The following is a 71,280-nucleotide window of genomic DNA, read 5'->3' as shown; positions in this document are numbered from 1 at the left end:
TCAATGGCTTGAACAGACAAGATACCTATGACAACATCTGGTGAAGCCTCTGCACTCTGGCGACCACTCAAAGCGTAAAATTGGCTAGGTCCACTACTACCACGAGCTCCACCCCTAATTTCACCACGCCCTGCTGGAGCTGGAGGGCACGCGGATGATGTAGCAGCTGAAGAACCAGATGTCTGAGCAAATCCCTACCCGTGCCCTGACTGGGTGCATGACAGTCCCACTGGATATGACCTCTCACCCCGCATCTATAACACACTGGGATATCCAAATAACAAGCCTCCGTATGGAATCTCCCACACTTGGGGCATAAAGCTCCCCCTACTGCTGTGATCCCCCTCCTGGACGACCGGACTGATGGGGTCTCCTACTATCTGAACCTGGTCTCAAATGACTGCTCTGTAGATAACTGTGCACAGATGGCGGTGCGCTCACTGAGGACTGAGCATATGACTGGGATGACCCTGATGGCTCCCTTCTCTGAACTGGTCGCCCTGAGTGACCCACTGATCAGGCCCTGCTGTTACTCTCCCTTTCTGCCCGTATTTTCAACTTCCTAGCCTCTGTGGCCTGAGCGAATCCCACAATCTTCCCATAATTCATATCTGAGTGTAAGGCCGCTGTAGCAGCCTCGTTCACCACCAAGGGACTAAGACCCTGAACAAATCGCCAAACTCGATCACCCATGGTCGACACTAACTGGGGAGCATACTTGGACAATCTTACAAACTCCATGTGGTACTCCCAAACACTTATACTGCCCTGCTTGAGGACCTCAAACTCAGTGGCACGGGCCGCCATTGTCTCGGCAGGCAAGAAGTGGTCCATGAATGCATCTACAAACTCATCCCATCTAGCTGGAGGTCTTTCCTCCCCACGGGAATCCTCCCACATCTCGAACCATGAATACGCTGCTCCCCTCAACCTGTATGAAGCCAACTCAACCCCCTCCATCTCTGTAGCCTTCATCACTCGAATGGTCTTATACATTTCATCAAGGAAATCCTGCGGATCGGCCTTTGGGTCTGTGCCTGTGAACTCTAGAGGGGCCAACCGCAGAAACTGGTTGACTCTGGAGCTGGCGAAATCTCCCTGTCCGTTGGAGGATGTAGGGGCATCATGGGATCTCTGGGCCTGAGCGACCACTAACTGGATCAACATATGGATGGCTCCTCTAACGTCCCCATCAGAAACCCTGGGACCGAAAGCTGGAACTTCATCAGGATCTGGAATATCAGCAGGAGGGATGGTAGCACCCTCTGCCGTAGCTGGAACAGGAATACTTGGATCTGGAATAAATGGGCTAGGCAAATTCAAGACTAGGGAGTCACTCTCACCCACGACATCAGGTACATGATTCATAGCCACACTTGGGGTGGCATTGGCCCTGAGGCCGAGTCTAGCTCTCTTCTTAGGTGCCATTACTGAAAATTTGGAACAGAGCACGAGTTAGAGGTAAATACTTCCACTTTTCACTTCACCGCACGATATAGAGTAACAAAGAAGAAGGTAATTTCCTAAATGTCCATGTAGCCTCCAACTTATATATGTGGTCGACAACACACCGATAAGAAAGACTCTACTAGACATGGCTCCGAGACATCCTAGGACCCTTTTAAAACCTTAGGTTCTTAGACCAAGTTTGTCACACCCCAAAACTGAGGGGCGCGACTGGCGCTCGACTGGGAAGCCCCATCCAAGCGGACCTGGGTTCCTTTCCTATTCCATGTGTTACCCCGCATTTTCATTTCCCATTAACCAAGTGAAATAGCCATTTATAAATTTAAACACATTCTTACGAGATTTACATAGCATACATAGTTACTTAGCTTGGTTTACAAGTTATACTGCCCAAAATACATAAGTACATAACCCACATTTCCTGTCTACGGAGCCTCTAGGGATACAAAAGAGTGATACAATACTTGCTGGTAACAAGGCTCCGGCTATACCTTACACCAAAAACCAAACAAGACTCCGAAATAAAAAGCGGCATGAGCCACGCAAGGCCCCGGGAGGAAAAGGGCTCACCAATGCTTCTGGCGGAAAGTGAAGGGGAGCTACGGTCGGTGGACTGGAGTACCTGCTATGGTCCACCTACAATCATAACACGAATGTAGCACCCCCGGCAAAAGGGACGTCAGCATATTTGAATTGTACTGATATGTATGAACAAACTTGCCCTAAGTAAACTCAAACCATACATAAGTAAGAAGTAGTAATGGAACCAACAATCAAATACACATGAAAGAAAACCATCAAGCCAAACAAGTTACAACCTCTCCATTTCCCCTTCAACATTTTCACATCAATGATTTCACAACTTTCTCATATTTTCATTTCAATAGTGATTTCGATCACTTTTCCACCCTTATTACCTCGGCCACCCTTATTACCTCGGCCACCCTTATCACCACAACCCACACCTTATTACTTCGTGTTGTGCGGCACGCAACCCGATCCCACCGAACAATCACAATTCACAAACAACACAACAACAACAGCAACAATTCACAAAGAACAACAACAACAATTCTCAAAGAATTTCTATAGCTATCAATACTATTTCCATCATATTCAACAACTCATATGCATTTTATGTCACCGCGATAATTGCCAATACAAGCCATATATGTTATTACCACAGTCGTTCCAACTGCATCATTTACGATTTCCTTCCATCATTTGTTTCTCAACTCTTACCACATAACATATTCACAATCACACATTTGGTTTATTGCCAATTACGTACACCATTATATCGGGAGACTTAACCACGAACAATCAAATCATACCAATCACAAGAATTCAACAAATAATCCACGTAGATATCACATACCAAATATTCGTACACCAAACAAAATGACTTTACAAAGGTCAAAGTTAGCCATACATACCTCGTTTGAGCTTTCCTTAAGTTACTACGACGTTTCGAAAATTCTAACAATCCCAATCTACTTGAGACATAACAAAATTAACACAAATTAGGAAGGTATTTATGGTTTCAGCTCATTTGAGCATTTAATCAAACACTAGTTGAGCATCTTGATTTTAAATTCCTTTTACAAGATTTTCTTCTTTCCCCAACCCAATCTTTACTTATTTATATTCATCAATCTTCCCACAAACCTAATTTGTACATGCATGTATATATAATACTATTACCCCAAGAATCATACCTCAATAACCCACCTCACAATCTCTAGAATACTAACACCACCTAGGTTACGCACCTATGACTTCCAATCCCCATCCCATGAGTTACAATACTTAATCCATACTCATATTTCCATAATAACTCCATATATGTAAGTCTAAGGTGTATGATTACCTCTTGTAGACCAAATCTTGAAAGACAAATTTGGGGTGTTCTTGAGATTTTGAAGAAACCCTATGAAACCCAATCAAAATCATGTTGTAACTAGTGATTGAGAAGGGAAATCACCATGAAAACACACTTAAAAAACTCATCTTATGTGTGCAATTGGATGCCTTGGTCGAGTTGGGGGTGTAGAGGAAGCCCTAAGCTTGAGAAATGACTCAAATTCTCTTATTTCCGGTCTTTAGGATATTTAAAAACCTTCCAGGCACGCGAGCTCGCGCTATGTTCGCGCCCGGGAGGCAGAATACTCAGCATAATGTGTGACTTCGCGCTAATGTTCGTGCTAGAGACATATGCCCAGTAAAATGGTCATAACTTTCCGTATACACCTCCAAATGACGAATGGTTTATTGAGTTGGAAACTAGACTCAAAGGGCTTTAATTTTATATGTTATTCATCACACAAGTCCTTATATAACTGGAGATATGAAAGTTCAAAGTGAGGTCTTGTGCGCACTCATTTACAGATTTCGTCTAATATGAAACTTTTCTAACTTGGCTTAGACTTAGGCCTCTCCTTAGACCCCAATTCACCTCTAATATGACTTATACAATTCTTAACATATCCAATTGATATCCATAATATCCTTAATCCTCATTTGTACGTAAGATAAAATATTTGGCCTACCTTGGCACCACGAAATCTTAAATTACTAAGCAAATTTTTTTCTGGGGCTTTACAATCTGTTTATCATGGAACAACTGATGGCTTCAACCATGTGAACTTGCCTGCTATAATAATCAAACATATGCAGAAGGTAGCAACCTTCAAAGATGGCAATCATGGTCTTCCATACGGGTTTCTACTTACTCAAGTATTCAAGTTTTTCAAAGTGCCACTGGGGCAAACCATGGTAGGAACCAAGAAGCAGACTTTCTCAAAGACAACGTTGGAAGAATGTAAGTGCATAGAGAATAATGGGGGGGTTAGGCAATACATAAACCATCTCACAGCTCATTAATTCTCAAAATAGCGCAACTGAGGATATTCAAAGGTTGAAAACTAGGAATGTTATCCTGGAAGGTCAGCAGGCCCAAGGGGCTCCGGAGTCAAATAAGGAAGTGGCTCGTTTGACAAAAGAGAATGTTGATCTCAGGGCACAAGTGGAGAACCTGAAAGCAGAACTGCTCAATGAGAAAAAGTCGGCAAATACCCAAATAGACCTAGTTCTCCAAACTCTTGCTGCAGCTTCCAAGCCCTCTACTCCTAGTGCCCCTAAGTAACCCCTTCAGTGACCAGTTTCAGGAATATTTTTTTTTGATTTGGCAGATGTTTTGTTTCTTTTTTTTTATGTGGTTAGGATATAACAGTGCTACTCCTGTTTTTAACAGTCCAATTCTGCCTTTGCTTTTTAAGCAAAGGCATATGTTTTCAATATATAAAATCTATCCTCTTTTATATCCCATTGCTTGAATTTCCTGTTTCTCTTCTCTATCATATTGTGTGCACATATGTGGCATGGGTTACCTAGGCTAGACTTTTTTTATGTTGTTTGGCTGCTTGTGCCTTTTTAATGATGCCAAAAGGGGAAGTATAATTGAATCAAGGATAAGAATCTGATTAAGGGGGAACTTGTGAAGTACCTGTTACTTTATCTGGTTCTCTTTGCTTTAAATACATGTTATCAATGTCTAAGTTTATCATCATAAAAAAGGGGGAAATTGATGGATTTTCAATGTCTTTCCTTATGTTTTGATGATCTAACAAACTTATTGTCAAGAACCAGATAGGGAACCTGACACACTTGGGCTACATTGAAAATCAACGGATTCTAGCTAAATGTGAACTGCTATAGCTTCAGGAGATAGAAAACCAAACAGGGACCTGATACCTTTGTGGTTCCCTCATAGTAGTACGAAGTCAATTGGACACAACTAGAAAGCGATGTGACTGCCTACACTATTTCCAGCGGTCACTTGTCCTTTGACCAACTAAAGGGCTTACATCATTCAAGTGATGTCATCAAGGTGTATTAACAAGAATATTATATCAAAACATCACTTGAACAATTGACAATTTACTTCAAGCATTCAAGCCTTCTGCAAAATAATGAACTTAATTCTCAAGAGCTTGAAGAACAAAGTTAAACGCTACTACGGACCAGGTCCTAAATCTAGTATTTTATTGTCCTTAGTTGAGTTGAATTTGTGAGTGTTCTTATTGTAATTCCTAAATTGCTTAGCTAGAAGCATTACTTAGGAACTCCTTTGTAAAACCATAAACTTTCTGAGTTTGTGATGTGACTAGAGTTAGTCATAAGTTGAAGTCTTTGTAACTAGTGAGTGAAAAAGTGGCTTGTGGTAAGAGTATCATAAGTTAGTTGAGTTGAAGTCTTTGTAATAAAGTCATTACAAGTGGCTTGTAATAGAGTGTTTACAAGTTAGTGAAGTTGAAAGCCTACAAGTGTAGGTCGTGGTTTTTGTCCCCTTATGTGGGATTTTTCCACGTAAAAATCCTGTGTCTCATTTACTACTGTTTTAGTAGCATTCTCAGTAAAAACACCTAGAGGACCAGGTACTATATAGTTTGGTGAGACTCGTATAAACTATCAAACTCTAAGTCTAAAGCTGTAGTAGTGTCGAGAGAATTCTTAGTAAAAGCAAAAAACCTGTTCTCTACTGGTGTAAAGTACTTGAGAACTGATAATGTAAGTGAGTTCTTCAGCAATGTGTTTACATCTTTGCTAGCCACTTTGGGGATCATACATCAGAGTTCATGTATATATACTCCATAACATAATATAGTTGTGGGAAGGAAGAACAGAACAATCCTAGAAATGGCCACGACTTTCAGATTTCAAGCTTCAATCCCTTTAAGATTCTGGGGTGACTGTGTCACTACAGCTGTATACCTCATCAATTGACTTCCTTTTAAAGTGATTAGGTACAAGACTTCTTTTGAAATTCTTTATTTGCATCGTCCTTCACTACAACACTTAAGAGTCTTTGGGTGCTTGTGCTATGTAACCAGTCCCGAATTGTATGACAAATTTTCACCTAGAGCTATTCCAGCAATTCTTATGGATTACTCATCTACTTAGAACGGTTATATATTGTATGATCTTTACTCAAAAACATTCCTAGTCAATAGAAATGTTACATTTCAGGAGGAAATCTATCATTTTAAGCACATTAAACAAGTCAACAATCCTTTGTTTCCTGTACTGGAGTTTGTTCCTTATGATCTTAACAACTCAGTCTCCCCTACCATAGATCCTCACAATGTCTCACAATCCTCTCCAACGGCGTCAGAAGATGACAATGCTCCTGATCAGTTCTATCATCCAAACATAACTAAAGTTCTACCTGCAAGTAAATCTCCTACGGTTGATACTCTGAGTACACAAGAACTCAGAAAGTACTCTAGAACCAGTAGGCCCCCTCTGTGGCTACATGACTATGTAGTCCAATCCAAAATATCCAAATGTGCTTATTCTATCTCAGCTCATATAACATACTCACGTATCACTCCTTCATACTATCAGATTCTATTAGCTTACTCTGCATGCACTGAGCCTCAATCATTCCTAGAGGCAGTCCAAGATCTTAAATGGGTGGATGCCTTGAAGTTTGAGATAGCAACCTTAGAAAACAATCAGACCTGGCGTATTGCTGCAGATGGATTTTTAAGATCAAGCATAAAGCTTTAGGGGAGATGGAGAGATTTAAGGCCAGGCTGGTGGCCAAAGGCTATATCCGAAAGGAAGGGTTAGACTACAGTGAAACTTATTTACCTGTAGCTAAAATGGTGACAGTTAGATCTATTATTTCCCTTATAGCTTCAAAGTAGTGGCTCATTAATCTGCATAATGCCTTCCTCAACAGTGATAAGGTGGGCTAAAACGCGAGTTGCAATTTTGGAAAAAATAATTTTCAAAACTAAATGTAAAGGCTCCCGTGGTAATATAAGGAAAAGACTGTGAGTTAATTTTATGATTTAGGACTAAGGTGGTACCTCAGGAGTACCCATGTTGATATTCTTTATTTGTTGTATTGTTTAGTTGTTGTTTTCTTAACGTGTAAAATTCTTATTTTCCTTTCGTGCTGTAGTAGTTTTCCTTGATTCCGTGTTGTTACTTCCCGTAAATTCTTTATTATTTCACTTTCCATTCATTTTTATTATATCATTATATCTCTTGTCTTGTTTCTTATTATCTCTAGTAAGGCATTGACCTGACCTCATCACTACTCTACCGAGATTAGGCTTGGCACTTACTGGATACTATTATGGTGTACTCATACTATATTTCTGCACATGTTTTGTGCAGATCCAGGTACATCTTTTCAGCCTCGGTATTAGCGCGTGAGTTACCTACTTGGAGAGTTCAAGATACATCTGCTCGCGTCCGCAGGTCTTGGAGTCCCCTTCTACCCTGTTCTTTTCTTATTTCTTTACGTCTTTATAGATAGTGATGTATAGGAGTGTTCAGTAATGTATCTAGAGCTTGTAACTTATATTTTCACCGGGTTTTAGGAGATGTACATGTTGGGTTGCAGATTTTATTTCATATAGTTGTTGATATTTTTTTTAGATTTAAATTTTTATTCAGTTATATTGCACGTTTCTTAGGCTTACCTAGTCTTAGAGACTAGGCGCCATCATGACATCCTATGGAAGGATTTGGGGCCAATAAAGAGAGCTCTACTAGACACGATTCCATAGACTTCCAAGGACTCAAATTAGAACCTAGTGCTCTGATACCAAGTTTTTCACGACCCAAGATCACGTGACTGGCACCCGACATACTATCCAACTCGGGTAAACCAATCCATACTAGAATATCCATCTATATGACTAATAGATGCATACGGAAGCCACTTTGAAAACATAATCATTTTAAATGATTAAAATCATACATGAAGTATAATCTTTAATATATCATTTTCAATAATTGAAAATACATAAGGATAACAATGTCTCTTTTATTTCATGATATACGAATGATCATTAATTACAACCCTAAAAGAATACTAATAGTCTATGGAATCTCTAAGACATAAGAATAAAATAAACACTTTGGACAATCCCGACCAAGAGAGAATAAAGAATCAACATGACAGCTACCACGAAATAGAAGTGGTGCATCACCATGCACCTCGTAAAGAGAGTCATCCTAGTCTCATCCACTCATTACGTACCACACCTCATCCTAAACATATAAAGTAAGCGGGACCCTGGAGAGGGGCCCCTGACGACTGAGTACACTATGACGGTACTCGATAAGTGTCATAGACTCTCTCTAACTCAAGTTCCTGGGACAAGGCTTTACAAAAATAATGCAACTAACATTCGATATAAAATAATAACAATTATATCAATTCATGCTCTTTATCATTTTAAATGAAAAAAACTAGAAATATTGTGACGACCCGACCAGTTGTCTCATGAGTTACCACTCAATTTCCCCCATTTCTGCTTCTTACTGCTTTGTCTATCGGTTCTATATGTGATCGAGTTGGTTGACTTGGGTTCGGAAAGGTTTTGGTAAGGTTTGAGACACTTAGTCTCTTTTGAGGAAGCTTAAGTTGGAAAAGTCAACCGGATGTTGACTTATGTTTTAGAGGGCTCAGATGTAAATTTTGATGGTTCGGATAGTTTCGGGAGGTGATTTGAGACTTAGGAGCGTGATTGGAATGAGTTTTGGAGGTTCGGAGTAGATTTAGGCTTGAATTGGCGAAGTTGGTATTTTGGCGATTTCCGGTTGATAGGTGAGATTTAGGTATAGGGGTTGGAATGGAATTCCGAGAGTTGCAGTAGTTCCTTTTTGTCATTTGGGATATGTGCGCAAAATTTCAGGTCATTAGGACGTGGTTTAGTTGGGTTTTTGATCAAAAGCGTAATTCGGAAGAATTTGGAAACTTAGGCTTGAATCCGATGTGTTTTGGTTAATCCGATATTGTTTGAGGTATTTTGAAGATTTTTATAAGTTTGAATAAGGTTATGTGATATGTTTGTGCTTTTGGTTGAGGTCTAGGGGCCTCGGGGTGGTTTCGGATGGTTGACAGAGAGTTTGGAATTTTTGTAGAAGCTGCAGATTTTTTGCTTCTGGTATTTTTGCACCTACGGATTGGGGACCGCAGGTGAGATGCCGCAGATGCGAGGGGAAGGCCTCAGAAGCGGAAGAAAGTGAGGGAGGCAAAAACTGCAGAAGTGGTTGGTGAACTGCACCCGCGATGGCGCAGGTGCAGCTGGTGCATCGCAGATGCGGAAAGCTGGAGGATAAGTGAAAACCGTAGAAGTGGCTCTTGGACCGCAAAAGCAGTACCGCAGATGCAAAAATGTCTGGGCCAAAACATATAAATTGTTTCCTTCGCGATTTTTGAGCTATTCCACCATTTTAAGTCGGCTTTGGAGCTTTTTGAACGATTTTGAAGAAGGATTTTAAGGGAACTTCATTGAGGTAAGGATTTTGGACCTAAAACTCGTTCCTATGGTATTATTTCAACGATTAGAGCTATAATTAATAGAATTTAAGGGTTAGAATTGGGGATCATTTGTGGTTGGATTTTGGTAAGTTTGATATGTATGAACTCATGGGGAGATGATGAATCTATTGATGTGAATTTTTTCGAATTCCGAGACGTGGGCCCGGAGGTCGGGTTTCGGTAATTTCAGGATTTAAGTTGTAAATTGCTTATTTTTGCTTGGGCTTCGTTCCCTTAGAATATTTTGATGTCGTGATTCTAATTTTGGCTAGATTCGAGGCGAGTGGAGGCCGATTCGAGGGGCAAAGGCGTCACGGGCTAGATTTGGACCGAATTGAGGTGAGTAATGATTGTAAATGATGTCCTGAGGGAATGAAACCTCACATTGCACATCATTGTGCTATATTAAGGTGACGCACACGCTAGATAACGAGCGTGGAATCATGCATTGTTGGGGGATTGTGACTTAGTCCGTCCCGAATGACTGTTTTACCGTGTATTTGATTGAAAACTATTTGCTATCATCATATTTTTGGCTAAATGCTATATTTGAGCTTCGTGCCAACTATTTGAACCCTTAGGAAATTTTTATTGATATTTCCTCACTATTTTGACTTTATACTTGAACTCAAACATGCTATATTCTACTTTTTCATAACTCAGTCATGTTTACTCTGCTTTAACACTTAAATGACATCTTAAATGATATTTTGGGCTGAGCACTATATTTTATTGTTGCCTGAGTGGTTGTGAGATTCTGACGGAGTAAGGTCGAGGGTCTATGTTGTGAAGAAGCACTAATTATGATTATGAGGCCGAGGTCCTGAGATATGTATGCCACGAGGTGGCTTGTTGATATGAGGCCGAGGGCCTAGTGATGATGCCACGAGATGGCTTGATGTTGCACTTGGGTCGTAATGGGCCCCTCCAGGAGTCTGCACACCCCCAGTGAGCGTGAGTACCCATTGTGATGTGAGAGATAGCCCGAAGGGCTGGTATTGTTGACATTGTGCCCGAGGGGCAATACTTTATGTGATTATCTATCTTATTTATCTGTCATTTACTTGCTTAATTGTTAAAAAGGTATTTCATGAAGTTTGAACTAAATTAAAAATGACTTTACACATTATCACTGCTTCACTGCTTCTACTAGTTTTACTGCTTCATTATAGCCTGTAATGTGCCTTACATGTTTTTGTATCTCTCATTTGTTTATTTATGATTACTATTCACTAAGTTGGAGTACTCACTTTACTCCCTGCACCCCGTGTGCAGATTCAGACGTTGCTGATCCTGCTAGTGAGTGTTGATCTTTCCATCTCGGGCGGATCCAAAGATTCTCTAGGTAGCTGTCGGCGTTCGCAGCCTAGAGCTTCTTCCCTTATCTTATTTCTCTTTGTTTTATATTTGTATTGAACTCTGTAGATTTTCTTGTCTTATTCCGAATTTTTAGATGCTCATGACTAGTGACACTCGGTATCGGGCTGTGTTGGATTGTATCCCGCAAATTATTTGTATTGTCACTGCTTACTTTTGGATTTATAGCATGTTTAAGATTAAATGCCTATTGTTAAATTGCTTAAAATTGGATTGGAAATGTGTCGGCTGTCCTTATCTCCAGAGAGGCGCCATCACGACCGGGTCCGGGTTGTGGTCGTGACAAATATAAATCATGATACAAACTTTTAAAATATTTATATCAACCATGATTCTAATAAAAATCATGCAAAATCATTTCAACTTATTAAGTCATTGAAATCATTTTTCGGCTCCTTACGCCTAAACATAACAAAATTATCTTTTAACGTTTTACCGGGAGTACTACACGGGAGTACTATACCGACACCGACATAATAAATAACTACTAAGTAATCGACCTAGCAACAAGTATTTGACCCTACTTGTTTGGGCGGCTTCTCATAGTACCGTACGAGTCGACTTAACCTCATTACTTTAAGTAATGATCATTTGACCTCTCAATGGGGGACTTTATCCCACAAACCTCGGCTTAGCCTTGGAATGTTTCCCTACACTAACACGCGTAGTTCCATGGTAATGAACTCAACATTTGAACCAATCTCGATGGTCTCCACTAGTAACTCCCAAAACATTTGATATCTCTAAAATAGATTCATAGAATAGTAGCCTTAAAAGATCAATTTTTATCAAATCATAGCTCATGGACAAACTAAACCATTTGAATAAAAACAATCAACTGCATGATATTCTTCATGTTAAAGCCTTTAGCATTTTAACATCCATCATTAAATGATATGACGAGTGTTATCCATTAATCAAGTTTCAAAAGAAATACTTTTCATAAAATACATCTTTAGCACTCAAGTATTTTATATTCTTTCCAACACATAGGTTTAAATAAAAATTATAACGTTTTCTCAAGCATCATTTAACATCAAATCTTTAAAAAAAATAGAGTTTTTAATTATAAAATAACAAGACCTTCTTTATACAACACAACTCAAAATAAATGGTGACATCCTTTCCCGCTTGTCCCCACAAGTACGGAAGTCCAAGCTTCAAATAATAGTATGACGCTCCAATCATTTAGAACTCTCAAACATCGCCAACAAGCCATTATCTACAGTACACCTTCCAAGACATAAAAAATTATCCAAATATATATGTCGATACCATTTAAGATTAACAAGTTGACTATAAGTTTTTGAAAAACCCAATTCACCCAAACATATCCCTTTTATCCTTAATTAATTCCATCATTGGCCTTTAAGCCCCAATCTAGGTTATAAGATTCAATAATTAATCATTATTAAGCTATTGAAGCAATATAATCATCAACCATCCTAAAAATATTCAGAAATTTATTATTCATCTTTTCCCCCATTTAAGAACCCTAATTCACAATACCCATTTCAAGGACTAACATAATTCTTCAACCAATTGGTACTTTCTAATTCACAATACATTCCAAATGCTTTTCATAGTTGTATTTAAGTGTAGGGTAGAGAATTTACCTCTTGTAGCTCAAACCCTAACTTGAACCCTTTTGAATGATTCTTGAAGATTAGATGAATCCCTATGAATTTCAATCCATGTAAATGTTAATACTACCATTAACTAGTGTTAATCCATTATAAGAATAACATAAAACTCACCTTTGATGTATATTTGTGTCAAGAATGTTCCACCTTCTCTTTAGAATCCAAGACTTAGCCATAAATGTTATCTTTTTCCCTCTCCCCCAATCTCCCATATTTTATAGAAAATGTGTCGCGTAGCTTACATAGATTGGCTACGCACGATTGTGTAGTCCTACGCAGATTAAGCCCTCCCCTTCCATGCTGATTTTGCCTACGCAGCTTGCGTAGGCCACGCAAGAAGGCTACGCAGGCTTGCAAGGTTTCCTTCTTCCCTTTTTTCTCCATCATTCCAAGCTATGCCTTTATTCATGCAACTTAGTGACCTTCAACCCTCATAATATTCATGTACAAGTATTTTAATGATCTCGATACCCTCGTGTGGGCCTGCACGTACTTTGAGGCCTTACAAATTATTATCTTAAGATCGAATTAGGCTTAATTTTGTTAGAAAAAAATTTCTCGGGCTTTATAAGTGCTTTGTTGCCTTCTTTTGTATTTTTCACGATCTCTGTAGTGGTCAGGTGAAGGGTATTGGTGGGGAGAATCCTGGACTATACATTCTACAAGGAGAAGCATTTCATAACTCCTCCACAAAGTATGTTGAAAAGTGTCTCAATTCAATTGGTGTATCTTCTGATTCTGAGTCTAGTTCTAGCTCTAGTACTACTGTTAATTCTAGTACTTGCTCCACTAGTAATCTGTGGAATAAAAGGTTGGGCCATTCCCCTGTAGATATAATAAAAAAAGCTCAATGTAATCAGTGATGTGAAAACATGTACTCATGAACAATATACTGTGTGCTCCTTGGCAAAGCAATACAAACTGTCTTTTCACCTGAGTAATTCAACTACTAAGTCTGTTTTTGAATTAGTACATTGTGATATCTGGGGACCCAACAGGGTGCCAACCTATGATGTGGAGAGATTTTTTGTCACTCTAGTAGATGACTACTCTAGATATACTTGGATATTTCTTATTAACTCTAAGTCTGAAGCTGTAATACTATTGGAAAACTTCTTAGTAAAAGCAAAATATTTGTTCGCTACTGGTATAAAGTACTTGAGAACTGATAATGTAAGTGAGTTCTTCAACAATGAGTTTACATATTTGCTAGCCACTCTTGGGATCATACATCAGAGTTTGTGTGGATATACTCCACAACATAATGGAGTTATGGAAAGGAAACACAGAACAATCCTAGAAATGACCAGGACTTTCAGATTTCCAGCTTCAATCCCTCTAAGATTCTAGGGTGAGTGTGTAACTACAACTTTATACCTCATCAATCGACTTCCTTCTAAGGTGATTGGGACAAGACTCCTTTTGAAATGCTTTATTTGCATATTCCTCCACAACAACACTTAAGAGTCTTTGGGTGCCTGTGCTATGCATCCAGTCCCCAAGTGCATGACAAGTTTTCACCTAGAGCTATACCAACAGTTCTTATGCGGTACTCATCTACTCAGAAGGGTTATATCTTGTATGATATTTACTCAAAAGCATTCCTAGTCAATAGAAATGTTACATTTCAAGAGGAAATCTATCCTTTTAAGCACATTAAACAAGTCAGCAATCCTTTATTTCTTGTGTTGGAGTTTGTTCTTTCTGCTCTTAACAACTCATTTTCCCCTACCACAAATCCCCACAATGTCTCAAAACCTTCTCCAGCAGCCTCGAAGATGATTATGATCCTAATCAGTTCCATCATTCAAACACAACTGAAGTTCTACCTGCAAGTGAAGCTCCTATGATTGATACTCTGAGTACACAAGAACTCAAAAAATCTCTAGAACCAGTAGGCCCCCTCTGTGGCTATAGGACTATGTAATCCAATCCAAAGTATCCAAATGTGCTTATCCTATCTTAGCTCATGTGATATACTCACATATCACTCATTTATACTGTCATATTCTTTTAGCTTACTCTGCATGTAATGAACCTCAATCATTCTTAGAGGCATCCAATGATTCTAAATGGGTGGATGCCTTGAAGCTTGATATAGCAACGCTAGAAGACAATCACACCTGGAGTATTATGGATTTGTCTCCTAGGAAGAAGCTTATTGGTTGCAGATAGATTTTTAAGATCAAGCATAAAGCTTCGGGGAGATAAAGAGATTTAAGGCCAGGTTGGTAGCCAAAGGCTATAGCCAAAATGAAGGCTTAGACTACGGTAAAACTTTTTCACTTGTAGCTAAGATGGTGACAGTTCGATCTATTATTGCTCTTGAATCTTTAAAGCAGTGGCTCATTTATCAGATGGATGTGCATAATACCTTCCTCAATGGTGATCTCCTAGAGGAAGTTTTTATGGTAATTCCTGAAGGGTTTGCTAGACAGGAACAGAGTCAAAAGGTCAAGAAAGTACGCGAATCTCTATATGATCCTAAACGGGCTCCTAAGCAATGGAATTTGAAGCTTACTGAAGCTCCGATGTTAATGGAATTTGAACAAAGTCACTATGACTATTCCCTATTTACCAAGAAGGTTGCAGGTGATGTGGTGATAGTTCTGGTGTATGTGGATGACCTATTGGTCATTGAAAATAATCCAAGTCTGATTAATGACACTAGGTGCAAACTACAGCGGAGGTTCAAGATGAAAGATATAGGGGAGTTAAAGTTCTTTCTTGGTATTGAATTTGCAAGATCAAATAAACACATTTTATGTGTCAAAGGAAATATGCCCTTGAGCTAGTTGCTGAGGCAGGTTTAGGAGGTGCTAAACTAGTCGGGACTCCACTAGAACTAAACCAGAAACTCACATCAATAAAATATGATGAGCGTAACAAATATAAGGAATCAAGTGGGGATAAAGCAGGTTAAAGATCCCAGTAGCTATCAAAGATTTGTGGGGAGATTATTGTATCTAACTATAACCATACCTGACATTGCTTTTGTAGTGCAGGTATTAAGTCAATATATGCATTGCCCTAAAGTATCTCATATGGAAACAACTTTAAGTGTAGTGAGATATATCAAAGAAGCTCCTGGTCTAGGATTGATTATGCCTACATGAGACACTAAGCAACTCACTAGCTACTGTGACTCTGATTGGGGAGCCTTTGTAGAAACAAGAAGACCAGTCACTGACTACCTATTTAAGTTTGGGAAAGTCTTTGGTATCCTAGAAGTCCAAGAAACAGGATACTGTCTCAAGAAGTTCAGCAGAATCTGATTTTAGAAGCATGGCTGCTTGTGCAGCAGAAATCACATGGCTGGTAGGCCTGTTTCACAAACTTGGAGTGAACATTCAGATGCCAATAAAGATGATATCATATAGCAAAACTGCAATACATACATCAGTTAATTCTATATTCCTTGAAAGGACAAAGCACATCGACATAGACTGCCACTTTGGTAGAGAAAAAATCAGCCAAGGACTGTTACATACTGAATATACACATACATAAGATCAGCTGGCACACTTATTTACTAAAATTCTAAGTAAGACACAACATGATCATTTGTTTAACTAGCTTGGAGTTGAGAATTTGTTTAGCGTATCAGCTTGAGGGAAAGTGTTGACTAAAATGATTACAAGCTGTTAATTAACCATAGTTAGTTCATAGATTTAAATGTAGAGTGTATAGTTAGTTAGTTAAGTGTAAGGTTAGTTAGTTAAAAGTTAGGTGGTTAGAAGTTAATTAATTGCAGTTTATATACAATGCACATTGAATAGAAACTTAACATATTTCATTTCCATTTCTCTCGATTTGTTCTCCTCTTCCTTCAAACTCTCTCTTCTTCTAAACTCATCTCTCTCTCTCTCTCTCTCTCTTTGATAGCCATGGCATCTAACGATGATGCCGTTTCGGGAAAAATCCCTACGATTCTTTCTAAAAAGTCTCACTCCATTAAGAGATCTTTACACCAATATATAAACTCTTAATTTTTTTATTTACCGATACCGATGTGAAACTTTGTTTGCATACCAACAATATTCTATTATGAAAATTGTGATAGCTCAAGATATTTCTAACAAACTGACGAGTGATATCTCAAGACAAAACTCATTTTTGGTGTGGGTGAAAAGTATAGCTAAATAACGTCTTTTAATTTTTAGCGTATGTAAGAGCCACGTTCACGAGCAAGAAAAGAGTCAAGCACTCTCAACCACTACAACATCCAATTGGCCACTACCAATAGCTTTCGAGATTCATTTTGTGTTGTTGTAGTTTTGACTTTGAGTTGAAAATCTACGTCAACAAAAGGGTCTGTCTATGAAACCATTAAAAGTATTAGAAAATGAATGTGAGGTGCTACTCCTCTAAATTAATCTCATACGAACTAAATAAAAAAGTAATCGCAATGTTTGAATGCTTATAAATTATTTGACTTTTGTTGCATCATTGAATTTCTTCTAATCCTATTTATCTCATTTCTCTTTCTTTTTCTTCATTCATAAGCCATTTGATTCAGATAAAATTTCCTTATTTTTAGCTACGAGAATATCATGAATTTATAGGTCTTTTTTTCATGTTTGAACGAATTTCTGCTGCAAACCAAGTTAGTGACGATAAATGCAGATAAATCTTCAGCTTATGATTGTAAAACTATTACTCACACTTAAATGAGGTATTCAATGAACATTTCGTCATCATTGACAGTGGAAAGCGCTCGAGACCATTAGAAAAAGAGGAAGGGACGAACAATAAAAGATAATGTAATTTTGCTTCGTCTAATTCTGTAGTTATTTTCTATTACTAATGAGTATCTTACTTTTTCTTTTGTTCTATGTTGGCTTTTACCTGTTATGATTAAGGACATCATATATAAATGTCATAATGTTAAGGCCGTAATCAGGAAATCACATATGGAGCTCAAAAGAAGGCCCAAGTCTTCTGAAATACTAGAAAAATGTTGATCACAATTTTGATTCCTCAAACTTACTCCTGAACAGTTTTGGTCATCTAAGTTTGTCGAAAATAAGCCCGGTTGCTCTTCATCAAATATTTAACAAAATTTGGCTATTAAATTTCGCTTGAATTGTGATTTTTTTTTAAGTTTATGACATGTGTCACGATATTATTGATGCGTGTCATAACAAGTTGTAAGAGGTGGGTAGAAGATAGATTGGGGAAGATTTGCTGTGTAAACATTCGGGCAAAATACAAACTGGCCGGTTAGATGTAACTAATGTAGTCAAAAAGTATATAAAATATGTATTCCATTTTTTTAATATAATACACATATATACAAAAAATATATATATTGTTGGTTATTACTTTTGGGAAAGGCCAAAAATAAATATTTCTCTAAACATTATGTGTCCGAAAGGAATTTAGTTACCAAGTTGGATGGCAAAATATTTGTTAAACCTATTTATTACTCATGCGATAAAGACAGCGTTGAAGGTTGTTTATTTTTTGACAATTGGAGCTTAGATCAAAACTCTGTTGGTTTAAAAACAAGAAAATTCCAAAGGGGCAGCTAAAGAATCTCCGTCCCTAAAACGAGTCCACATTCTCCACAGCATTTTTCAGCGGCTAAGAGGACAGAAAATGAACACGTTGGACAAACAGAGGTCACAAGCCCTCTTTAACTATAGAATCTCAAATACCCAATAGAAAGACGTGTTCAGATCCTCTCTCTCACAAAATACTACTTGGACCCTTTCTTAGATAACGACTTTCCATTGCTTTCACAGCCTCTCCTTTCACCACGACACCATTTACCCTAAAAATCTTCACTTGTATCTTAATTTCCTATATTAACTGCCTCCATCCCTAGATATCTTGATTTTTTTTTCTACTTCATCAATGGCATTCTGATCTGAGTATTTTCTGAGTTCAGGATGCAAGTGAAACTACTAAAGATGGAATCTTTATGCAATTCCTGTGGCAGCATCTCCACTTTAGCTCCAAGCTGCCTCACTCTCCGCTTCTATAAAAAAAGATCCAATCTTTCTTCTTTCTTTGGCTCTGTTACTCTTTCCAACCCCAAAAATCGCATCTTTCTTGATTCCTCCATATCTTTCCCAAATTACAATATTCAAGCCAGCTCAAGTAGTGGCACTAAGTCCCTCAGTCCCAGGAGAAGAAAACCCAAGAATGTTAAAACTAGTGATATTCCTTCAGTTACAACAAAAGGGTCATTGGGAAAAAAGACAGAGAAAAACCAAGAATGTTCACAAGAGGAGAGGGATAGTGGGCCGGTTAACGTGCGAGCATTGAATGAAAATGGTGACCCAATGGGGCGTAAAGATTTGGGTAAGTGTGTTGTGAGGTGGATATCACAAGGGATGAAAGCTATGGCTACAGATTTTGCTACAGCAGAGATGCAGGGAGAGTTTACTGAGGTTAAACAGAGAATGGAACCAGGATTGACTTTTGTTATTCAAGCTCAGCCTTATCTTAATGCTATACCTATGCCTCTTGGTCTTGAAGCTATTTGTTTGAAGGCCTGTACTCATTATCCTACCCTCTTCGACAACTTCCAGCGCGAGCTAAGGGACGTTCTTCAGAACCTTCAGCGTAAATCTTTGGTCCAAGATTGGCGCGATACTGAGTCGTGGAAGCTTCTCAAGGATCTTGCCATTTCAGGTAACCCCCTGAAATTTACTCCATTTGGACTCATGTTATATGACATGTTTGTCTGGAAGGTTTATGTTATATTAATAGTCGTAGTATAGTAGTGAAAGAAAGGATTAATCATTGAAAACCTACTCTTTGTGTTTCATTTTATATGATGATGTATGACTGGACATAGAGTTTTTGAAGCAAAAGAAAGGCTTGATACATAAGGTAAATATATAACAATTCAATACTCCTAAATTCTTGTGTCTGCATCATGTCATGTCATTCCTATAAGGGCATTTCATCAAGGGTTAAATGACACTGTTAAAATCACATAGCTTTAATATAAGAAAGTGTCAATCTTCTTGAAATAGACCAAAAAGGAAAGAGCATCTTATAAAATGGATTGGAGGGAGTATCGGATTCTTGGAAGTTGTATAAAGCAATATTATCAATAGAATGGTGTCAAACTATTTAGGACATCAAGGAAGATAAGATTTTTATATAGATCGACAAAGGAAAAGCATTTTTTATTTTTTTCTACTCTGACTATGGGTTCTCAGATTGATGAGCTTGTTTTTCCTGACGCTGTTTGCTTGCAGCTCAGCATAAAGCCATTGCAAGGAAGACTTCTCAACCAAAATTTGTTCCTGGTGTAATGGGAATGGACCTCGAGAAAGCCAAAGCCATGCAGAGTAGGATTGATGATTTCACCAATCGGATGTCAGATTTGCTTCGTATCGAAAGGGATTCTGAGTTGGAGTTCACTCAGGAGGAGTTGAATGCTGTCCCTGCACCTGTCTTAAATTCCGAGGAACAGAAACCATTTGAATTCTTGGTTAGCCATGCTCAGCCCGAGCAGGAACTCTGTGATACTATCTGCAATCTGACAGCAGTTAGCACGTCTATAGGTGAAATAACTTTCTCTCACAACATGGATGTTTGCCAGTGTGAATTACCTTCATTGAATTGGGACATGTTTTTGTCTTTACCAACGCACAGGATTAGGTGGAATGCATTTAGTGTTGTTCAAATTGGAGGGAAATCACAGATTGCCTCCAACTAACCTCTCACCTGGGGACATGGTTTGTGTCAGAACATGTGATAGTAGAGGAGCTGGCGCAACTTCTTGCATGCAAGGATTTGTGCATAATCTGGGGGAGGATGGACGTAGCATCAGTTTGGCTCTTGAGTCGCTTCATGGAGATTCTACCTTTTCCAAGCTCTTTGGGAAAAATGTGCGCATTGATCGCATTCAAGGATTGGCTGATGCACTCACATATGAGGTATATTTCGGTCCTTCAATTCTGCCTGGTTATATTTCTTGTTACAATCATATTGAAAAGTAAATGTGTAAAGCTATGTGGAAAGGTGAAACTAAATGGTTAGGTTATAAGCAGAAATAATTTAAGTATGCGATTAACCTAATTAATTTAAATGAGTAAAAACTGTAAGGGGTCTACCAAGTCCCTTCGACGTCCCAATTCTTCTTCTTGGTAGATCTTAGGAGGGAAATGCACACTCCACTGGTGATCCTCTACATTTGTCTTATGGTTTTGAAAGCAAAGAATTGAGGTTAAGCTTGCTGTTCCATGTTCTTCTGAATGAAGCTATGCTGTGGAAGTGTTCTTAATTATTGAATTTTCCTTGATTAAAAGGTTCTTCTCCATAAATCATTGTTGCATGTGGCAAGACCTGTGGTAACGCAAGTGTATAGTTTGATCCTCTTCGCTTAGCGGACAGAGAGACTGGACATAAATTGCCTAAGTTCTACTTTTTTAGAGCAGCTCATACTTCATTTCCAAGTTTTAGGCCTAACTTTGAAAAACCTAAGAAGCTCATAGATTTGATTTTGTAAAAGCAATTATTTAGTTGATTTGGGAGAACCTCATGTATACAAGTAGTAGCAAGAAGCTCATACTTCATTTCCAAGGTTCAGGTATAACTTTGGAAAACCTATGTATCAGCAAATGCTTATAAATCTTGAATGACCTTCTGCCACTAGGACTGCTTTGGTGATTGATACTGTAGAATCAACAATGCATGTCGTGCTTTTTGTTCTCATAATGTTCTAAGTGCCTTCACCATTTCTCTTTTTTCACTTTCTTCTTTATGTTATTCTAGTATTATCATTTCATGCTATGCTTTCTGGTAGAGGATTATGTTTGATTTGGCTCTTTATCTTTGGTACAACAACAACGACCCAGTACAATCCCACAAGTGGGGTCTAGGGAAGGTAGTGTGTACGCAGACCTTACCCTTACCCCGAGGGAGTAAAGAGGTTGTTTATCTTTGGTACAAGATGTTTGCAATATTGATTTTTGATAGGTGTTGCCGAATGTTTTATGGTAACTTCTGTCCTCCTTGGGTCAGTATTATTCATATCGTAATAGAGTAATTTTGAATAAAAAGGTTTTAGATTTCTTGCGTCTTTACAAATCTTAGATGGAGTAAAACATTATATTCTGTAGAATTAGTGAAATGTTACAGCATCTTTTGAGAATTCTTGTCTTCTAATCAAGCTTGAGAAGAAAATTATCTATCTTAGAATGTGGTATTCACCCCTTTCTTTTTGGCAGCGCAATTGTGAAGCCTTAATGATGCTTCAGAAGAAAGGGTTCCAGAAGAAAAATCCTTCAGTAGCTGTGGTAGCTACACTTTTTGGAGATAAAGAAGACCTAGCGTGGCTCGAGGAGAATGGCATGGCAGACTGGTCTGAAGTAGAACTTCCGGATTCCACAGACAGAAAATCATTTGACACTTCCCAGAGAAAAGCAATTGCATTAGGTTTAAACAAGAATCGACCTATTATGATAATTCAAGGGCCTCCTGGCACAGGGAAGACCGGTATGCTGAAGGAATTGATTTCTCTAGCTGTTAAACAAGGTGAAAGGGTGCTTGTAACTGCACCTACGAATGCAGCTGTCGACAACATGGTTGAAAAGTTGTCTGATATCGGACTCAACATTGTTCGTGTTGGAAATCCTGCACGTATATCCCCTGCTGTAGCTTCAAAATCTTTGACTGAAATTGTGAATACCGAGCTGGCTGATTTCCGAGCAGAGATTGAGAGGAAGAAGTCAGATCTTAGAAGAGACCTGAGATATTGTCTTAAGGATGATTCTTTGGCTGCTGGTATACGTCAACTTCTGAAACAGCTTGGAAAGTCCATCAAGAGGGAAGAGAAGGAAACTGTGAAAGAAATCTTATCAAGTGCTCAGGTTGTGCTTGCAACAAACATTGGGGCAGCTGATCCACTAATTAGGCGGCTGGACACGTTTGATTTGGTTATTATAGATGAAGCTGGCCAAGCAATTGAACCATCATGTTGGATACCGATATTGCTCGGAAAGCGTTGTATTCTCGCAGGAGATCAATTCCAACTTGCTCCTGTGATCCTTTCTAGAAAAGCGTTAGAAGGTGGTCTTGGAGTTTCCCTACTGGAGAGGGCAGCAAGTTTGCATGACGGGATGCTGTCTACAAAGTTAACAACACAGTACAGAATGAACAATGCCATAGCTAGCTGGGCTTCAAAGGAGATGTATGATGGATCCTTAATATCATCTCCAACCGTTGCTTCTCATCTTCTGGTGGATTCTCCTTTTGTCAAGGTATGAAACACTTCTCCACTTTCACTAGGATTATAACTTTATGATTTAAATTCTTGTACCTTGTCTACCTTTTGTTCTTTTCTAAAGTATAAAGGAGGATTTAGGCTCCTTTCTTTGTCATTTCTGTAATGTAAAACTTAATGGCTTTTCATGAATTTCTTCATGCACGTCAAATGTTAAATAGGAAAGCATAGGTGTAGAGGTTAATATATAGTGCAGAATATCTGTGCCGTTGGCAATGTTCAAATAGGATGACTTTTCAGTAGGAATTTACCTTTTCGAATTATGTGATTTTATGAAATTTTATATGGACCTAGACACTTTTTGAAGTAAAGGTCACTAATTCTACTTTATGCCTAATTTCAAGGACAATGATAATTTCAACCTGCATATGAAAGAATAGATACATAGAACTCTAAACTTAAGATTACAATGCTTCATACTGTTAACCATGTGAACCAATTCATCTTACTTTCCAATAGTTAGAGAGGATTATTTATCTAAAATCTGCAACATCATCGCTAATGTGCGAGCCCAGTTCTTTTTTTTTTTCCGGGCCAAGCATGTCTATTTTGTAAATGTGTGGCTGACTGGCTGTGAGACACTAGCTTGGGATAGAGCCTAGAGGTGTAGATCTGTGAGCCACTAGCTTGGGATAGAGCCTAGAGGTGTAGATATTCTTTTTCTTGTGGTGGCTGTGAGACTTAACCTCTTTGATATCATGGAATTATGTGAACTACCTAATCTAATAGTTTAAACCATTCAATAATATTTTGGCCTAAACTCCTTAACACCAATAATGTCTTTCTGCATATTCCTTAATATCTTTAAATTTGAACCTCTCTCCCTAACATTTGTTTACTGATTTTAGCATGCAATACATATTATGTTCAGAAATAAAGGTGCTGATATTCTTTTTCTTGTGGTGGCTGTGAGACTTAACCTCTTTGATATCATGGAATTATGTGAACTACCTAATCTAATAGTTTAAACCATTCAATAATATTTTGGCCTAAACTCCTTAACACCAATAATGTCTTTCTGCATATTCCTTAATATCTTTAAATTTGAACCTCTCTCCCTAACATTTGTTTACTGATTTTAGCATGCAATACATATTATGTTCAGAAATAAAGGTGCTGTTGAATACTTTATTGTGGAGTTACCATTTGGTTGTTCTTGGCACTGCATTAAAACATTAGGCAGGGTTATTGCTTGTTTGAAACTTTAGCATATTGTTTGACCAATAAGTAAATGGTTATATAATGCATTCCATTGATGATTTTAATTCTTGTAATTTCTGCATGCAGCCCACATGGGTTACACAGTGTCCGCTGCTACTGCTTGATACGAGAATGCCTTATGGAAGCTTGTCAGTTGGTTGTGAAGAGCATCTGGACCCTGCTGGCACTGGCTCCTTTTTCAATGAAGGCGAAGCAGATATCGTTGTTCAACACGTCTTCAGTTTAATTTATTCTGGTACATGTTCTTTACTATTAGTTTTCTCTGCAAATAATAATTGTAGATCCTTTAATTTCCCAGAAAGTATTCATAAACAAAACTTGCATGATAAGTGTTTCTGTGGCTCAAGCGACTGGACAACATACAGATTCATTGAATTCAATTATCAAATATCTTGTTATATATCCTATCCATCCACCAAAATACCTAGCTTAGGTGAGATAGCAGGACTGATGACAACTTTGTATTCTCTTATTATAGCTTATGAATGCATCTTTTACGTCTGAGATGAGAGAAAAGTTTTTTATTTACACTTGGAGAATATGCTCATACTTTCTAAATTCCTCCTTTGTTTCTTCATATATCATAAATTAGTATTGACTAGCCAAAGAAGTAGTATCAGTTATCTTAAATTATCTTGTACAGGTGTTCCCCCTGCAGCAATTGCAGTGCAGTCTCCTTATGTCGCTCAAGTGCAACTTCTTAGAGACAAAGTCGATGAGCTTCCAATGGCCACTGGCGTTGAGGTTGCAACCATTGATAGCTTTCAAGGCCGTGAAGCAGATGCTGTGATTATATCCATGGTAAGCTGTCACTCTACTCATGTGTTACATGTTTACATGCTTCTGTGGATTGTCCTTTTATTTCATTCTAATCTCTGCCTTATAAGGACCATTTTAATTAATTAAACTTCCTGAAGCATTTTTTTTTTGGGTAAATCTTGGAGGCCTGGTTTCGAAGTGTCCTGGGGGAAATTTTGTGGTATCCTCTGATGATTAGTAAAATACAGTAATTTCTGATTGAATGCTCAGTACTATATGCTAAGTTATTTGGATGGGGATGACTATGTGTTTCAGTTTCATATCCTTGATTAAGTAGTTTAAGCCATTCCCCAAACAGCAACTTTTAGCAGGGAAGGAGGAAATCAATCTGGAAAATTTATACAAGTTTCAAGTTTCTATCAAGTACAGAGGTAGTTTACTCAGTGTGCTAAATAGTCTCCATTACCTTGTATTAGTTCGTGAGTTGGGAAGACCATCTTTTTCCGCTACGATTGTAGTTATGATTACACTCTAAGGGGTTTTGGGCTTCTTATTTCTCCATGGATAACTTCACATATTGGAAAAATGTTTACATAATTCTTATTTAGACCTTTGAATTTTTCTTATATAGTCATGAAGTTGAGCCTATATAGGTGGCTACGTTTTACTATTTGGTTCTTTCGCCGAATGCATTTGACAATGGCAAGTACCTTCAACCTTAGCACAGCTTATCTGTTTCAAAACTAGATCAAGCTACGTTATGCACTTCAATATATGTTGTTCAAATATTGAGAAAGAGAGCATGTAAGTGCACGCTTATATAATGTTGCTTTGATAATCCAGGTTCGTTCAAACAATCTAGGAGCTGTTGGCTTTTTGGGAGACAGCAGGCGAATGAATGTTGCCATAACAAGGGCAAGAAAGCATGTAGCAGTTGTCTGTGACAGTTCAACTATATGTCACAACACATATTTGGCGAGGCTGCTTCGTCATATTAGATACTTTGGCAAAGTAAAACATGTCGAACCTGGTAGCTTTTGGGAATTTGGCCTTGGTATGGATCCAATGTTGCCTACTGCCAGTTAAGTTGGAAAGAGTTAACCAAGACCGAAATTTTAATGCTTGTCGTCCAGCTGATGATTACTGGGCGGATTTTCCGACTGGTTGATCTGCAAATTATATATTCAGGTGCTTCAAGCAAATCAGCTTTTTGACCAAGAGGACAAAGCTCGGGGTAATTTTTATTTGTATATATAATTCAAAGAAAACTTTGTGAAAGTGTACATATATATTCATATACAGCTTCAATGTCTATATACAATTCTTGATTGTTTAACTCCTATTGTTTAACTCCTATTTATGATTTCCTTTGTAGTCGAATCAGCATGAAGATTATATGTATAAACAAAGTGTTGAAATTCACTAACTGCAGGAGTTGTACATATATGTACTTTTTGGAAGCTTTTATCGACTGAAAATTAAAGAGTCATAGTGATCTCCAAACTTTGATAAACAAAATCTTACATAAACTTGCCAAGCACTAAAATAATGATATGGAAGTTTTGTTGTTCAATTCTGCACCAGCACCCCCACTTTAGTTATCCACCACAGAAAATGATAGTTACATCCAATTTTGCAATGAAAGAGGTATGGGTGCTTCATTGTGTTCTAATTCTTTGGATGCTCTTTCTTCAAAAATGTTATGACGAACATTTTTTTCGTATGTATAACATGTTGAAAAACACACACTTTTACTTCTAGATGGTAACTGCAAATTGAGAGTGGGGAATTCGCAATTAAAGACTTGCATTCAGACTTTAGTGGAGTTAATGTGCAGTTAGAGATCAGTTTTCCATTTTTCTACTGCTGCTGCTCTGTGATTGAATGAAATGATGATTAAACGTATGATATGTATCGTGATACTATCTCAAGGAAAACATGCTTACTGCCATCAGAAACAGAGTTGTGGGGTTATAGTTAGAAGTTAAATAACACAGACCAAAAGGATGCTAGAAAATAATGCAAAGTAAACATCAATTTCGAACAAGAAGTTAAAAAAAATCTCCAGAATCTCATATTCAAAGCTACATATAGACCAAGTTGTTAAAAGAGGTTTTTTCACTTTTAGCCCTCGCCAGAAACTATTTATATTTGGTAGCCAAAAAAGTGTATAAAATTTGTATAATTTTTGTATATAATATATATATATACAAAATATATCCAAAAAATATACATTTTTCAGCTATTGTTTTGAGAGCGGCTATATAATGTCATTTTTTCTCAAAAAAACAAAGACAGTGGGGATGGAAAAGGGATGTAAAACAACAACTACTATATCTCACAAGTCGTGCCGCAATTGCAGTCTGTACTGCGTCTAAATGTTCAGTATGGGGTTAACGTGTTGATAATTATTCAATTGAACTTGCAATACACGTTAATGACGTTTTTCATTAGGACTCTTTTGATTTTCTGACTCAGCGCGATCTCTTAATTCACGAGTTGATACATATCAAACAAGTTTTTGAGACGCATCTTTTCTTTGGCTTGAGCAGTTGGACTGCTCCTCTTTCAAATATTTGTAGTAACTCTTATATCTTGATCTTTTTTACTTGTTCTTTTGCTTTTTCAAACAAGCCAACTTCTTGTACCCACTCATGCTTTTAGTTCTATCGTTACTTTGACAAATATATCAAGAAAATTGGGTTTTACGCATGTGATAGCTGTGCCTAAACCATCTGATCACTTACCAGAAATGATTAGCAAATTTCGTCTTTTTCACTTCTAATCAACACTACAACAATACAGCTATTTTTCAAATGCAATTTCCATTGGAATTCAATGGATATCTAAAAAACAATCAAACAAGAGTAGATATTTCGTGCTAATATATTGGCAACTACAGAGAGCTGATAAGTTTCCAACTACAAATTTCTGAAAATAATCAGCCAACAGCTAAATCCAATTTCTTCCACGCTTCTTATTTTTCATCAAAATTTCAGACATCACGCAAAGACCTTAAATTTTCTTCCTTCAGATGGGAATGTTCAACTATTGTTCTTCAACTGCTAGTACGTAAGAACTAGATTCTGAAAATGAACAAACTGCTGTTACAAACCAATGTAAAGCAATACAGTACTACTTTAGAGTTGACATCACTCGAAGTTCTCTTTGTTCATAGTAATGTATCTGATATCAATTGAAAAGTTGTGACTTAAAAATATAGCAGTGGTGGTGTTTTGATACTCTTTGGTTGTGCTGTGATCACTTCCCTGCTTCAGTCGGTGTTTTGGTAGTCATCTGGTCAACTGCATGCACAGTGTTCTGAAGTTCTTCCCATATGGCTTTGTAGACCATCCTCTGCCTATTCACAGCAGATTGTCCCTCAAAAGCTGAAGAGACTACATCAATGCTGCAACGAGAAGAATAACAATGACTTTACAGAACTAGCAACAGATATACTCACCACTTGATTTAGTAAACCAGCTTCATTTTCCATCCAATGCACCATCTAATAGAGAAGAAACCTCACCTGACATGCCGACCATCACCATAAGCATCTTTAACTACAACTGTGTCCGCATTCAACTGCTCCTTGATCTATTGGCATATATTTAAATATGAATTGGTCTGTTATTGACAGAAGTGACGCTATCACAAAATACATGAACGTAAGCACTTTAGTTTAATATCCCAGGTAGATATGTAGTCTAGACTTTTGAAAATATAGGTGCATGGAATTTGTACAGCTAATTGTAGCAGAAGCCAAGCAAGTTCAGAAATCCTTATTAATGTAATCTTTGGCCACACCGCCACAGCCTTGTTTATGTAACCAAGATCAAACGTCAAAAGTTTCTGTAATGGCACAAGTGAATGGAATTTCATAAAGAAAAATCTACTTCAACCGATAAACCCTAAACCCTAAAAAATGACAAAATTGTAAAAAGGATCAAACATCAAAAGTTTCTGTAATGGCACACGTGAATGGAATTTCATAAAGAAAAATCAACTTCAACCGATATGCCCTCAGGCATGGCCATACATAACATAAAGATCACACTTGGAAATGGTGGACAATTAGCTACAGCAAAACTGATTGGAAAAGATGGGACAAGGAGGAGTAGTTCTTTACCAGACTGTAATTGTGGACATGCTGCGCTTAAGAACTTTTGCTGCCATGCTTTAGTTAAAGTAGGTGCTAATATATGCCATAAAGAAGCAAGCATTCTAGAGTTTATTCCAACAAATAACTTATATACTTACTAGAGGAAAAAGAAACAGAAAAAGTAAACTAAATCTGAGTAATTTGAGAATATTGTAAACTAACATGCAAGGATCTTCTAAAAGGGATTCAACAAGTTTAGTCCAAAATTCAAACCGTGCTTTCTTATTTGGTTCGATGAAGTCTTTCTATAAGCATAGTTGTATTAACTTCGTTACGACACAGACGAATAATGTGAGATTTTCCTAATATTTGATTACTGCTAGCGTAATAAATTCCTCGCCCCACCCACTAACACTTTCATCCCCTCTATATTTTATCTCTTCTCTTTACGTAGTCCAAGAAGTTTTCAGCATCTATATCTTTCTTCCTTTCTCATTCATCCACTTCCTGCATCCAGGAATCCACTCGAACTCATCACAACTCTGGTGCCTATAAATTTAAATCTTTGTCATAGCTTTATAGTTTACTGCACATGGATCAAGGTGGTGCACTGTACCAACGCGCCAGTTAGCTATTTGATGTAATATGCGACATCTGTGATCCCAGGGAAGCTGGTTCAACTATTTTTTTTGTTGGATAACGATAAGTTCCAGCAGGCTAGTGGTGCACGGTTTGAAACTAGGTGGATAATGGACCCATCCTTCTACTCTTCTCCACTTACGTATCAAGCTTTTGTTGGTGGCGTGGTTCGCTAACCCACACATAATGCACTGCACTCTTAAACTAGACCAAAACCTGGGGGCAAGGGGCTTCATTGCATGGTTCACTGAACATCCAGAGGTTGTCATATTCATTGTTTTTCTTGGTCCTTTTTTTCTTTTCAAATCCTAACGTCTTCAATTCTACGAAATACCATTGTAATAAATATTTTGTGACTTTGAAGTTGATCATTATCAGCTTCCTTCTTTTTAAGTGATACTCTAAGGTGGCACATACTCAGGGATGTTTTCTTCCCGAGCCGAAAATCTCGCTCCTCTGTCCCTTCCAACGACTTGAACTCTGTCCTTAAAGCCCCTTGAATTCATACCTCTTTTTCGGTCCTTGAGTTTAGACCTCAAGTCCTTTTTGGTCACAAATTCCCTCCCAATTCTCATTCTTTCTTTGATAGTTAGCTTACTATTCAGTTCACTCAACATTTTCTTGGATCAATACTATTCAGTTCACTCTACTTATCTTTCGTAGATATTCTATCTAGTAGTCAGGCTCATTTGAACTCGGTAGTCAGATGCTTTAGAATCTTTTTTCTTAAAAAGTAACAGCGTAAGGAACAAAAGAAATATGCTTCCAAGAACATATTTCGGGGTCAAAGAAATCCCTAAAGTTTTACTATTTAAAACAGGGCAGAGCTAGAGTGGCGGGTTCGGTCGAACAGGTAGCTTTGGTTTGAATCTTGTATTTGCCTTAAAAAAATCCATTGCATATGTATAAATTATTAATTTAGAATCCGGTAACTTAAAACGATTAAAATACCGAACCCATAAACTTGAAATCTTGGTTCCACCTGCTTTAAACGAGATATTAGCAATGCCCAAGCTGTAGATAGCACAATTGCACAAAGCAGATAACACAAGCCCAATAAAACAAAATTGCAGTTATGGTCATAAAAAGGGCAATACACTCATACTAAAACAAAGGGTCGATAAAATTAACCTTTTTCTGCATAGACTCCATAAGAGGAGAATCAATTGAGCCAGTATCGCTAGTCGCACGAGTAGAGAAAGTCCGACGACCAGCGAAAAGCTCAATCTTTGAACCTATTTGGGGAACGAGCTTCATTGGCCTGTAGGAACGAGCAGAAATAGAAACGCATTTGAGTAATGAAGGTACACGTGGCTGAACGGAGCTGCTCAATCGCCGGATACACAGCGCCGCCACGTTTGGCCTTGCAAACAACGCCTTCGTCATCTTTACTCTCTTTTCTGTCCGGCGTCAAAGCGAATTAACACCTTATTCCTTTTATCTCTTTTGTGTATCTTTATTATAAGCCATCCAACTTGGCATTATTTTTCATTTTGGCACTCTATCTCTAACTTGTTCTATTTTGGTCCTCCAACTCTATTTCTTACCTTCAACTTTAACACAAAAGCTTAAACTAGTGCAAAAATATATATCCCGTTAAATCTAAGGTGTAATAAATATCAAATTAAATGTTGCCACCTGATTTTTTCATCCATGTCAAATGGGTCACTACTAAAATACCTGAACTCGATCGTATTTTTTCATCCACTGTTGCCCCATCTTCATTCTCTAAGTTCCAAAGCTTTCATCTGTCGATTTCATACCTGACCCGTTTAGAAGAAATAAACCCACAAAAAATAAGGTCGGGTTCAGGTATTTTAGTATTGACTCATTTGACATGGATGAAAAAACTAGGTGACCACATTTAATTGGATATTTATTACACCTCATATTTAACAGGCTATATTTTTTGCACTGGTTTCAGCTTTTGTGTTAAAGTGGAACATAAGAAATAGAGTTAGAGGGCCAAAGTGGAACAAGATAGAGATAGCGTGCCAAAATAAAAAATGATGCCAAGTTGGATGGGATGTATATGTATTTGGCCCATTGTTATTGTTTTAAAGAAATAAATATTATCTGGTTAACTTGGACTCGCCTGGAGTTGTTTAACCATAAAAAAAATCATCTAATTTTTTTTTTTGATTGAGATTTGAAATTTGAATCCTAATCTTCTTTAGTTTCTATTCCACTTTGTCACATAAATTTTTAATCACACTCGATATTTATATTAAATTAAGTAATTTAATTATTAAAGTTAAAAATTAAAGTCAAAACATATTATTTAACTATGGTGAAGTGCAAAATATATGTATAAAATACATGTACCTTATATTTATTCAGTTGGTATAAAAACTGGTCGTAAGTGTGGTTTTTATCATCATGAGCTATTATGTCAAAGTTTTAATTGCTATGTATCTATATTATTTCTCCAATTAAAAGACGGTTTTGAACTTCAAAAAATATATAAAATTAAGTATTTTTATGCACACAAAAGTATATTTTTCAAAATTTTATCAGCCCTATGTCTGCTTCGGACAAAATAAATAAATATAAAATGTAAAAAAAAATTTGTTCTGCAAGTTCTCTTGGCATCATTACTTGTTCTTTTTCCTCATTATTTATCATTTAAGGAGCAAAGCTTAAAGGTATGTATTTGGGCGTATTGTTTGTGGTTATATATTCTCAAGCAAAAATAAAGAAACAATGATGATGCCAATTTTTCCTCTTATATATCATTTTCAGAAATTTATAAACAAACATTTTGATCAAGATATTAAACCAAACATAATTTCAAGACTGATAAATAATAAGAATTCTCTTGCTTTTTTTAGACTATGATCATTTACAGTACCTCTCACCTGGGGCTTGCTATTTCCTTTAAACTTTTAAACAATATCAAAGCTAATCATTTTTGCACTGTTAGGATTTTGTAGTTATGTTCATAATGTTGTCACTACTGTAACATTTATGTAAACACCACACCCGTGTTAGAAATTATTTGGAATGTAATGGTTTTGATGTTTTGACTAGCTCTTGCATGCTAGTCAATGAAATAATATTTGACGTTAATTAAATATTATATGAAATTTAATACATGTAAATGTAAAAGCATTTACATAGTCATTGGAGAGAGAAAAAAGAAATTCCTAGTTAAACATAATCTTACTTCTATAAATCATAAAAAATTTAATACTATTAGGTCATTTAAAAAGGATTTGCGAGATAAATAAAACACTTACTATAATGCAAGTAATCAATTATAACAGATAAAATTACAATAAATAATGTAATAAATTTTTAAAATTGAAGGTACATAAAATAATTCCTTTTAAACACTGTTATTTTTTTGAATAATAAATACTAGTGCTCCTATAATTGGAGAAACAAAAAGATAATAAAATTGTAAAGATAGAGGAATAAATAAGTGTAGATAATAATAAAAGATTTACAATATTAACTTGTAGCTGTGACAGAGCCGGGTTTTTGCCCAAAAGAAAACAAAACAGAAAAATCCCAATCCGGAGCAAACTCCACCGAGCGACGGTGGCTTCCTCTCCATTTGACACTTCTTCTTCTACCTCAGATTCACTCGCCCATTTCTATTTAATCGCTATTTCTCTTTTTCGCCCCACTGCTTTGATCAATTGTCACGCCGATAGCCTCCCACAGTCTTCTTTGTTATCTATCATCATCACCGATAAAGACCAGTTTTTTTTACGAAAAAGGGGAAGAGATATTTGAGTTAATCGCCGTAGAGGAATGACTTGAAAATCTTGTGTGGATGGATCTATGGATGATAAAGATCATGGTTTGACTGATGAGGAAATTGGTTGGTGAATGAGGATGGGATTAGAATCTTCCGGTGAAACTAATCCTCGTGATTTCCGGAAGATTATTGCGATGATTCCTTTGCTTTAGGGTTTCGTTTGTGTTGTAATTTGTAATACAGATAATAGTTATTAATGGACGAGGGCAGTAGTAGTTCTAAGGAACAGGCGGCAGAGGAAACCTTATCATCATCATCTTCATGGCGACCCAGCCAGGGAGTGTTTGGTCCTTATTTGCCTGTTCTTCAGCCAAATGCTAAGCCCCAAAGTTTGCGGGTAGTTGTTAGAAGACCTGTAAGTGTTTCTTTCTCCAATATTATTTAGAATTCTTTACTTTGTTTACTGTATTCCACTTTGCATTTGTGCTTTATTTGTTGGGGGTGAGATAAAATTCCGTCCATTACTGCATTCTAAATTTTGAGTTAGGAGGAGTCAGTGGAAGTACATTTACAGATAATGATTTTCTGTATCCATAGAATGTCATAAGTAATTAGAGTTAAAAGTTTATCCTAAAGCTCGTCATATGGTAGTCTAAAGCTGTCCTGTTTATACTGTCTGGTTTCTTCAACCTCGGGTTAAATGACCAAGAAAGGAATCCATTTGAGGTTAGTTCAATCTGGATATAAGCATAGATTGTGTTGCTAGTAATAAGAAAGAGTCTTGGTCTATTTGTCTTATGGGTCGCATGTAACAGCTGATTGCTGAAGCAGTACAGCTGAGAGTTAAGAGTCCACTACATGGCTGGCCTGATCTGCCATATTATCTTGGGTGGACTGAAGATAACTGTTTGTTATATCAGCTCTTAGGAGGGGTGAGTATGGTAAACGTGTTTTGCGGATGATCAGCGATAAGGTTTATGACTATTTTAATGGAATGCTTGCTGTATTTACTCTTTAGACTGGAATTTGTAGCTATACCAGCGACCAATGGTGCTCTGACTTTTCTCCCCACAGCTTGCTTCTAATTATGATCAATGAGTTAAGAGGTGTCTCTACTCCCAGATAATATGCCCTTAAAGGTGTCATATTGTAACCCTCACCCTGTCCTGAAAAAGAAAAAAAAAGTATGCAGCTTTTGTCTGGAAAAAATTTCACATTGTTAAAAAGAATATATCAGGAACTAGCATACATGAAAACAATAAAGTTTCAATAATAGAATCAATTGTTTGCTTATTGAGGGAGCCCTTTCTTTAGACAAAAGATGACTTTGCAAACAGGTATACCCGTGTTAGCTGTTACTGATATCTCTCTTGAAGAGCGATTTGTTTGGGTTTAGTTTCTTAGGTAAGAGGGATAACCTCGCAATGTTTGGTTTCCACCTCTTTTTAAGTGCCCTGTGTAGTGCTCTGAAGCTATAAAACCATGCGACGAACGTTAAGGGAGCTAGTTTCACAATATTGTAAACATCTCTCAAAAGGAAGCAGACTTACTCTCCCGACGTCCACTTGCCATCTAGAACAAGGAAGCACTTCAGCGGCCTTTTGAAGAGGATAAAGTGGAGCAAGCAGTGATGAATAATAACGGGAAAAAGGCATTGTGTCTGATGCTTTTGCTCTCGCTTTCTTTTGTCATTGTTGGAAGTTAAATGAGGATGTTATGGATTGTTGGAGCGGTTACCGCACTTGTGCTTTCAAGAGAAGCTTCGACTCTCTATTCATTGTCTTGATCCTTACAGGTGCTATGGCCCTCAAGAATTCTCGACTTCTTAGCCTAAGGAAGTTTCTACAAGAACAATGCAAAGGTACTTGCTATGAAATTTAAAGGTGTTATAGATAAGGTCATACCTACTTCACATATGCTTTTCTGGTAGAAGTGAGATATTCTGGACTTTAGTCTTATGGCAAATGAAGTTGTGGATCCTAAATTGGATATTGGCAAGGTGTATGACCGTGTGGATGGTAAGTTCCTACTCTATCTCCTTCGCTGGACGGGGTTAGGAAATTAATACATCATTGCCTTCCACAGTCTCGATTTACGTAATTTTGAATAGTAATTTTTTTTTGCAAGTACTAGGGCTTTGAAGGAGGGAGGGTCCATTATCTTAGATGCTTATTTGTTTTTGATGGAGTGAGACTAATCCAAGCTTTTGGTCCCTGGTTTAATTTAAGGTGGTGTGCTACAACCGCCGAATCAACACGAAGATGTTTGAGGTGATCCGGTGGAGCGGAGTATGCACAATTTTAATGTGTTGGTGAGGAGGAAAACTTAAGGTTATCAAACTCCACATCAAACATTTGGATGTTGGAAGGATAATATAAAGACGGTAGACTTTAATTAGTGAATGATTTAGAAACTCGAAAAAAGAATAGAATGGTGGAAAAAGCATTCTCTCTCTTGAAAGGAAGAAGAATCACCTCGATAAAAGCAACAATGTCAAGTATTCACACTTATATCATGTGTTTTATTCTCAATCCGTCATGCAAGAATAGAGAAATTGATCCAATTATTTATCAGATGACACAAATATAGATAATAAGCTCCACCTTGTTTGCAGGAATAAGGTAAAGGTGAGGGGAGGATGACTGGGCATTTGGAGATCGGAAATCTTGAACATGACATTGTTAAAGAAATTGCTTTCGCGATTTGCGATAAAAGAGCGGCCTATTGTGAAGGAAGGTAATCTCGCGGAAGGAAATGATTAAGGTAGAGAGGTGTAGGGTTTAGTTTTTTTGTCAATGGGGCATCATTTTACACCTTAAACCTCATAGGTTCGGGGGGGGGGGGTAGAAGTTAGCAAAAAAATGAAACTAGTAAGATGCCATGCTTTTTGGGGAGAGAACTTTTTAGACGTTGCATGACAAGATATCATGCTTTTGGGGAGAGGATGGGGAATGGCTGTTTAGACTTTGCATGATAAGAAGACCTCGCTTTGCTACTTAACTTTTGCGTATCTTTTTGAGTGTTCCATTTCTCTACTTGGGTCTTATTTACACATTACGCGCTTTTTCCTTGAAATGATGTTGGATCGCTATTAATCATCACTATCAACATTCTGGCTTTTTAGATTAGCTATTTATTTAGTTATCATTGTAGTGTAGCTCAATTGGAAGTTGGAGACAGACTCTTGAGCCTAAGGGTTTTAAGCTAAGCAGAACGAAGACAGAATACCTCGAGTGTAAGTTCAGCGCTGGGCCGGGGGAAGTGGACGTGGATGTGAGGCTTGAGTCACAGGTTATCCCAAGTAGAGGCAGCTTCAAGTACCTTGGTTCGGTTATCCACGGGGGAGGGGAGATCGACGAGGATGTCACACACCGTATTGGTGTAGGATGGATGAAGTGGAGGTTAGCATCTGGAGTCTTGTGTGACAAGAGAGTGTCAACGATACTCAAAGGTAAGTTCTATAAAGCGGTGGTTAGACCGGCCATGATGTATGGGGCTGAATGTTGGCCTGTTAAGAACTCACATATCCAAAAGATGAAAGTAGCAAAAATGAGTATGTTGAAATGGATGTGCGGACACACTAGGATGGATAAGATTAGAAATGATGACATTCGGGAGAAGGCGCACGTGGCTCCGGTGAGCACCTAATTTTTGATGACAAGATGCGGGAAGCGAGACTCAGATGGTTCGGGCATGTACAGAGGAGAAACCCAGATGCTCCAGCAAGGAGGTGTGAGCGGCTGGTCGTGGAAGGAACGAGAAGAGGTAGAGGGCGGCCTAAGAAGTATTGGGGAGAGGTGATCAGGCAGGATATGGCGAGGCTTCAGATTCCCGAGGACATGATACTTGATAGGAAGTTGTGGAGGTCGAGTATTACGGTTGTAGGCTAGGAGGTAGTTGAGTCTTGCGTTATTTTGTACCTTTGTGAGCCTAGTCCGGTGGGGTTTTGTATAAGATAGCTAGGGGCAATGTCGTGTCTTACTATTTTCTATTTTCGACGCAGGATCCATTTACTAGCCATCGTTTTTGCTTTGCATTTTTCTTCTGCATTTATGTTCCTTTTTCCCTATGATCTCCGTGGTGAATCTAATATTCTCTCCTTTTGTCTTTTTATTATCTTGAGCCGAGAGTCTTTCGGAAACAGCCTCTCTACCCCTTCGGAGTAGGGGTAAGGTCTGCGTACACACTACCCTCTCCAGACCCCACTTGTGGGATTTTACTGGGTTGTTGTTGTTGTTGTTGTTGTTGTTGTTGTTGTGTAGCTCAATTAATTATCCATTATTTGTCATTCTCAAAAAAAAAAAAAAAGAAATTACCCATCATTTGTATCTTAACCTAGTTATTTTTAACGCCGTTAAAATGTTTGAGGAAACTTTGATCACAAGTACTTGTTGGTTCAACGTTCTAGTGTTTATCAATTAGATTTAGGATGTTTAATCTAAACTAAGTTTGCATTAGATGATGAAGAGAGAATGTAAGCCATCATTTTATCCCAAAATTTTTACTTAGGTATGAAAAACTCCCAGATAAGCACTCCCTCCCTTCCGCCGCCCCTGGTATTATTGAATGTAAATTTGTGCACGAGCCTATGCAAACAGGGTTAAAAGCGGTAAATAGCGAAGGGTGTGACCTAGTGGTCAATAAAGTGGGAAGAGAATCATGAGGTCTTAGGTTCAGAATTTCAGCAGAGAAAAAAACACTAGGTGATTTCTTCCCATTTGCTTTAGCTATAGTGGGCAGAGTTACCCGCTACCAGTATTGGTGGGAGGTAGCAGATACTCGGTAGAATAGCCGAGGTGTACGCAAGTTGGCATGGACACTACCATCGTAAAAATAATGTACCCCTTCCCTTCCATTTTGTGTTACTATCTTGTTATTATTCCATTCAAAAAAGAAAGACACCTTTCTATATTTGGAAATAATCTAACTTTAAACGTCACATTTACCTTTAATGACATTCTTTTATAGCCACAGAAATTTTATTGCATGTTTAAGACCACAAGTTTCAAAAGTTTTTCTTTCAACTTTGTGGCTTGTAAATTGAAATGGAGGGAGTAGTTTCTTTCTTTGCTAGAATAACATTGTGTAGAATATTTTATTAATTCACTTTGGTGTATCCGTTTCAGTTAAATGATATATAAGTTACATGGTCACTTGATGGCTGTATGTCCTCCAACTTATTCATTTATTTCACTTTGGTGTATCTGTTTCAATTAAATGATATATAAGTTACATGGTCATTTGATGGCTGTATGTCCTCCAAATTCCACCTTTGCTTCTTTCTTTTTTTTCTCTTGAATGTAAAATGCATCTAGTTTGTGAGCTTATGTAAATTATTTGGCATCTTAGCAATTGTGCTTTATCATTATTTTTTTTAATTGTTAATTTAGCCCTGAAATCTAAGTTTAATCATCAATAAAGCGTTTTCCATCACACCATGATCTCAAAACTGCAGCTGGTGGCAAGGTTGACTAAAGATATCGTTGAGACATACCGCATCTGCAATCCTCAGTTCAACTACTCTGAAGAATTGAATCCAAAGAGATTCCTGACTTCCCCATCGGTTGGAGTGTTGAATGATGGCTTTGATAATGCAAACTCAGACCTCATTCTTTCGGTCAATCTGGAGTTGGTCAATTTGGACACAAAGAGAAGGTTGGTTATTCTTCCCTGTTACACAATTTTCTCACGCATTTTTGGTCCTAATTGCTTGATATGCAAAACCTTTAGAGAGGAGGAGATTTGTTTTATACCTTTCCCCTGCAAAAGTTTCGGATTTGGTTAAATCGGAATATTTTGCTGGTAGTTGTCTCATTATCGCTATTGAGTATTTTTTGTTGTACATTATGTACTTTCTGGTTTAGTGCACTTTATTTATGTAGCAGTGCTTCGGCTTTGCAGGCTTAACAAGAAAAATAAATATTTGATTATCTACTTTAATGACATGAATCTGCACTCCTTTCTCTTGTTTATGAGTAAATTACGGTAGTGGTGCTGTGTGATTAATCTGAAGTGCTTTTCTTTCCATGGAGCAATTCGATGATCACTAAAGTTCTACACGCTCAAATTGACATATTTCATTCTAATCGTAGTTTCCTTGTAAATCCTCTCACTTGTCACAAATTGGTCTAATTTCTGTACTGTTTTCACTGTATGCAGGTATGTTATTAAGGATATGCTTGGCCATGGAACTTTTGGTCAGGTTGCGAAGTGCTGGGTTGAAGAAACACACAGATTTCTTGCTGTTAAGGTCATCAAAAATCAACCAGCTTATTATCAACAAGCACTTGTTGAAGTTTCTATCCTGACAACAGTAAAAATCCCTCAGCTGGTTTTGTACTTTCAGTGCTAAGTCAGCAAAGTTGATCTGGATATCATTAGCTCCTTTTTTCTTTCTTTTTCCAGTTAAATAAGAAGTTTGATCCTGATGATAAGCACCATATTGTTCGGATCTATGATTACTTTGTATATCGACGTCACTTGTGCATTGCGTTTGAACTGCTTGACACAAATCTGTAAGTTGCTGGAGAAGCAGCGTTTTAAATGTTTCGTGTGGTTTTCTGCATCAATTACAGCCACAACATTCTGAGATTTAATGCAGGTATGAGCTTATAAAGTTGAACCATTTTAGAGGATTGTCACTGAGCATTGTCCAGTTGTTCTCGAAACAGGTAATCAGTTGCTGGGCTGAAGGTAGAACTTCTGATGATGGTCACATCTGTTTGTGTAATAAAGATTATAATAAGTTTGCCTTCCAATGTGTATAGATATTGCGTGGATTAGCTCTTATGAAAGATGCTGCTATAATTCACTGTGATCTGAAGCCTGAGAACATTCTTTTATGCACAAGGCAAGCTTCTCTGATACCATGGTCGGAGATATTATTGTGCTTCACTGCCTTCTCATTTTATTTAGTTTCTTGCATCTTGGCAGTGTGAAGCCAGCTGAAGTTAAAATTATAGACTTTGGATCAGCATGCATGGAGGATCGTACTGTTTACTCTTATATCCAGGTGACTGTTGCTTCTTTCTGTTCAAATTTACTTGATTGCGCTGATATCTCTATATTTACTAAATTCTTCTTATGCAGAGTCGGTACTATCGATCACCTGAAGTTCTTCTGGGATATCAGTATCCTTAAGTTTTTAGTTAGATCCTACTTTCTCTCTTCACCTTTTTTGATAAAAGTACCTGCAGGAGGCTGAACTGGTGCAGCCACAGAATTTGACTGCATGTGTAATTGGGTGGAGAAGTTTTTGTAGTAACTTTCATTGGCTCTCAGTTAATAGTGGAAAAATCATTCGTTCAGCTTTATGTGGCAATATAATTGGAATGCTTTCCGTCCTTCTGTCTTAAATATGCTAAGTTTCTTATATTTTGTCACCAGAATCACAAGCCATCAGGTTGGGCATTCTCTAATTAGCTAGATCAGTTAGGAGAAGCATGTCATGTCCTCCCTTAACCTCCGCAACTATAAATTCATTGATTTTGGAACTTTTGCTACAATGTTTAAAGTGAACAGTTTTTGTCCCCAGTAGACTTAGTCATCAAAAGATATATGTAAAGAGTTTTCTATTTATGCAGTCTTTTAACATATTGCGACAATCATAAATGACTGGAGTTCACATTTTATTTCCTAATATCGTACCTCATTATTTGAATTTGTTATGGTTTTAGTGTATTGTATACCTTAATCCTTCTCAGATATACCACTGCTATTGACATGTGGTCGTTTGGGTGCATAGTTGCTGAATTATTTCTAGGACTTCCACTGTTCCCAGGAGCTTCAGAATTTGATCTTCTGAGAAGAATGATTAAAATACTTGGGTAAGCTCCCATGCCTTAGAAATCTCGTATTTCGCCTTACAAGTTCTTTCCATTTTTTTAATAAGGAAAAAAAAACTTTACGGGTTTTTGCTTTTTTTTTTTTTTTTTTTTTGTCTTTTTTTTTTATTGTTTTTACAGTTAGTTTCTAACAAGAAAATTATACAGTTATGGTATCAAAACTTGGATACTCTATAGCTACTTTAGGTAGCTGATTCTACAAACTGTAGTAGTTACCTTGTTTTGATGGTTCTATGTAACTAGTAAAAGGAAGGTAAGGTTTCTCTCCGAGAAGTTTGAACCAATCATACTGATAGTTGCATGTGATGGGTTGACACTGAGGGAGCTGGTCAAGGTCATGCTCATTATTAGCGCCTAGCAGACTTATGAGTAGAAAACATTATTGATTAAGGACTGGCTAGAGAGCCTGAATAAGAACAAAAGAAAGACCTTGACAAGGCATTTGCAAGTCTTAGGAACTCACGAAACAAGCTTATGCAGCTCAACAGAATCAGATCTAAAGACTAAATTAAACATAGGGTAAATTTTGGACGGAGTTCCTAGGAATGGCTTATTTCAGGGGACTGCTCCTGTCTCTACTCTCTAGTAGAGGTTATTTTTGGAGATTACATAAATTGGTGAAGATACTCAAACACTGAAAACCCAAGTACATTTGTGTGGGATCTTTTACATGTTGACCTTGCACACTTGTGGGATCTCAAACATGTTAGTTTACATGCTCATCTGAGTTAGGTGCCACAAGGAATAGTTATCTTCTTGAAGCTTGCACACCAAGACCTTTATATCTAACTGGTTAAGATTTTTGTTCCTTGTCCAGCAGGGCAATTGCTTTGTCTGCTGACGCCTCTAGGCTTTATCTTCTTATAACAGTTATATCTTGCATGCGAGTTGATTTGGTCCTTCCTTGGTTATGAAGGAAAAATTTGGGTTGCTCTGATGTTCATTATGTTGCAATATGTAAGGTTCTCATATATCAACTCCTGTGGCTTAGTTGAATACTATTTTAATTTTTGTGCAGGGGGCAACCCCCTGATCACATACTAAAGGACGCAAAAAACACCAGCAAGTTCTTCAAGTTTGTTGGGAGCATTAATCATGAAGAGTGTGGATCAGGTCCTTTGAGCAGATCTAGTGTTTATCAAGCTTTGACAGAAGAAGAATATGAAGCTGTAAGTCAATGAAATTCAAAACTAATGAATTATGACAACAGGGTCACTCCCATGCTGCTGGAAATCATACATTACTTTTACTTAAAAATTGGAGTACTTTTCTTGGTGTCTAGTCTCCTAGAATAATTCGTATTTGCTGGTAGCGTTTAGAGATTAAGTTCTTTTTTGATATGCTATCTTTTGGAAATGACATTGTAGCCAGGACTAGGAAAAGTTTTTCTTTTGGAACTGAAATATCTAAAATACCAAGATCAAGGAAGAACATTAATAGAAAAAACAAGAACATAATTTTGTGCATTACATTGGTAATATGTGGCACCTTCACGTGTTTACTTGTTGTTTTGCTGGAAAGAATGTTGTTTTACTTCTTGGTTGTGTTCATGTGGTACCCTAACTGGGGAGCGTCTGTGAGAGTAGATGCAGATCAGTTTATTTTGCTGTCTTTTCTGCACTCAGTAAATGTCTGGATTGTATTATATCTTCTTTACTGCTTCCTACTCATTAGAGTTCTTTGATTAGAGAATCTTTCAGCAATTCTGCTTTTAGGGAATTATACGAAATTCAGCCCCATGATGTGCAAGTCTAGAAGGTGTCCATTTCATTGTCACCTACTTAGCTGGAAATTCAGTTTGTAAAGGTAAAATTGGAATCAAAATTCTTGAAACAATGGGAAAAGCACTACATACGAGTTAAATTACCTGAATGAACAAATCAGAAGCAGGAAGATGGAACCTAAAGTCTCTCAATTTATCTGATGCTGGATTATGGAACTTTTGACCAGCATCCTTACTTCCATTGCCACAATGTTGTTCTCGTGAAGGTTTCTAGCAGGTTACAGTGTCTGGTGGCAGCTTACGATAAAAGTGACAGTCATTATCATTCTTGTCAGTTGAGTAAAGAATGATGTCTAACATTCAACATAGCTGGAAAAGTAGCGAAATTACCAGGCGTTGGATGATAAGTGTTGAATTGTGTGACAACTTCATCAAAACTCTTAAATTGTTAAGAGAAACACATTTATTTACTTATTTTAGGTCTGCAACTATCAGTATTGAGCTAAAAATCTGACTGGTATAGGTAAATTGTTACTTTGAGGTGAATTATTTTGAATGCTATGTGCTATACCTCTAAGTGATACCAATAGACTTCCAGGTTGAAGGGAAGAAAGTTCTTCAATGCCTATGAGATGTGTTTACAAGCAAATTGAAAAATAAGGAATGAGAATTTAAGAGGGCAATCTAGCACCAAAGGGTGTGTCTTAACTTATGTTGCTCGGGCTCTCCGAAAATGTCAGTGGGTGTGTGTCAAATCCTTCAAAGTAGTGCATTTTTGGAGGATCCGACACGAGTGCGGCTATATTTTTGGAGAGTCCACACAACATAGGTCTTAACGGTCAATGAAGTTCCAGCAGAGACAAGTTCTAGGTGATTTATCCCATTTGCCTAAACCTTGGTTGGTTGAGTTACCCAATTCTTGTGCTGGTGAACTAGTGAAAGGTAGCTGATACTCGAAAATAATCAAGGTGCGCGCAGGCTGGCCCTGACACCATCATTGTAATATATATTGAGGCCGATCCATAATTTTGAGTTTATGGATTCTAGAAAAGGCAGGTTACTGGGTTTTGGATAAATTATTTATACTTATTTAGTGGATTTCTTATCACAAACACAGGGCTTGGCCAAAGCTACTGTATTCTGCCGAACCCGTAGTTAGAACATTAGCTCCACCTCTGAATATATATGTACACACGCGCACGGTTATCTAAGAGGTCAACCTATATGTGCTCAGGTTTACTGACATCGTGGTAGGGGGCTTACTTTTTTAGCTTAAGTGATAGTAATGTCTGAATAATAGAAGTGCTACCTACTAGTAGAAATTGTGATAGACATGCTGAGGGGGATTTATTTCATGCATGCAAATTCCTTAATGAGAAGTACATAGAGAGGGAACTCTTTCATCATTTCACAGAACTTTTATCATTTGCATTTAGTGAGAGAGTGCATTTGTTTTTGCTATTGCATAAAGAACAAATGTTCAGGTCTCTATCTTGGTTGGAGAGAGATTTAACATGAGAGACAGATAGGGATTTCTCACTATTTCCAAAGCTTCCCCTTACCAAGACTTCTAACTGGACCCTGGTACTTTTACAGCTACTATTGGAGTTGCTAACATGACATGCATGAAAAATGGATCTTGATGATGTCTGCTTTTGAAACTATTTGTCGGACAAACTGTAACTTTTTACACAAAAAGACCTGCATCTACCTGCAGGAAAGAGTGTGCTGAACCATGTAAACTGAGGTTATTTTGGAAGTGGTTAGATGCAACAACCGGACTTTAGCATCATTTTTGGCGCTGATGTAGCATTAGTGAGTGTTATGATCTTTAACCTGAGATTAAAGCATTTGCTTCCTTTTCTTTCTTCTCTGTATAGGTGGAAGAAAAAACAGTTTAAGCAAAGTAACCTATAAAAAAGATACAGTAATAAAAAAGGATATGCAAGGAGATGTATACATGAAAGGTAGGATGTTTTACTATGGCTTCCCCGTATTGCATGTTTTTATTTTAAAACATCAACTATTTTCTTTTTTTCTTGATTTAGTTTTTTTTTTTCGTTTTTGAATTTGAATATGAAGAAGAGCCTTTGAGATATTGGTTCCTTTCATACATCTGGCATTTTGGCCGGTTCTGTTAGACCTTTTCTTTGGTTTGTTTTCACCTGGACAATAACTCATGTTATAAGATATTTCAATGCGTAGGAACTCCAGTAAACTATGAAGACTTGAATTTGGAAAATATACAAGTTGCTTATCAGTTTGATAGTCATGAGGATGGCTGCTGTGGAGTTTAAGCTCTTTTTCCTCTAATTTCAATAGTGCTCTGTTGCATGTGTAACAGCTCCAAGTCTTTTCATTTCATTCCAGAATCTGGCAGTGTAAACATCATTGAAGTAATTCAGGATCTGATATCCTACCTTGGCAACTGATATTTGCAGACTTAATGGAAATTTTCTTCAGAGAATAGCATTACATGAAATTAGTTTCCGGGGAAGAGATTTTACTTCTATGATCTGCTTTTCAGAATCTTCAATTGCTACTTTGTCCTTCAGGGTACATAGCAGCATATTAATCCAAACAAGACACTTATATTCTTATTTGTGTTGGATGCTATCTCTAAGCTCAATTATAGTACGAGATGTCCCAGGAAAAGGTCGACCCAAACAGCCTCTCCTGAAAATTCTGATAGTTTTAATTGCTAACTATAGCACACCACGTAACGATTGATTCTTTCCTTCTATGAATGGTTAGCACACCACGTAACGATTGATTCTTTCCTTCTATGAATGGTTATCTCAGTTATCAATGCGTCTTTACAAGTCATATTGCAAGATAGTCTTCAAATGCTAACATATTGTCAGCCGCTAATGACATATTACTGCATCTCATTCAGAGAGAGTCAAAAAAGCCAGTAATCGGGAAGGAGTATTTCAATCACATGAACCTTGAAGCAATCGTCAGAAAATATCCTTACAGGAAGAATTTGGCAGAGGAGGATATTATTAAAGGTTAGAATTTTTACTTTTCAAGGCATAAATACTGTATATAGATAGGTAATCGTGAATGTTGTTTACATATTTCCGAAGAGTTTCTGATGCTTTACAAAATTTTATTGTTGCAGAGAGTCAAATACGATCAGCACTAATAGATTTCTTGAGGGGGCTTGTGGAGTTTGATCCAGCCAAGCGATGGTCACCTGTGCAGGTTGCTTATTATCTACTTGTAGAAAAAATTTGATTTCTAGTTTCTGTTAAATGCCTTTTTTGGTGAAAGATAAATATTTGTGAACAATGTGAAATCGTTTGAAAATGGTTCTTGATACAACAAGTTGGGCAAACCAACTCTTAATTGGTGGTACCATAAAAAAAGCAGTTGACCCTATTGAGTCGGAGAACTCTAATGCTTTCTCACATAAACTCTCAATAGTTCCATCCTCCCTCTGATCATATAATTGTGAGTTCGTGGAATAATGAGCACCACAGCTACAGTAAAGTTGTCCAGCAGCAGCTACTTGAATGCTTTTATTCATAACACAGGTAGTTGCATGCTCTCTAACTGGTAACTCACTCTTGAGGTTGTTACTGTGATGTCCTTGGTATAAAGTCATTCTGTCATCATGCTTTTGGAGAAATCTTGGGTGGGACCCTGTTTAAAGAATATTTAATAAGAACTTTTAGTAAGGCCTTTCTTTGATGAAAACAACTCATTTTTAACCCGATAGGTTAAAGATCATGGGGTGTTAGTTTGATTCTTCAGACTTAATCTGGATTTCATGTACGTCACTGGGTAGTTAAACTTAAGGCAAATAATTGTCTTAGGGCCAAAGGTGGACACAATATTAGAAGATGGATTATAATGCTTTGTTAACTTTGTAGTAGGAGGATGCAGGATATTCTTTCAGGGTGACATCAGGCTCTAGGTTATTTCATTTAATGTCTGCAGAACCCCCTCCCTTTAGAAATGGAGTTTATTTTCTCGCTCAATATCTCTATTCTTTTTTATTTCTCAGATTAAACAGAATAAGCTATAATAGCCACTGATATAGATCTTCTGCTATATGATAAACTACTTCATTTAAACTCTATTAAAGGAGAATGGAAGTAACTGACTTTCACAATTTTAAGGAGTTTCATGCATCTTACTCCTACAAAAGCAATAATAAATTATGCAACTATGATTCAAATGTTGTCAGATAGCACCATTAGTAATGGAATAGAGAGGAAATTACTTTCCTTAAAGTTGATCGATGATAAGAGAGAATTAACAATCACCCACAGCATTTTATGTCATTTTTCATATTTTAAGAGATTCAAATATTGTGCTGTAGGCATCAAAGCATCCTTTTGTGACTGGGGAGCCTTTCATATGTCCTTATAGACCTGCACCAGAGACACCTCGACTGGTGAGTGGATCATCTTTTAGGCTACCAGGAATTTTGTTTTTCTATCTATTTGATCTCGAGTATTATATCTATCTCATATGCTTGTCTGCCCATACTTTACATTATAAGAAAAATATGATTGTCAGTCCAGTTCTTAGGAGTAACTATGTATGTCAACAGGAATTCTGAATTTCCGTTGTCTAGCTTACTTCATTGTTATGCCTGTGCTCATCCTTGTTTTACATAGAATCTGGATTGCTCTGACCTGAGCTGTTTTTTCCTCTCTAAGCCTTAGTATGATTGAAGTTGACAATTTCATGATGGTTTCTCTATATACTGATCATACTCTTCACTTTGCTTCCAATGTACGATGCACTTTTGGTAAGAATTATTTATTTAAAATGAACTTTCGGAAGATGAGGGCTTATGGAATCACATATGTTCTTTTTTGTTTGATAACGTAATCACGTCTGATCTTCTGACTGATTATCTTTTCTTGTAGCCTGTTTCTCAGAATGTTAAGGTGGATCATCACCCAGCTGGAGGCCATTGGTTTGCTGCTGGTCTATCCCCTAATGTGAGCAAACTGCTGTATATATACACAATTAAATATGCCTACTTGTCATCTTCGTTTACCTTATCAACATTCAAAGGCAAATATGGGTTTCCGTAATGTTATGCAAAGGATTTTATACTGTCATGCAGATTCCAGGCAGAAATCGAGTGCCCGTGCAGAGCAGCCCTCATTATCAGGTTATGCAATATGCACATGTAGGTAGCTATGGTAGTCTAGGAAGTCATAGTAGCTACCACGATGGTGCTGGGCTTAGTAGCAGTTATGGAAGTTATGGAGATAGCAGTAATCTTCATGCATTTTATTCGCCTGCGGGTCCATCAGGCATGCATCTCTATGCACAGAATGGTGTATCAATTCTTGGAAGCAGTCCAGACACCAGGAGATTTAAGCAGCTCCCTCCTGGGAATGGGCTTGGTGTCAGCCCAGGAAATTTTGTTCCTATGTCTCTTGGAACGAGCCCATCACAGTTTACTCCTCCTAGCATGTATAGTCAGATCTCTGCTGGTTCTCCAGGAAATTATGGCCCTTCATCACCATCAAGGGGTAGTTGTCATGGATCACCTTTAGGGAAGATGGCAGCAGGTAGTCAGTATAATAATAGAAGAAAAGGGTGGGGATATCCTGGTAGCTATCAGTCTCAAGAAATATCATCATCCCCTCACTGGCAAGGGCAGGTTGCAGATGGAAACAACTCCAGCCAAGCCAATTCTCCTGTCTTTGGTGGCTCTCTATTACATCTACACAGTAACTCAAATCCCAGACAGCAAGGATCAAGCAGTGCGACCGTTGGTTACTCTAATGTGCATAATGTTACAAGTTCATCAATGCAAGGTGGGCATACACAATTCCAGAAAACTCATGGTGTACATGATAAACCTGAGGGTAGTAACTCATTGCCTGATCCCGGCGATTGGGATCCCAATTACAGGTAAATTAATGGGATGCATCATCTAACAAATCCAAACAGCTTAGAAATTGGATTCTTTTTGAAAAGAAAATATAGAGAGCTCATTGGCAGAAGGTGGTAGCTGTATCCTTGCTATATCTCTTTCTATGTTTTTGACATCTCGGGCTCTAACACATCAATTTATTCTATTGACTATCAATGTTTCCCTTTTTATCCTTTTCAATAGGTGTAGTACAGTAAAACATGATTATCTAATGTACTGGCTTTAAGTTGAAACCTCTTTCATGAAGTTCTCTATGGATTGTTGGGTTAATCCCTAGCTCATATAATGAGTCGTAACATGTTTCGTTTTGCCTCGTTTTTGAATCAGTGAAGAACTGCTTCTGCAAGAAGATAGCTCAGAAATGAGCAACTTAACAAGTGAATTCGCCAAGGGGATACATCTTGGTCAAGCTGCAGTCTCCCAAGAACCATTGACTGGAGTGAGAAGACCAAGCCAGATCTCTAATCTAAATCCCAGTATGTCTCAGAGGTAAGTTTTAATTTTATATTTTTCTAAAGGAATAACCTTACATGTCCTCACATCCCTTTTCTTTGTTGATATACATTTCTTTCCTTAAGAGTCTTATGTGACAAAACATATCAGGTATATCTCTCATCATGCCTGCTTTGGGTAAAATTGAAGTTGTATCAAGGCAGTTAAGACTTTTGTTTGTTTCCCATAAGATACTGGAGGCTCTGATCGCCAGGAACTCACATCTAATATCTAATTTTGATGAATAGTTGAAAACAATTTGATAGCTGAAATTTATGCTTCAAGATGCTTTTTTAGGACACTCATGGATTTTCTGCTTCCTTGTTCCTAAATTGTCTTAGTTGACTTTGCATGCTTTTCAGGTAAGTTTTGAAATTAGTATTGTTTAGTATTTTTTTCAAAAATGTAGGGTCAACTTAATGAGTTTTGGTTTTAAAGAGAAATTGTACTGAAAAAAAGTAATAGTGGGTCTGACTTAAATCTTATAGAATATGATATGTATGGGAATTTCTTTATTTGGGATATGGACATTATTTAGAACGCACACTTCTTTCTTTGTTTATTGTCCTTTCTTTTTATCCATTCCTGCTTGTGCAAGTGCTCTTGTTTTCTTTCTCTTCACTATTGCTTGCATGATTTAGACCAACGGGGCAAACTCAAGCATTTTTACCTGGAGAGGTAGGAAGCCCTCCTTCAGGTCATGAGCCGCATGCTGGATTCATGCACACAATGGGAAATCCATCATATTTAATGCCTCATTTTGCACAAAGTTCTCCAAGCCGCTTGGGACAGCAGCCTCTTTATCGATTTAACCAGGGGAGACCAGCTGTTCATTACAATGAAAGTCATGCCAAGGCGCAGTCATCTCATTCTACCTATAATATGGATGCTCCAAATTCTGCTCCAAGGAATGGTGCATCATGGGGTAAAGATTCACTAGTTTCTCTCTCTCTCTCTCTCTCTGTTTTTTTTTTCTTTTTTCTCCTTTTGTATTTGTTCAAATAGCCTCTTAAGAGTTGATTAGATAGGTTTTGACATGTTTCCAACCACAACCTTGTGCTGTTGTAGGGCGTAGAGGTAGCAACCCTATTCCAAACATTCCACCAACTTCCAGGACAAGAAAAGACTACAAGAGAGTTGTTTAACTTTTTGTAGTCTTCATCGGCGATTATTTCGATAAGCAGTTCAGACAAGTGAAGCAAAGCGGGTAAGCCTGCTTTAGTGGCTTGCGTTACAAATCCTCATCGACGTCCTTTTGTAGTGCTTGCATAAATGTTAATGGTTATAACACCACCATGATCTGGTCATGCCTGTTTGTCATCACCATGCTCGATCTGGGAGCTCGAATTATGCTGTTCTCTCCAGTTCCAAAGGGCCAAAAGACGTGGATGTCAATTCCCCGGATCTAATTTATTGCAAGAAAACTCTAACCAAGTTGTCTGTTAGCATTGTTGCTCCAGGGGATTAAGGGGGATTTATTAATTATTTATTTGAGCAAAGCTTGGTTGTGTTGAGTAGGGTGTTGAATCATAGTTTTAAGGTTTATTTTTTAGCAATCTCTTTGTAAGCTAAGACAGGAAACTTGATTCCTTGTAAGTTGGATATTTATTTCAATATCCTCTTAACACATCAATGTGACTACTCATAAAATGGAATGACGTGAAGAAGCGTGTAATTTGTGTTCTTAATTTGTTTACCATTGATATTCATTGAAATATAACTATATAAGTCAATCTTCACAGCAGAAGCTAATTATGAGGGTTGTAGTAGGCTAGCAGCTATTTAGTTTTTTGGTACTATTCTTTTTCAGTGATCTATTCCTTTTGATTTACATAAAAATAAAAGTAAGATTCTATTTGAGATTCATTTTTTTGATTTTCTATTTCAATAATCCCCCGTATTTCAATAGAAGCTTGTTGCTGGTTAGCACTAAATTTGGAATAAGATAATACGTTTAGAAACACATTGTTGGCTTATCCTGATAAGTGGAATGCTAAATTTAACAATGATTTGGTAGAATTAAGCAATATGTAAATCTCACTTTCTGAATATGTTAAAGATCTCATTAAGCTTCAAAAATTGGACAGGCTCGGAATATACCTTGGCTAGTCGATATCAATAAATATGAATGAATATCTCTCATTAGACGATGACAAGAACGAAAACGTGGCTGATAAACACCAGGTGACCTCGATATGTGAAATACTGTTTTTTTTTTTTTTTTTTTTTTTTTTGGTGGTAAAATATGTTGAGATAATGATATCCAGAAGACCAGGCAACCTACAGTCTCCTTTCTAAGACTCAGGAATTTACTTAATACCAGTGTCTTTTAATGTGAATTTAAACATCTATTCGTAATATTTATTGTATATTTTAAATTTGAAGCCATAATTTTTATTTAAGAAATATTTTTTTTGAAAAAAGATAATTAGATGCACTAAGCTCTCGTTAAACATTCGACACAAGGAAAGGTAGAATCAAATTCAGTCGCAAATTTACTTTAAATTTTTACGAGATGTTATTTTGATGATGTGAACATAAAATCTCTTGATTATACAGTGACTCCTCTTATCGTTGTGCAATGCTCTTTCACTAATTAGCTTTTAAATAATGATAAATAAATTATATGTAAAATGAGATTGAGGGAGAAATAAACATTAGCAGGATCTAGAACTATTGATTGGAAAGAGTTGGAGAGAGAGAAAGCTCGAATAGGAAAGAGGACAAAGTTTTTTTAAAAAAAAAAAAAAAAAAAAAAAAAAAGGCAGTGGAAACGTGTACTGCTGACAAAACAAATAAGAAGTCCTACGCCACACGATATGGGACCCGCATATCTATTCCAGCCAATAGGCAATGGCTATTGATCTCTACTGACCCCAGCCCCCATATCCAGAACTAAATGCACTCTTCTCCCCTCGCGTTATTTTCATTTCCTCCATCAATTTAATTATCGAAACAAAAAAAAAAAAACAAATAAAATTATGAAAAATACAACCAAAAAAAATTAACGAATATCAATTCTGTTGCAACAAACTCAACTTCTACCACCGCCATTGCAACAGCATTACTGTCACTTACTTCTCTTCATTCTCTCTTATCTGTATTTTTTCTTTTAGCGGTTCAACTGCCAAATCCAGGTATGTAGCTGCACTGATCACTTTAACATCTTCGTCTTGTTCATTTTCCATTTGATTTCAATTGTGACAGAGGTTGCTCTAACTTTCTTATCGTACATAATTTTACAATCTGTTCACCTCGTAATGTTCGCCTTGTATACAAATCTGTTAATTCCCTCGTAATGATCGCCTCGTGCGGAGATGCAAGCTGTTATTTACATTGCGTACTTGTTATGGTTGTACTTTGTGTTGTAATGGCTTTTATAGTAGTTAATTTCAAGCTTTATTGGAACTTTCAAAGAGCTCTGTAGGAAGATTGTGTATATGAGATTGCACCTAAGCAACTCCGCTTTATTTATTTCATACCTGGCCTGCTAAACTACTTGATGATTGAAATTTCTTAGTACAACTTTACTGAGGCTTCTAATTCCCTTACCTAAGTATGGAACAAGTAGCTAGCTCACTGAAACTAACATATATACCATTTCTTTCTGCTATAATTTGTTTTCCTGTATTTACCGCGTACTGCGGAAGATACCAAGACCAGAAAATGAACTTTTTAAATGTTCAGAAAACGTTTAGTTGTTGTTTGTCCAAATTTCTGTCTGCTTTCCTTATTTTAGAAACTAATTCTCTCTATTGTCAAATTTTTTTTGAATTTTTTTGGATTTTGTCCCTTGTGGACTACCTGCAGGAAGCTGCTAAGTGATTAAGGAGATTAATATCAGCATAGCAACTTGGTCATAAGCTGATATTGTTGTGATTCATCTACCTTGTTAAACGACGTGTGATGGTCTTGGATTTTTAGAAAGGCATAGCCCTCATGATGTCCACAGCAGCAGTTATTGGACTCAGTGCAGGAAAAAGACTCCTCAGCTCTTCCTTCTATTATTCCGATCTTAATGAAAAGCTAACTTGTACCAGTGATCATAGTTTGCCTTGCCATCACGTTCCTTCCATTAAGAATGTGATCACTGCGAAGAAGTCATCCGATTACAGCCCCAGTTGTGTATCCAGTCGAAAATCACAATCCGCCAAGTCTCTTAAAGAGCATGTGGACATTACAGCCGACCCTTCTGATGTGCCGTCCTGGTTTGAAATGTATGAACAATTGCAAAATGAAAGCGATGATGAGGACGAGTCGGTGGAGGTTCTCCTCTTGCTGCAGAAGTCTATGCTTGAAAAGCAATGGAATCTTTCTCTTGAGCAGACATTGACAGCTTCTCCGCAACATGAAAAGAAAAGTAAGAAGATGCATATTACTTGCTCAGGGACATCTGCTAGGCGGAGGAGAATGGATTCTCGACAAAGAGTTCTTGATCGACATAGTTCAGCTACACCAACCAGTGCAGCGAAGCCACTGAGATCAATTATTGGTCCAGAGCTACTTCAAAATCGTTTAAAAGGTTACGTTAAGGGTGTAGTAAGCGAAGAACTGCTCACCCATGCTGAAGTGCTTCAACTATCCAAAAAAATTCAAGTTGGCCTTTATTTGGAAGAGCAGAAATCCAGGTAACCAACTTCATGCCTCTTCTCTTAAGTGTAAACCTGAGATTACAAGCTGAGCATATCACGACTGTAACAGAACCTAGTGCACAAGAACCAAAATGAAGTAAAAGAAACCTGTCTGGATCCATCCCACTTTCTTTAGCTTTTTAGCCAGGCAAAACACACACTCATGAAACTAATAGTAGTTGTTATCAAATTCAGAAACAGTCTATTTCACAGATTGTCTGACTGATCTCTTTACTTCTCTAAAATTATTTATTTCAAAAACAGAAAGATCTTCATAAAATTTGATGTCAGACTGTTAGCACCATTTGTTGGACTGTGCTGTATACTTCTCTACACTTAACAATTTAGTAAAGCATGTGAGGAGGAAGGTTGTTGTGCCTTTAGAAATGCTATGCCACTGTGTAATTGAATTTTGGGGGTGATTACGGTTCATGTCCTGTCTTATCATAAAAGAAAAAAGTACAACCGAGCTGGAATGCTGAAGGACAGTGTACTTTGCCTGTGTAACTTATTTCGTTTATACACTTCAAAAGTTTCTGTATCAAGAATTCTAGCTACTTCCTTATTGTTAACATGTTTCAGTTCAGGGGAAGTAGTTAAGCACTTGAGATAGATTGGGGGTTGGAATTAGTGTTTTACCATATTTATGGCTCCATTATTCTATCATTAAATAGGAACAATCTTAACTATTGAAGGTTTTAAAGATGTCTCACACAGTGTCTTTTAAAATCATGGAAAACGTCAGGCTTAAGGAAAGATTGGGATGCGAGCCTTCTGATGATCAACTTGCTGTTTCCTTGAAAATGTCACGTACTGATCTACAATCTACATTGATTGAGTGTTCCTTGGCAAGAGAAAGGCTTGCAATGAGCAATGTTCGTCTTGTCATGTCAATTGCTCAAAGATATGATAACGTGGGTGCTGAAATGGCTGACCTCGTTCAGGTGACTCCAATGTTGTGCAATCAAAAGATAGACATGCAAATTTCTTGCACTCGTATATTGATCAATATTGTTTGAAATCAAAATTTGCACCTCTGAAAGAAAAGTCGTTAATTTTCATGCAGGGAGGCCTTATTGGGCTGCTTCGTGGGATAGAGAAATTTGATCCCTCTAAAGGATACAAAATCTCAACTTATGTTTATTGGTGGATTCGCCAGGTATGGTCATTGTTTGTCCAGAACCTCAACCAACAAAGTGACATAAAAGATTTCAACCAACAAATTATTTCCCATGCTTTTCTTATTTCTAGTTTCTCCAAAACAATTAAGTTCATGCTTATTGAGGGGCTTCTGTCTCTGGCGTCTGGATATACTCTCTGATTTCTTGTCTTGGCAAGAATTGTCAAGCCACCTTCCACTCGTTGAGATCTTTTATCTGGTCACAAGTTTGTAATAGTGTCAGGACCTTTCCTAACTTTTTTTGCCCTATGTTCAGGGTGTCTCGAGAGCGCTGGTTGAGAATTCACGAACCTTAAGATTGCCAACATATCTGCATGAAAGACTCAGTCTAATCCGTAATGCAAAGGCGAGACTTGAAGAGAAGGGAATAACTCCATCTGTAAATGTAAGTTCTGTCAAATTTTGATATATTAGAGAAATTTTTCATGTCACTTATGCGGTTCTCTTCTTACTGGCTCATGTTGCACTCTCCAGAATATAGCTGCATCCCTAAATATGTCCCAGAAGAAAGTCAGAAATGCAACTGAGGTATAATAATTTTGTCGCTTAAACTTGTCCTGCGCATTTTTTCAGAAAATGTTGCTTAAACATTTCTTCTTACAGGCAAGCAGCAAGATGTATTCACTTGACAGGGAAGCATTTCCCTCTTTAAATGGTCTCCCTGGAGAAACCCTTCATAGTGTAAGTCCAAACTCCAAATGTTCATATATTGTATTTAACATTGTGGTTGACAACTTTTATGGATTTTATCAAATAGTTCAAGCACCGCCTTGCATCTCAAAAAGTGCACGTTGACGATCCGTTTGATATTTGAGTTGACAATTACAGTATTGGCTATCAGAAATTTAGATTTAATTCTCAAAGATTTGTGACAGAGAATGGAAATAAAAGTTACTCATTTTTGGGGGAGACTGGGGGCCTTAGAATTACTCACATAAGGTGAACTGTAACTGTATCATACTATCCTGCTACTGGGCAAAAAGAGCCTGAGGTCATTGAGGCCACGTGGATTCTTTTTATCAGTCAATACTTCATTACTGAGCATTGTTTCATGATCTCGTGTCTTTCTTTATCTTTTCTTTTGTGCAGTACATCGCTGATAACCATCTGGAGAACAACCCATGGCATGGTGTCGATGTATGGGCACTCAAGGTAATTTAGTGAAGTAGAGCTGTCACAAGTAAAATGGTTAACATATAAATGGTTCTTAATATCTAACCTGGGGGCATAAAACAAAGAATTCTCTATGAGCCAACTACTGGAATATTTATGTTCTGATTTACCTCCCTACACCAAACCAATGAGAAAAAAAAGTAGTGGTTGCACCCTAATTGATGTATCTCCAGAGATGGTCTTACTTCCCAATGGAATTCAATTCTAGCATTCTTTGCCAAGCATTATTTCCATTAGATATATCTTCCTTAACTGTAATGCAGTTCTGAAGTACATCAGCTCATAATGATGGGTAAATTCCAAACCTCTCATGGAAAAATAACCTCTTACATTCTTCGTACTTTTATGCATAGCAGTTAATTGTGTCCTTCCCATGCCGATCCCATTATCGAGGCTTGAGTTCCATATATATTGCTGGATATAAACTCGTGATGAGAAGCGGATCCCGGATTTGAAGTTTATGAGTTCCTACAACGACCTCAAGTTAATACTACAATATTAACTTGGTTCACAGACAAATATTTATAGAAATTTAGTAGATTTCTTATTATAAATACAGGGTCTGGGAAAAAGTTACTAGGTTCACGTGAACCTGTAACCAAATGCATTAGACCTGCCCCTGCTTGTGATGTCTCGGGAGTCTCTTCTAGATTTCTGGATGTCTAAGTGCCATGCCGCTTTTGGTTTGATCATCTTCTTGTTCCATTTCCTATTGGAGGAAGCGGTAATCTGTCAGTTAGAAAACCAGTATGTAAGGAGAAACTGACTAGTAACTAAAATGTTTAAACTTTCATCAGGTTTGCTTCAGAGGAAAAAGTACCATTATATGCTTCTACCAACTCTTTTAGCAATGTCTATATGATTCAAAAGTTTATATCGCTGGTGAAGAAATATCATCGCTAACGTTTATAAGTTTTACAGGATGAAGTAAACAACCTCATTTCATCAACTCTTAGGGACAGAGAGAGGGAGATTATCCGACTGTACTATGGTCTGGACAATGAATGTCTCACCTGGGAGGATATTAGTAAAAGGTAAGACTCAAATATCCGTGGTTGTTAACTTTTAATTAGATATTACTTGTCGCATCAATACACTTCCATTGTGGAGATTATGTTGATGGTTAATGAACGTTTGCTCACATGTTTAACTAGGGTTCTTTTTGGATATTTTAGAAGTCTAGAGCTCTTATCTTAGTTTAACTAGGGTAGTTTTGGGATAATTTAGAACTCTAGAGCTCTTATCTCTTAGAAGCCAAAATGAAATGGTATGAAGCACATAAGGTATTCAGGTTGCCACAATCGCCATGTGAATAATGAGAAACAATTAAGTACATAGTGGAATGTAAAGAAACTGCACAGACTGATCAAGCTTCATAATGGGACATATTAAGACATGGAAGTTTGCACAAGCCTCTACCCGTACTTTGTACTGAAATTCGCCATGCTAATGTTGCTTACTGTATGGAAATTCATGTTTTGGTTATAGACACGCATTTCCTGAGTGCATACACACCAATGAGTTGTTCTAAATGCTACTTTTATTTTTTTAACAGGATAGGTTTGTCCAGAGAAAGGGTCAGACAGGTGGGATTAGTTGCACTTGAGAAACTAAAACATGCTGCAAGGAAAAGGCAACTAGACGCAATGTTGATCAAACAGTGATTTGGAACATTTGCTGCGACTATAATACAAATTGACTGTACATAAAATGTGAGAAACTTCCATCTCCAACTTATTTTTTTGATGAGGAGAACGTACAGATAAGGACCCGACGACATTCTTGACCACCCGTCAACACCCCTCTCCCCAAAACCAAGCCCCAAATTTGTATGTGAAGAGACAGAAAGACGTAGCAAAATTTTTTGTGTCGGTATATTTTAGGATGCGTGACGTGCAAAGAGCAAAGAGTTCGTTTGCTGAGATAGGAGATAATTACAAGCAAATGATGTGGATATATTCTGCATGAATATGTGTTTCCACTTTGATTTGATGCTGATAGCTTATTGTTGATAAGAGAACATATATGCTTCCCAATCATACGTATTACATGATTACCAGCTAAAAGTCAAGCATTCAGAATTTCAAAGCGTTTTTTATCATTCAATTTTTTCCTTTTTTTTTTTAATAATAGTGGTGGCCAGATCAGTTTGTGTGCACACTTCGCTAATTCTTTAGAGCTAATGTTACTCACCAATATAGTACAGGGTAACTTCGTCCACCAACATTTAGATTGTAAAAAATAACTTAGCTTTCTTGTCTCTCCTGAAACTTGAACCAAGTTTCACACGGCTCATTCTAGCTTTATTAATTGCTAGACCACACCTGCCATATTTACTTTTGTTTACACTATTCTATGGTTCAAAGACAGCAGAGAAGCTATTACTGTTCTGTTCTTTTGCTTTTTCCTCCTATTCTCTTGTTAATACTGCGACTCTAAATACTATACCTGAATCCGTTGCATTATAATACTCATAACATATTCGAAGACAAATAAAAGGTTCACTAGCATTAGAAATAAATCATATGCTTACAAGTTACAACACATTGAAAAGAATATTAAATAGTAACAGCCGAATCAGAGTGTAGAGTGAAGCAGAAGCTATCTCAAGGGTATAGAGCTTCTTTAAACTGAAGACAACATCAACAAGAGGCTAATTGGAGCTAAAGCCATAAACCAATTAAATTATTAAATAGCGAATGCTAATATAAGACACAATGTTAAACTTTGAATAGCACTAACCGAAAACCTAAACTATAAACTATTCACTTGTGTAAACTCTACATGTATTATGAAGTGAATTTCCTCCCAAAGTTTTGTATGAGATCCTCCTGGAATGACAAGTGTATTCCCAGGAAATTGGCCAAGGCCGAGGCGAGGCGAAGGTAAGTTTGAACTACTGCTGAGCTGAAATGACTAACACTCACTGCTAGAGCTCATCAACCTTCCTTTGATTTGGTTTTCGGTTTGACGCCATCAGGTATGCATGATGACCAATAAAGCGGCAAAAGTGTGCATACTGACTGTATTAACAGGGCATGTCGTAAGCCCGAGAAGTCATTCCCTGTCACTTGGACAAATGATGACAGTGCAACACCAAAATAGCCACTTATAATAACAGCCAGTGCTATGGCAGACATGAGAAATGCCATGACAGATCCTTCATACCCCGGAGGACAGAGCTGTGCCATAACAACAGTGAAGGGTAAAATCTTGAAGAAGTAGAGAACCTCCAGAAAGCCAGAAAAAAGCACCACATACAATGAGTCGGGAATACCAAACATCCTGTATACCCCCTTTACGAACAAGAAATCCGAAAACATCAGAACAGCCATAGTAGCCTGAATTGCTGAGATTAGCTTCCTAGGAGACGTTGATTTTAGGTTCTTGTTATAGATTATACCCCACAACAGCATTGCTGCCTGCCCGAATACCTTAGATATACCCAATACTGATGATTCAATACCTAAATGTTGTGTCTGGTAATAGAACATTGTTCCTGTTAAAGCTGGAACTACTGCATAAGAAGCTGCGAACCACAAAATTGAATAACAAATCTCTGGCTTCCGCAATGCATCTAGAAGCTCTGAGAGTTGCTTTTTGATTCCAAGATTAGATGGACTCTTGGGAAGGTCCAAGGAACTTTCATGAATAAAAATCGTAACCAGAAATTGAATAGTTAAGAGAATGCCAAACATAAGGAACATCACTTGAGCAGAAACACGATCAATGGCAATACCGCCTGCAAGGTTACCAAGTACTCCACCGACAGAAGAGGCGATCCAAACAAATGACTGGAGCTGACCTGATGAAGAATGTTGCTTATTTTTGGATGAAGAACTAGGTGGTTTTCCTAACTCCGCAACAATGGCATCGTTGGCAACCTCAACTATTGAAGCACCCAAGTTTCCAAGCAGGAGATACAGAGTGATTGTAAAAAATGAAATATTTGAAGGGGAGAGGAATATAGCAGTCCATGACACTGCCTGCAGAAAAGCTGAACAAAAGTATAATTAAGTGAGTTCAAATGCATATTAAATTGTATGCCTAGAGTAAACTACAGCAAAACCGCAAAATGACTTGCTTCTGGAACCTATCTTCTGATCAACCTCCATTACGCAATGTACAAAACAAATAAAGAAGCTCTTCTGTCCCTTGCCTTTTACTACTTTAGGATTACTGCCTAGAATTGCCGAATCTCGATAACTAAATTATCAATCAAGTACCACTCCCACCTTTGCAACAGAACAAGGAAGCTGCAATTTCATATTCACTAAACAACTAATCTCTTGTAAATCACAGAAAACTCTAGAAAGTAAATACAACCTACAGAGTGGTGGACATATAAAGGTGCAATCTTTCTTTTTTCTTTCTAATTTAGCAGCCACTAAAAGAGAAGAAAACAGGGCAAGTAAAACAAGCAATAAGAGAATGTGTGCGCACCTCCAATAGCAATATAAGGAACACGATGCTGGCCAAAAATGTAAAAAGAATCAGATAGAATTCCATAAAAAGGCTTAGCAACCATAGGAAGATTAGCAGAACTCTGAAGAATCTGAAGTGTGGAGGGGTCCACCTTAAGGCCATCTTTGAGGAAGAAATTAACAGCCATCCAAGGGAAACACCTGAATCCTTGCACCCAAAATCCTAACCCTAACAACAATTTCCTCATCCCTTCACTCTCATTGCCACCACTACTACTATCATTATCACCACCTTTGTCTCTTTTTCTTCTCCCTCTTTCTCTGATACTCTCAGATGATACCATAATTATTTTACTCCGAAACAGATCTACCTGACTTGATAATATATATACTATGATTAATTGTTACTACAGTAAGGTATCAAGAACCCAAAAAGGTGATACCTTTGATCAGATTCAATGGTTTAAGGTTTTGACAGCAATTTTGCAGAAAGACAATGAAATGGGTATGATTCCAAGATTCGTTGTGCGATCCAAGACAGTGGCAGGTAAAAGCAAAAAGAGAGTTTTGGTGGGGGGAGGGAGGAGGGTTCTGTAGGGGGGTGGCAACCGGTAAGATTTTCCAACGTTTCTGGATATAGCAACGTGGCGAGTTTTAACGTCGAGTATGCGTAGGAAGATTCGTATTTTATTGTCTGCCTATTTTACTACTTGCGTATCTTTTTCATTTGTCTTTTGGGCATAAAGTAAGAGGAGGTACTAACAAGATTCAATAATTCATTTGTGGACACAAAGTTGGGTAAAAAGTGACGTGGTAGCGCTTTAAAGCATGTTACAGCTCGGACCACATTTTACATAATTACATGGTGGCAACTGGCAACCTTAATTCGTTTAAAAGGGCACATAGTCACCTTTCGGATCGTTTGGTTTAAATACAAATTTTGCAAAATTAGTAATATGAGAATTAGTTATAGTTTAATAATATAAAAATTAGTCACGTATAAATTAGTAATACAAATATTATTTCTTGTATAGTGATTAGACATATTTAAATTATATATAATATATATAAAAAGTAGTCAGATATACAAAATATCCTGTATTTACGAAGAGTTAGGAGAAAGATCGTAACCCCAATGTATGTGATATAGCACTTAAAAAGGTTAGCTTTGCCATTTGGTCATGTATTATTTGTCCTTTACATTTTTATCTCAGTTCGATTCTGCATAATTTATGTAGATAATTATTTATAAAGAAAACAACATAGAGCAACCAAACATTATAAGCACAACTTTATGCTGATTTTCGTGTGGAGATTAAAATCTTTCAAACTCATACCACACATTCTATAATTTACTGCTGATTTATATGTAAAGATAAGTTATGCTAAAGCCCCAACCAAACAAACCCTTAATTGATATATGCAGAATTTTATCCGAGCACTGTTAATTACTTGATTTACTGTTACAAATTGATTTGTAAACTTATTTGATTTGTAATGATAAATTTTTAGGGAAAAGGGTCAAATATGTCCCTTTACTATACGAAAAGGATCACATTTATCCTCCGTTATACTTTCGGTTCAAAAATACCATCGACGTTAACCTAATGACTTAAATATACCCCTCCTCCGTAAGAGCTATCCAAGATGAACACCCAATCTCATATGGCACCACGTGGCATGCCATCTTATCAGCCCCAACCCATGTTATGCCCTCTCTCCACTTCTTCTTTCATCACTAGCCATTAGCTTAACGTCATGTGTCCATGTCATCAAATTATAGAGCCACACGGGATTGAGTGTCCACTTTGGACAGTTTTAAAAGAAGAGGGATATATTTGAACCATTAGATTAACGTCGGGAATACTTTTATATTGAAAGTATAACGAAGGGTATATGTGTTCCTTTTCGCATAGGAGAGAGACATATTTGACCCTTTTCCCTAAATTTTAAGGTCGATCTTGTTAATTTTGAATTGATTTTTATGTGACGCTACTATTTGTCAAGCTATATTTTACATAAAATACACTTGTAGCATTAGTTTTAAATAAGTATTACTCCATACATATTTTCCTCAAATTCTGCAAAGTTAGTTGAATGAAATTGAAGGCGTTTCCGCCGGCCGTCCCCTCTGCGACTTTAAAATTCCATTTCCAGCCAATGGGGCAATTGGGCATCATTGGCTCTACAAGCCAAAAAAAAATCGTCCTTTACTCCCTTTGGCACCTTTCTTTTCAAAAAAGATTTATATATAAAAAATTAAAAAAAATAAAAAAATGAGGTGGGAGGGGCGCGGGAATGGGGAAAATTAGATTAGATAAAAAAAGACGAGAGTTTTCAGTGGCAACATATCATACCTAAGTTTAAGCTACCGTTGGGACATAAACTTGGTCATAAACTTGCAAAAAAGAATTTTTAAAATTATGTTAAAAAATAACTTTTGGAAGTTGAAGTTGTGTTTGGACATACATTTTACTTGAAAAAAAGTTAAAGCTTTATGAGTGGAAGGAAAAAAAAAAGTTCACCCAAAACTGGCCCAAAACAATTTCTGGAATTTGAAAAAATTTTCTTTAAAAACTGATCAAATTCCATGAACAAAGTTTTCAATTTTTTTTTTTTTGAGAATAAGTAGAAAAATCTATGTGCAAACGGGAGCTTAGTAGGCGTTTGGACATAAAAATTGCGATTTAAAAAAAAATAGTATTCAGAGTTAAAGTTGAAAAATAATATTTGGAATTTGAAATTATGTTTAGACATACATTTCACTTGAAAAAATATTGCAATTTTTTAGTGGAGAAAAAAATTTCAAAAAACTTGAAAAGTGGCCAAAACCACTTTTTGCTTTGAAAAACTCATTTTCGAAAAATCTCAAAAAACATATAAATTACATGAACAAATACATTTTTGAAAAAAAATTCTGGAAAAAAAATAATCTATAGTCAGACGGGTCTTTAAAGTGATCTGATGTAAAAAAAAAAATTAAAAAAATTATTACTAAGTTGCAACTTTAATTCTTGACCAAATATCCAACATGCTTTTGGGAAAAACAAGATGGGCAAAAGGAAAAGAGGAAATAGTGGCATCTGTCATCAGTAACTTGCTTAATTAAATCAAATCCATTCAGTAGTTTTAATGAAATGTTTTAAAAAATACAAATTTGGACTGCTTTGAGACTCGCTTCAAGATGAGACAAAGCTCTAATCAATGTTTTGAGACGATTATGGGCGACTACTATTTCAGGGGATTAACGTCTGATAGTTGAGTAATTTGTTTCATCTATATTTTATGTCTTGAGTGAGTTAGCTCACACATCCCACGAATTAGAACGTGATGCACACACTAAAGTAAGAGTTTGGTCATAATCTGATCTTATATTCTCTAATGGATGGTTTGATTTTAAAAAAACAAATATATATATATGGATTAATAATACATGAATTATAATTCAGAGATTAATAGTAACGTTTTATCGAGTATTTGGTTATTTGTACTAAAAATAAAATATATGGGGTAAACTTCAAATTAAATATGGATCTTTAAGAATGTCTTACTAGAGATGAACTTATTAATATTTTGAATGGTCTTTATACATCTCCTTGGGAGCTTGTCTATAAACTACGGTACAAATTCAAATGTACTGTTTTATGGGTAAACAAATTCCTAGGGAGCTAGTATATATATGATAATATAGTGAAGATGAAGATCATGTTAGAAAAATAGTTGATAATATTGACCAAGTATAATAAGAGAATAGAAATAACTTTTCGAATAAATATTATGTTGTGGCAAGTCACTGCCTTGAAAGCAATTTCGATCCGACTAGGTGCAAATCTTTAAGATCGGTCACTCCCCAAGGTTTCATAGTACTTCCAAACACGTGCACTCGTGGCTGGAAGTTTGGAGTTTGCAAAAAGAGAATTGCCTAGAAAAAAAAGGAAGAAGAATAGTCTTTTGGGGATGAGAGAATAATATTTTTGGTTGGTTATTTAGTTCATAAATGATGATGCTTATATAGGGAAATCATCTATGGTTTCTTCCATCAGAAAAATATAAGAATGGAATGTGAATTAATGTTATGTAACATTATTCTTGTCTTAATGACAAAATTGTCATAAAGACAGTAACTTCAAACTTTCGAAAAAGCTAATATCTTTTCACAAATGAAGTCACAAAAATTAAGAAACCGTCATATGAATGAATGTGAACCATTTATGAAGTAGTAATTTTATTCTCCCACTCTGATATACATACAATCTTGATATGTTACAAAATTAATTATGTAGAGATATGAGAATTAACCACAGATAGTAGATTAGAAGTTCTTTATTCTTTGCATTATCAAATTAGACTATAACGTCTAAGAGGAATAATACCAACAATCCCCCACTAATGCAAAGATAAAGAATAAGAATAATTTCTGGGCAAAAGGAAGGAACATGTACTTAAGTGTCAATATCTTTCGATTTGAATTGACATGTAGTGAAATGAGGCAACGACTAATATCCACAAAGTGAAGTACTCTTGAACTAAATGGACATGAGTTGAGACCCCCACAACACATACTATATCCATAATCTTTATGCAAACTCTGCGATACTAACAAAGTGTTTATGGTCATGCACACACCTTGGGTCTCATGAGTTCTCTAGAAAAACATCCCTCTTTCATAAAAGGTGATCGCACCTTTACACTCACCTAGGTGATTCCATCAAGTCTATCAACATTTAGACCACATTAGCGCTAGGGAAATCCTTAAGAGCACAATAGGCTCGACCTTATAAAGCACTACCATACGCCATAGGGACAGGAAATGTATTGCATATTGAAGTCTCATATGGCTTCGTTTGACCACAAATGGGTGTCCACCATACTTCCTCAATCCATGGGCTTTAGCCTCATCCCCCTCGACATTTTAAGGATAACTCTCCTTGCTAAATACTTGGTTAAAAGACCCGACAAATTTCTTTCAGATCTTACATATTTTTTAAAAATAACACTATGTTTCAATAAGTGTTTCACCTCACCATATCTAATGCGGATATGTCTTCTTCTTTTTTTATTGTGCACACTATTCTTGGAAATTCCAATTGTCGATTGTGAATCACAATGTAAAGAAACTGGTGAAGTTTGTCTTCCCCATAAAAGCATGTCTGCAAATAAGCTTCTCAACCATTCAGCTTCTTGCGCTGCTAACTCAAGAGCAATAAATTCATATTACATGGTTGAATGTACTATACAAGCCTATTTTGAAGACTTTCACGAAATAGCACATGCATCCAAAGTAAACACATAGCCACTAGTGGAGTTAACTTTATCATTGTCAGTAACCTAGTTTGCATCATAAAAGCCTTCTAAAATAGCAGGAAATTTACTAAAATGCAAACATTAATCCATAGTACCTCTCAAATACGTTAGTAAGCGATGAAGAGCATTCTGGTGTTCACTACTGGGGTTGTGAGTATATCTACTCAATCTACTAACAGCATAAGCAATATCATGTCGTGTATAATTCATGAGAAACATTACACTACCTATTATCTTAGTATATTCAGTTTGAGAAACACTAGATTCTTTATTCTTTCTCAAGTGTATGCTAGGATCATTAGGAGTTATCACAAAAGCTACATCGAAATAATTAAACCTTTTCAACATTTTCTGTATTTAATGAGATTGAGACAATGAAAATAGCAATTCTTTTAATTTTAATCTCTAAAATTATATCTGCTTCTTCAAGATCTTTCATTTCAAATTTAGAAGACAACAAATTCTTATTCTCATTTACAATATCCATTAGGGCAAAAGATTAACATGTCATCCACATACAAACATATAATCACACAATTTGATCCTACCATCTTGGAATAAACACAAGAATCAGATGCATTAACAACAAATCCATTATCTACTAGTGTGCTATTAAACTTTTCATACCATTGCTTAGGTGCTTGTTTAAGACCATATAAAGACTTTCTCAATTTGCATACTTTATTCTCTTGTTCTTGGATCACAAAACCCTTAGATTGAGTCATATAGATCTCCTACTCTAAATCACCATTAAAAAAGCCGTCTTAACATCCATTTGATGTATCACTAAATTATGAATAGCGGCTAAGGCAACAAGAGTTCTAATAGTTGCTATTTTAGTCACGAGAGAATAAGTGTCAAAGTAGGCAATGCCTTCCTTTTGGTTAAAACCCCTAATAATAAGTCTAGACTTATATTTCTCAATTGTACCATTAGGTCTCAATTTCTTCTTAAATATCCAGTTGCTACTTATGGGTTTACAATCTTTAGGCAAATTAGACAAGTCCCAAGTGTGATTAGAAACTATAGAGTCTAATTCACTTTTAATGGCCTATTTTCAAAAATTAGCATCTATTGACCTCATTGCTTCATCATAAGTTTTAGGGTCTTCTTCTATTAAATAAATAGACACTAATTCATAATTCAAAAGATTTGTAACGACCCGGCCAGTAATTTTGAGAATAATAGCCGTGATACCCTATTTACTGCTTTTTCCGTATCTTTTTTCTGCTTATGTGACTTGCCGGGAGATTTTGTTTGTGGTTTTAGAGGGATTTGGGACACTTAGTCCCTAAAACGGAAGCTTAAGTTCTAGGATTTTGACCGTAGTTGAAACTGTATGAAGATGACTTCAGAATGGAGTTTTGTCAATTTCGTTAGCTCCGTTGGGTGATTTTGGACTTAGTAGCGTGCTCGGATGGTGAATTGGAGGTCTGTAGCTGAATTAGGCTTGAAATGGCGAAAGTTGAATTTTTGGGAAGTTTGACCGAAAGTGAACTTTTTGATATCGGGGTCGGATTCCGATTTCGGAAGTTGGAGTAGGTTGGTAATGTCGAATATGACTTGTGTGCAAAATTAAAGGTCAATCAGACGTGATTTGATATGTTTCACCATCGGTTGTTGAAGTTTGAAGTTTCAAAGTTCATTGAGTTTGAATTGGAGGGTGATTCATGTTTTTAGCATTGTTTGATGTGATTTGAGGGCTCGACTAAGTTCGTATAGTGTTTTAGGACTTGTCTGTATGTTTGGTTGAGGTCCCGGGAGCTTCGGGTTGATTTAAGGTGGTTATCAGATGATTTGGAAATGTGTTGGATTGGCTGAAGTTGTTGCACCTGGTGTAATCGCACCTGCACACTTTGGGTTGCAGGTGCGGTACCACAAAAGCGGCCATTGAGCCACAAAAGCAATTATGGGCTTGCCCAGTAAGGACCGCATAGGCGATCAGACTCTCGCAGAAGTTGACTCGTAGGAGTGGAGAAAGGACACAAAAGTGATTTTTGAGGACTTAAGTTAAGTCCGCATCTACGATGGTTTTTCCGCAGGTGCGGAACCACAGAAGCAGTGAACCCCTTGCAGAAGCGAGATTGCTGGGCAAAACAGGCTAACCTTTGAGGGTTTGTGCACTTTGGGACTTTGAGAGCACGAATTTAGGCGATAATTTGGGGGATTTTCAGAGGAAGCCTTTGGGTAATGATTCTTAACTCATTTATGGTTGTATTCCATTAATCTATAGTTGATGTTATCATTTAATTAAGGATTTGAGTTGAGAAATTTGGGGAAAAAGTTGAAAAGTTCTTCAACCAAATTTTTGAGTTTTGATTGGGATTTTTATATCAGATTTGAGTAATTTTGGTACGAGTGAACTCGTGAGTGAATGAGTGTTTGTATCTTGTGACTTTTACCAGATTTCGAGACGTGGGCCCAGTCGACTTTTTGGGGCGATTTTCTAATTTCTTGCTAAAGTCTTGATTTCATTAATTAGATTAGTTTCATATAGTTATATTTATGGTATGTAATTACTTTTGGCTAGATTTGGTCCATTCAGAGTCGGAAAATCTTGAAAAAGGCATTCTTACTAATTTATTGAGCTTGGTTTGAGGTAAGTGGCTTGCCTAACCTTGTGTGTGGAAAATCCCCTTAGGATTTGATACTGTTGTGACATGCGAGCACCGTGTACACGAGATGACAAGTGCGTACACGGGCTAATTGTTGAAAAATTTGGTTTTTACTGAGTAGTAATTTGTTTTATCTTAATTGAGTTATACCAGCATGTGTAGTTATCCTGTTTAGCCTAATATCGCATGTCTACATGTTTTAAATGCTTATTTAAACTCAATGTAATATCCTTAGTTGATTTCCTATTTTCCTTGATCTATATCTATCTTAACTGTAGAATTCTTGCTATTAATTGTTGTATTCATTAGTTTTGAGCTGTGTGTTTACTTTTAGGACTACGAGGCGGTACCTCAGGCGATCCCCCTACACATTTACTTTTGAGACTACGAGGCGGTACCTCGAGAGATCTCCTTGCATATTTACTTTTGAGACTACGAGGCGGTACCTTGAGAGATCTCCCTGTACATTTACTTTTGAGACTACAAGGTGGTACTTCAGGAGATCTCCTTGCATATTTACTTTTGGGACTGCGAGACGGTATCTCGGGAAATCCCCTGCTGTTTATCCCTATGTGATGTGCTGCTATTTTTCTGTGGTTTTCTATTTATTAAATTTCCAGTCCCTTATTATACTGCTATATTCTTCTGCCTTAATTATAATATACCAAAAGAACCCTGACTGACCTCGTCACTACTCGATCAAGGTTCGGTTTGACACTTACTGGGTACCGTTGTCGTGTACTCATGTTACTCTACTGCACATGTTTTGTGTGCAGATCCAGGTACCTCCTATCAGCCCCGGTATTAGTTGCATGCTTGTTGCTACTCTAGAGACTTCAAGGTATATCTGTCAGCATCCGCAGACTTCGGAGTCCTTCTCTATCCATTTTATATTGTTCCTCCTTTATTTCTTCTAGTTTATAGAACAATTAGACAAATTCATAGAGCTTGTGACTTGTGGCTACTGGATTTTGGGAATATTGTTTACACCCGAGTGCTAGTTATTGTACATGCCAAGCGCCATTTTATCATTTTATAGTTATCTGTTGCAGTCTAGTTGTTAAATTTCTGTTATTCTACAAATTGTTAGGCTTACCTAGTCATAGAGACTAGGTGCTGTCACAATATCTTACGGAGAAAGATTCAGGTAATGATAAGTTGGTATCAGAGCTCTATGTTCATAGGTGTTGTGAGTCACAAGCAGGTTTAGTAGAGTCTCTTAGATCGGTACAAAGATGTTTGTACTTATCTTCGGGAGAGTATGGAACGGTTAGGAAAATATCACTTCTTTGATTTTCTTGTTGTGAAAAATTGTTGACTTCGAAATTCTAAACTTCTTTCTTCTATTCTCTCACAAATAGTGACGACACGTACAACCGGATCAGATGACAAGGTACCCACGCCCCTTGCTAGATCCGTGAGAGGTCGGGGCCTGGGTAGAGGCCGAGGACGTCCCTGTGGTGTAGCCAGGTCAACTGCACGAGCTACTACATAGGAGCCACCAGTAGCTCCAGTCAAAGTACAGGCACCTGAGACGCATGTTACTGCACCAGCTCTTCAGGAGACCCTTGCATAGTTCCTGAGTATGTTTGGTACTCTAGCTCACGTAGGGTTGATTCCCCTTGATCCTTCTATATCTTAGGCCTGGGGAGGAGTACAGACTCCTACCGCCCTTACCCCAGAGCAGCGGGTTCAGGCCGATCAGGTTCTAGAGGTTATACCACTGCAACTGGTAGCCCTAGTTAGGCCCGAGGGTAGGGCAGTAGTTTTTGGGGAGGAGCATCGTAGGCTCGAGAGGTACAAGAAGTACCACCCTCCTACTTTCAGTATCTTGGCATTAGAGGATGCCCAGGGTTTTTTTGAGGAGTGCCACCGTATCTTCTGTACTATGGGTGTAACAGAGTCGAGTGGGGTTTTTTTCACTATGTTCCAGCTTAAAGGAGTGGCCTATCAGTGGTGGTGTGCTTACCAGCTGGGTAGTCCGGCTGAGGCAGCTTCACTTACTTGGACTCAGTTCTCGGATATGTTCTTGGGGGAGTATATTCCCCAAATCTCATGGATGCTTGGTGTGCAGAGTTTGAGCAGTTCCTTCAGGATTCTATGACTGTGTCAGAGTATGCGGTTCATTTTAGTGATTTGGCTAGACATGCACCAACCTTGGTTGCTACAGTTCGAGAGAGTGTCCGTCGGTTTATCGAGAGGATCCACCCCAGTATCAAGCTTAGCATGGCCCGAGATTTGGGGATGGATATTTCATACCAGTAGGTTATGAGTATTGCTAGGAGAGTGGAGGGTATGCTTGCTCGGGAGAGAGCGGAGAGGGAGGCCAAGAGGTCTCGAGATTCTAGCACTTATAGTAGTGCTCGTGCCCCAGATTCATTTCGTCATGGTAGGGGCTATGTGAGTCACCTTGTTTATTCAGCACTTCCGGACGCTAGTGGTATTCCGGCTACTCCTAGGCCCAGGAGCCTTA

At 37.3% G+C, this 71,280-nt stretch overlaps 5 protein-coding genes across 6 annotated transcripts; 3 read left to right on the top strand and 2 right to left on the bottom strand.

Moving 5' to 3' along the window:
• The first annotated feature begins 18,503 nt into the window (after positions 1-18,503).
• On the top strand, positions 18,504-26,489 carry LOC107795928 (DNA polymerase alpha-associated DNA helicase A-like). The gene is made up of 7 exons (XM_016618632.2): positions 18,504-19,476; positions 20,052-20,360; positions 20,452-20,735; positions 22,029-23,060; positions 24,371-24,539; positions 24,948-25,105; positions 25,907-26,489. Exons 1-7 carry the CDS (start codon positions 18,729-18,731, stop codon positions 26,147-26,149), a joined length of 2,943 nt encoding a protein of 980 aa, XP_016474118.1. The 5' UTR covers positions 18,504-18,728; the 3' UTR covers positions 26,150-26,489.
• Positions 26,490-28,016: 1,527 nt separating this feature from the next.
• On the bottom strand, positions 28,017-31,248 carry LOC107795929 (protein BOLA4, chloroplastic/mitochondrial-like). Its single transcript, XM_016618633.2, has 3 exons — positions 30,936-31,248; positions 28,593-28,660; positions 28,017-28,472 (listed from the first exon to the last, which is right to left on the bottom strand). Exons 1-3 carry the CDS (start codon positions 31,188-31,190, stop codon positions 28,325-28,327), a joined length of 471 nt encoding a protein of 156 aa, XP_016474119.1. The 5' UTR covers positions 31,191-31,248; the 3' UTR covers positions 28,017-28,324.
• A 2,003-nt stretch (positions 31,249-33,251) lies between these two features.
• Positions 33,252-51,168, top strand: LOC107795930 (dual specificity protein kinase YAK1 homolog). The gene is made up of 18 exons (XM_016618634.2): positions 33,252-33,925; positions 38,966-39,165; positions 39,670-39,823; positions 39,916-40,025; positions 40,112-40,181; positions 40,278-40,360; positions 40,444-40,522; positions 40,600-40,640; positions 41,214-41,336; positions 42,373-42,523; positions 45,974-46,088; positions 46,202-46,284; positions 47,408-47,482; positions 47,964-48,038; positions 48,167-48,966; positions 49,316-49,477; positions 50,122-50,405; positions 50,549-51,168. The coding sequence occupies exons 1-18, from the start codon at positions 33,767-33,769 to the stop codon at positions 50,623-50,625; spliced, it is 2,841 nt and encodes a 946-aa protein (XP_016474120.1). The 5' UTR covers positions 33,252-33,766; the 3' UTR covers positions 50,626-51,168.
• A 947-nt stretch (positions 51,169-52,115) lies between these two features.
• On the top strand, positions 52,116-58,530 carry LOC107795931 (RNA polymerase sigma factor sigA-like). 2 transcript variants are annotated; one of them, XM_016618636.2, is made up of 10 exons: positions 52,116-52,617; positions 53,291-54,108; positions 54,857-55,055; positions 55,178-55,270; positions 55,548-55,676; positions 55,766-55,819; positions 55,895-55,972; positions 56,381-56,443; positions 57,386-57,498; positions 58,020-58,530. In XM_016618636.2, the coding sequence occupies exons 2-10, from the start codon at positions 53,420-53,422 to the stop codon at positions 58,126-58,128; spliced, it is 1,527 nt and encodes a 508-aa protein (XP_016474122.1). In that variant the 5' UTR covers positions 52,116-52,617; positions 53,291-53,419; the 3' UTR covers positions 58,129-58,530. The 2 variants fall into 2 exon arrangements, with proteins under 2 accessions (XP_016474122.1, NP_001312542.1); NM_001325613.1 differs by lacking the exon at positions 52,116-52,617 and having other exon boundaries at positions 53,312-54,108; positions 58,020-58,301.
• Positions 58,531-58,943: 413 nt separating this feature from the next.
• LOC107795932 (putative folate-biopterin transporter 7) lies at positions 58,944-61,550 on the bottom strand. The gene is made up of 2 exons (XM_016618637.2): positions 60,908-61,550; positions 58,944-60,461 (listed from the first exon to the last, which is right to left on the bottom strand). The coding sequence occupies exons 1-2, from the start codon at positions 61,230-61,232 to the stop codon at positions 59,404-59,406; spliced, it is 1,383 nt and encodes a 460-aa protein (XP_016474123.1). The 5' UTR covers positions 61,233-61,550; the 3' UTR covers positions 58,944-59,403.
• Positions 61,551-71,280: the final 9,730 nt, after the last annotated feature.

This window comes from Nicotiana tabacum, chromosome 6, assembly GCF_000715075.1.
Source record: "Nicotiana tabacum cultivar K326 chromosome 6, ASM71507v2, whole genome shotgun sequence".
Taxonomy (NCBI): Eukaryota; Viridiplantae; Streptophyta; class Magnoliopsida; order Solanales; family Solanaceae; genus Nicotiana; species Nicotiana tabacum.
The sequence above is the reverse complement of the archived record's forward strand: the minus strand, read 5'-3'. Positions and strand labels throughout refer to the sequence as shown.

Bases quoted from the DNA above. Each gene is read 5' to 3' on its own strand.
- LOC107795928 (XM_016618632.2), top strand. From the start codon at position 18,729: ATGCAAGTGAAACTACTAAAGATGGAATCTTTATGCAATTCCTGTGGC. The intron at 20,736-22,028 runs GTATATTTCGGT...TCTTTTTGGCAG, and splicing joins CTGATGCACTCACATATGAG to CGCAATTGTGAAGCCTTAAT. The intron at 24,540-24,947 runs GTACATGTTCTT...TATCTTGTACAG, and splicing joins CTTCAGTTTAATTTATTCTG to GTGTTCCCCCTGCAGCAATT.
- LOC107795929 (XM_016618633.2), bottom strand. From the start codon at position 31,190: ATGACGAAGGCGTTGTTTGCAAGGCCAAACGTGGCGGCGCTGTGTATC. The intron at 28,661-30,935 runs GTTAATTTTATC...ATATGCCAATAG, and splicing joins TGGAGTCTATGCAGAAAAAG to ATCAAGGAGCAGTTGAATGC. The intron at 28,473-28,592 runs GTGAGGTTTCTT...TTCTCGTTGCAG, and splicing joins GGTGATGGTCGGCATGTCAG to CATTGATGTAGTCTCTTCAG.
- LOC107795930 (XM_016618634.2), top strand. From the start codon at position 33,767: ATGGACGAGGGCAGTAGTAGTTCTAAGGAACAGGCGGCAGAGGAAACC. The intron at 33,926-38,965 runs GTAAGTGTTTCT...TCAAAACTGCAG, and splicing joins GGGTAGTTGTTAGAAGACCT to CTGGTGGCAAGGTTGACTAA. The intron at 40,523-40,599 runs GTGACTGTTGCT...CTTCTTATGCAG, and splicing joins CTGTTTACTCTTATATCCAG to AGTCGGTACTATCGATCACC.
- LOC107795931 (XM_016618636.2), top strand. From the start codon at position 53,420: ATGATGTCCACAGCAGCAGTTATTGGACTCAGTGCAGGAAAAAGACTC. The intron at 55,056-55,177 runs GTGACTCCAATG...ATTTTCATGCAG, and splicing joins AAATGGCTGACCTCGTTCAG to GGAGGCCTTATTGGGCTGCT. The intron at 55,271-55,547 runs GTATGGTCATTG...CCCTATGTTCAG, and splicing joins TTTATTGGTGGATTCGCCAG to GGTGTCTCGAGAGCGCTGGT.
- LOC107795932 (XM_016618637.2), bottom strand. From the start codon at position 61,232: ATGGTATCATCTGAGAGTATCAGAGAAAGAGGGAGAAGAAAAAGAGAC. The intron at 60,462-60,907 runs GTGCGCACACAT...ACTTTTGTTCAG, and splicing joins TCCTTATATTGCTATTGGAG to CTTTTCTGCAGGCAGTGTCA.